General features: G+C 54.0%; 2 protein-coding genes across 4 annotated transcripts; both read right to left on the reverse strand.

The window, feature by feature from the left end:
* Positions 1 to 721: 721 nt before the first annotated feature.
* OPTC (opticin) lies at positions 722 to 17328 on the reverse strand. 2 transcript variants are annotated; one of them, XM_006133107.4, is made up of 7 exons: positions 16987 to 17328; positions 13153 to 13378; positions 11904 to 12030; positions 8103 to 8261; positions 5688 to 5890; positions 4381 to 4476; positions 722 to 3936 (listed from the first exon to the last, which is right to left on the reverse strand). In XM_006133107.4, exons 2-7 carry the CDS (start codon positions 13375 to 13377, stop codon positions 3766 to 3768), a joined length of 981 nt encoding a protein of 326 aa, XP_006133169.2. In that variant the 5' UTR covers position 13378; positions 16987 to 17328; the 3' UTR covers positions 722 to 3765. The 2 variants fall into 2 exon arrangements, with proteins under 2 accessions (XP_006133169.2, XP_075766422.1); XM_075910307.1 differs by lacking the exon at positions 16987 to 17328 and having other exon boundaries at positions 723 to 3936; positions 13153 to 14679.
* A 7807-nt stretch (positions 17329 to 25135) lies between these two features.
* On the reverse strand, positions 25136 to 50484 carry PRELP (proline and arginine rich end leucine rich repeat protein). Of its 2 annotated transcripts, none has more exons than XM_075910451.1 (3): positions 50319 to 50484; positions 34594 to 35566; positions 25136 to 30252 (listed from the first exon to the last, which is right to left on the reverse strand). In XM_075910451.1, exons 2-3 carry the CDS (start codon positions 35549 to 35551, stop codon positions 30077 to 30079), a joined length of 1134 nt encoding a protein of 377 aa, XP_075766566.1. In that variant the 5' UTR covers positions 35552 to 35566; positions 50319 to 50484; the 3' UTR covers positions 25136 to 30076. The 2 variants fall into 2 exon arrangements, with proteins under 2 accessions (XP_075766566.1, XP_075766567.1); XM_075910452.1 differs by lacking the exon at positions 50319 to 50484 and adding an exon at positions 43075 to 43096.
* Between the last annotated feature and the right edge of the window lie 19476 nt (positions 50485 to 69960).

Raw genomic sequence — 69960 nt, forward strand, 5'->3', positions numbered from 1 at the left:
ACATTTCAATGCTTGCTTGCTACAAGCAGAGCAGTAGAAATCTGTTCCAGTCACCTGACCAGGATAGTGATGGTGACTGTGAAATGGTCAGGGAGACTAGAAAAACTGAAAAGTCAATGGCTGCATCTACACTGGCCAGTCTTGCGCAAGAACATCTGCAAATGAGGGGTGGCGATGCCAGTTGAACTGGGAACTGGGAACTCCTGCAAACTTGCCTCTTGATGCTGTTCCACCTAACTATGAATTGAGCCAGCTACAAACTAGGATCTCTCTGTAGTCCGGTGGTTTAACTGTTTGCTTCAGCGGTGGGAAGATTCTTGGACATGCCTGGTTCAGCTCCTGCCTCTGTCCCTTCAGAAGGAATTTAAATGAGGATATCTGTCTCCCAGGTGATCAGTGAGGTGGGACATCCCTGTTTGAGTCCACAGTCCTGAGGGCTTCCCTCTCCAGTCCCACTAAGCGGTCGCAGGAAAGGCAGCCAGGAACTGGTTAGCATTTGTAACTGGGAGCTACTTTTCTCCAGGCTGCTCCTTACCTTCACCTCTCTTCTCCCTCCCACCCGCCCCAATCCGTTCCCTTCCTCCGCCTCTCAGAACACATGGTCCAGGAGAGCTGGAAGGTTTCCCAGCAACCAGAAGGTTGGAATTTGTACTCGGTGCTATTAAATGCAGGACAGGCACGTGGGCAGCAGCTCACCCGGTTCATTTATTTAGACGATGGGTTTACGCGCCAGGGAAAAGCAAAAGGGAGACAGGAGCAGAGATTAGGTGAGCAAGGCGCAGGGATGGGTGGGTTTGACACATGTTCCATTGCACCCTCTAGTGGGGCGAAAGCGAAAGCTGGAGAAAATACAGAGAAAGTTGGATGATACCATCTGTGCTGGATCTGAGCCTGAACGGCCTCTATATTCACCCCTTTGGCTATAAAAGCAAGTCACATACAAGATGCTTAAGAACAGTGAATAGATATTATGTGGATAGGTGCTAAAAAAAATCTTGAGCCCTTCAACCTCCCTGGACACTCAGTAACAGACGTGAAAGTTGCCATACTTGATCAAAAACACCCTTCAAGAACAGACTGCAGCATGAAACTGCAGAGCTGGAATTCATCTGCAAACTTGGCCTTATCAGGTTCAGTCTAAACAGAGACAGGGAGTGACTAGCTCACTTCAAAAAGTAATTTTCCCCTCTTCTATTCTCGCCACTTGTTGGGCGTGGGCCACATCCACCCTAATTGAATTAGCCTCGTTAGCACTGGTCCTCCACATAGTAATGTAACACTCCCATCTTTGCATCTGTGTGTAGATCCCTGCGATATGGTACTTCCCACTTCCTTCATCTGATGAAGTGGGCTCCAGCCTATGAAAGCTTATGTCCGAAAACATTGGTTCATCTTTGAGATCCCACAGGACTCCTTGTTGTTTTTGCTGAAACAGATTAACACTGCTACCCCTCGGGCTATGTCTAGATTGCAGGCTTCTTTCCAAAGAAGCTTTTCCAGATGAGCTCTTCCAGAAAAACTTCTTTTGAAGAGAGCATCTACATACCAAAAGCACAATGAAAAAGCAAGGTGCTTTTTCGAAAGACAGTGTCTACATTCATTGGCTGCTATCTTGCATTTCAGTTCTGATTACTGTAGATGAAGCGGCCACCAGGACACCTATGCTTTTTCCTGGATGTTTCTTATTTTGAAAAAAACTCCCTCTTCCATGTCCACAGGCGCCTTTTTCCGAAAAACCTTTTTCGGAAAAAGGCTTCTTCCTCAGAAAGAGGTTTACCTCTGTTGGAAAAACCCTTCCATTCTTTCAACTTTCTGTTGAAAGAATACAATAGTAGTGTGGACGTAAGTATAGTTTTTCCAGAAAAATGGCCATTTTGCCAGAAAAACTCTGCAGTGTAGACATACCCTCAGAAACTTGTCTCCATACCTGGATGTCTTCAGAGCATTGTATGACAGCATAATCTGCCAACGTTGGCAATTGGGAGAAAAAAGAACAGTCCCCATTCCTCCAAATTCCTAAAAACCCTCCCACTGACAGACTTGGGGTGTCAAAACAGGACTCACCTCTCAGTGACCTGGTTTGTGTTTTGCATAATAAATACACATCCAAGGGGAATTTGTACAACCAAAGCTGTTCCCCCTATTTCTGCCTTACGGCCATTTGTAAGTGCGAAATGACATTTTTGTATATGCAATAAAAACCCGAGCCTCTAATGAGCAAGCTTTAAAAAAGTCACAGCTGAGCTGTGCAAACGAGCGTTTTTGTGCATGCCTGAGGCAAGGTCGCCTCTTGTGCATGTATTTTGCACGTACAAATGAAGAGCGTTGGGAGAGACAATGCGAAAGCTTGAACTTTTGAAAACTGGGAGCAGGCTGGAAGATTTTACTTACCAACTTCCCTCCCCTGCCCTGGAGGATGGAAGCTGAGCTAAGAGGATTTGGTTCAGTGTTTTGGATTCTCCATCTCCTTCATGTGATGTGTGGTTACTGCACATGCAGTGTTCCCTCTAATTTTTTCCACCCATGTGGAGGAAATTTTGTTCTGTGGACCGAGGCATGTGTAGATGTGCACCACCAGTAGAAACACACATTGCCGGCTGTGGAACTCTGCCAATCAGTTGGGTGGCATTTGAATCTCTCCTGGGAGTCCACTCAGGAGTCCAGTTTACAGGGAATGCTGCACATCTATAAAAATACAGATGCTGAATAAACGCTATTTAAAGGGCTCCCCAAGTGGACAGCTCCTCAAAAGATCGGGAAGAGGTGCTCCATTTCAAACACGCTGAAATGGGTCAGGCCTCTTCTGAAGGCTTCAAACTCCCTCCCTCTTTGGATCAACATTGAGCTTCAGACAGAGATGGGCATGTGTCTGGAAAGGCAGGGCAGCATTCAAGTGACCAGGGCCAACTCGGAAGAAATCCAGGAGGGGCCCTGCAGCAGAGAGAGGGTTTGTACCCTTAAAGCTTTGCCCAATTTAGATTAATTCGCTAATCAAATAGTCGCTGCAATTTGTATCGCCTATTCGATGAGTCGATAAGGGCTCCTCCGCCTCTGAAGTGTAGCACTGTTGCTACACTTCAAAGGCGACAGCGCTGCAGGGAGCACAGAGCCAACAGCGTCAAGCTCCCCGCAGCGTTTCAAAGCGGCAGTGCTGCATGGAGCCCGGGGTCAGTGGAGGACTCCCCAGGTGGCCCCAGGCTGCATGTGGCGTTTCAAAGCAGCCACGCTGCGTGGAGCCCATGCAGCCGCTTTGGAGCACCCTGATGCCTCTTTCTGACAGAGGCAACAAGGGGGCGGGGAAGCAACTAGTCAGGCAGTCTGTCGACTCGTCGTTCATATCCCCATGCTGTGCACCCCTCCATGCTCATAGAACGGCTGCTGTGCCTGATTTGGGTGTGGGGAGGGCAGGTTATTATGTTTTAAACCAGCCACAGAATGAGTTTTTAACCTTTTTTCATTTTATTAGCGCTTCTCTAGGCCTGGGGCATCCTGCCTGCAGGCACACATGGACCAAGACCTCAGTAGGAGCCAGCATCCCCTGGCCAGTTTAACATCTGATGCGGTATCCCTAGGCTAGCTAGACTTCTAACCCACACACACTCAGATGTGCTAACTGGAACCTTAGCCCCCAATCTACACAAAGCCAAGGGGGCGAAGATGAGCAAGGAGGAGGGCAAATACCAGCTGACGCCGACCGGATATGGAGAGCTTAGCGTGGCGATCCAGGGCGGCCCTTTCCTGAGAGCGGATCCCTTTGCCGGAGGCTCAGTCGAAGCGGCCAGTGGGTATCCGAGGCAGGCAGAAGTAGGCATCAGGGAAGAGGCTCAGGTTGACGGGGTTGCTGTCCAGGCGGATGTCCTCCAGGGCCTGTCGGACGTGACTGTGGTCCTGGCTCTCACAGAACGTGTCTTTGTGAATGGTTTGGATGTTGTTATTCTGGTTGGGAAGGCAAAGCGCAAAGCCAGCATGAAATGGGGTGGTGGGTTTGGGCACGAATTGTCCCTGGCTGGTATGAACATCTGGGGCTGGAACTAGATTTGACCCACAATTGCAATATGCTGGGGGAATGTCTCACCCCAGATACATCCCTGGCTTGATTGAGACCATTGACAAGTGGTTCCAATGCCAGAACCACAGTGGGACCAGGCCGAGGCCTGGAGTACAGAGGGGCACCCGACAGGCCTGAGGGGTTCTGGCAGAGCGGGGTGTGCGCAGGGGACCAGCGCTGGGCCGGCTGTGGGGAGTGAGTGGAGAATGAGGGGCACTGTGAGATCTGTGGGGGGGCCATTGGGTCTGGGGCACTGTGAAAGTGGCTGTAACTTCCAGGGACCCCTCACCAGCTCAGCTGGGCCCCCTGGCTTGACTCAGTCACCGCCTCACCTGCAGGTGCAGGGACCGCAGGCCCTCAGGCAGGGGCACTGGGATAGCGTCCAGCTTGTTATCCGACAGGTGCAGGAACTGCAGCTTCTTCAGCTTCTGCAGACACACAGACCCATGGGTCAGCCCTCACCCTGCCCAGGCCCCGGCCTGGCTGAGAGTCTGGAAGGAACGTAGCCAAGATCCACGCCGTGGGGTGCAACTCGGCTCTTGGCTGCACAGAACACGCGGCTCTCAGGCTTGCCTGGGGCTGTCCCATCCCAGCAAACACTCAGCGTTGTACAGAACATCGGTGTTATTCCTGCAGGACCCAGGGGTAGAAATCGGAGCCAGACCGGTTTGGCTCGACCAAGGGGACGTCTACACGGCAGTGTGAGCCCAGTTGTAGACCCTGGGTTTGTTCACCTCAGGCTGGAGCAGCTACACTCGTTTCAACCCCGGGTTAGGAACTGTTGAACCCTGGGTCCCCCTCCGGGCTGCAGCGTCTACACTGCATTCTGGGGGCCTGCATCCAATGGGGGGAAACTTGCCTGTGCAGCTGACGTGTCTGTCCCGAAGTTGAAAGAAAGTCAGCTTGTGTGAGACTCTGGGGTAGGGTTGGTGGATTCCCAGAGCATGAATCCAGCAGGGCAAAGCAACAGGCTGTTAACCCTGCGTCCCATTTTGATTCAGGTTCAGCTCTTCTGCCTCATGCAGTCCTGGAGCCCTGGGTCAGCATGAGTTGTGAGGAGGTTGGGAGGGAGGGAGGCAGGAGATGGGGCGGGTTTGAACCCGAGTTCAAACCCTGGACTTATTTTGCATAAGAACGGTCATACTGGGTCAGACCAAAGGTCCATCTAGCCCGGTATCCTGTCTGCAGACAGTGGCCAATGCCAGATGCCCCAGAGGGAGTGAACAGAACAGGAAATCATCAAGTGAACCCTCTCCGGTCACTCATTTCCAGCGTCTGAAAAACAGAGGCTGGGGATACCATCCTGGCTCATAAGTATTGATGGACCTGTCCTCCATCAGTTTATGTAGCTCTTTTTGAGCCCTGTTAAAGTCCTGGTCTTCACCACATCCTCTGGCAAGGAGTTCCACAGGTCAATTGTGCGCTGTGTGAAGAAAAACTTCCTGTTGTTTGTTTTAAACCTGCTACCTATTCATTTCATTTCATTTTGTTTTAAACCTGCTACCTATTCAGGGGTGACCCCTAGCAGTGCAGACATCCCCAGAGACCCCCAGCTTGGAGGGTGGAAAAGAAGCGGTGACATTTGGGGACCCCCATTCAGAATGTTGAGGCAGTCCCCTGTCATGGGACACAGGCTCACCCTGAAGGCTTCAGGGTGGAGACCGGAGCTCTGCAGCCTGTTGAACCGGGCATCGAGCCTCACGAGGCTGCTGGGCAAGGCGGGCAGCGCGGGCAGCCGGTTCTCCGCGAGGATGAGCTCTTGCAGGGTGCTGAGCCGCCGGAAGGCGTCGTCGTCCACACACGAGATGTCGTTGCTAGTCAGGTCGATTCGCTTCAGCTTCTCTGTGGAAGGGGAGAGGAGAAATTCCACCGTCACAAACCTCTGCCGGCGCTCACAGCGGAGCTGAGCGATGGGGAAGGGCTAGGCCTGGCCAGAGCCCTAGGAGAGGAGGCCAGCAAACAATGCTAGCATGGACCAGGCTCTCAGCTGGTGTCAATGAACAAAGCTCCATTGAACTCAATGAGCCGGTGCCCATCTACACCAGCTAAGCTTCATCTAGCCCCTGGCCCAGCAGAGCCTGGCTCTGGTGGCCGGGGACAGCGCCAATGGACATGACAAATGCACTTATGGCTTTGCTGGTGTGGTTCCCCCAAGGGACAGGTTTCTAAGAGCTCCACATCCCCCCCAGGTAGAGGGATATAGGAGAGCTCGGCACCTGCTTCCTGCCTAAACCAGAGCAGGGCTTTCCAACTCGCTTGGCACCCAGCAGGTCCCACTTCCACAGTGTTCCTGTGTTACCATGCTCTGCCAGCCCCAGCAGGGCATGTTCTAGCTCTGCCCGCCTGCCTTGGGCAGGGCCCCTTCCATTGACTAGCGCTGGGTGCAATTCCTCCCAGCAGGAGAGAAGGGGTTTTAAAGCTACAGGGCTCCTATTCCAGCCAGCCAAGGCAGGATCCAGTGGGGAAGGATAGTACCACACGACCATCCTGCCTCTAGAGCAGGGCTACTCAACACGCTGCCCATGCACCACATGCGGCCCGTGGCCCGTTTGTTTGCGGCCCGCGGTGCAATTTGGGTTTACGCAGGGCTCCACTCGCGGCCTGTGGGTGGGAGCCAAAACAAAAAAGTTGTCAATAGAATGGTCCTCTGTTGCTATGGGGTTTAGAGTTAAATTGCTGGACTGTCATTGCTCATTAAAAGTGGTGGAAATCGGGGAAATATTGCCTTTTATTAATAGCAGCAGAACTGACTTCAATGGGGCCTGTGTATTGTGTAGTCTTGCCTCAATCTTTGTATTCATGCCCGTCAGTGTGAAAGAAGCTATTTGCATATATTTGCATGTAAATGCAACCACACTTAAGTTGCAGCCCTTGTGAGTATCACTGTGGAGTGATATGAGCTTCCGAAGTTGAGTAGCCCTACTCTAGAGAGACCCGTTGATAGACTTTTCGGAGCTGGGCAACCCCCCCGGGAGTTTGCTTCATGGGGCATGACAGAACGATTGTTTTCTTTGGGTGTTAACGATGGGGGTGCAAAACTGAGGCCCCCAGTGTTTGAGTTCAAAGCAGGATGGAACGGATTCACACAAAGGGGCCGGCACAGTGTGGGGGTGCTGAGTGCTGTTGAAGCAAACTGCAAACCCTGTAAGTGACGGAAACATGCCCAGTTTCCCCAGTCTCAGCGTGTATGCGCTTGGGGCCAAAGCCAGCTCTGGTATCTACAGGCCTGGTGCCCATTGATGCCATGGGGGTGTGGCATTTGTGTGCTCCTGCCACTGGAGCTGGTGCCCAGGGAGTTAATCTGAGCCCTCCGCCGTGGCTGTGTGTTTGGCTGGGAGGAGTCTAAACCTGCCAAGGGAGGATTCAATGTCAGACTGGATCTGGGCTCAGCCTCAACAGGGTACAAATCCCAAACAGGATCCAGAGTGACAGGGGTCTGGGCACCCTCTTGCCTCAGTTCTGCAGTGTGTCCACTTGGCACTGGCTCACAGAAAGCTGCGCCAGGGGCCAAGTCCAGCGGAGGGCAACCAAAATGATGAAGGGCCTGGAACACATGACTTTGGAAGGGAGCAGCTGAGAGATTTGGGCTCATTTAGTCTGCAGAAGAGAAGAGTGAGGGGGGATTTGATAGCAGCCTTCAACTTCCTGAAGGGAGGTTCCAGAGAGGATGGAGAGAGGCTGTTCTCAGTGGTGGCAGACGGCAGAACAAGGAGCAATGGTCTCAAGTTGCAGTGGGGGAGGTCTAGGTTGGATATTAGGAAAAACTATTTCACTAGGCGGGTGGGGAAGCACTGGGATGGGTTCCCCAGGGAGGGAGTGGAGTCTCCATCCCTAGAGGTTTTTAAGTCCTGGCTTGACAGAGCCCTGCCTGTGTTGATTTAGTTGGGTTGGTTCTGCTTTGGGCAGGGGGCTGGACTCAGTGACGCCTGAGGTCCCTTCCAGCCCTGGGATTCTATGATTCTAAGTTTCCCTCTACCCCATGTCCTCCAGCAGGGCACTGTGACACACGGATGCCACCTTATGTGGGGAAGGGGTCGGGCTTCGTGCCACATACTCAGCCTGGCAAAGTCGCTGGCTCGGATGTGGCGGATGCGGTTGAAGCGGGCGTAGAGGTAGGTGGTCTCCAGCGGCAGAGGTGGGATCTGGTCCAGGTCGGCGTCATCGCAGTACACGGAAGTGCTGAGGCAGACGCAGACCAGGCAGGTGGGCAGACCTGGGGCAGGGAGAGACAACACGATTGGGGCTTGGGGGTATTAAGAGCAACCTCTGACTGAGGCCTTCAGAGAGGCTGGGGGCCTCCATTCTCAGCTTGGCCTCGCTCCACAGAAGCCCATGGGACTCAGCAGGTGGAGACCTGGCCTGTCACTCCATGCTGTAAGTTAGGAACTCAGCTCAAGGGAATGTTCTTGACAGAATCTGGAGCCCTTTGGAACTCCTTTGCTTCTGGGGTTTGCTGCAAACCCCGGGGCCGGATCACGTTCCGCTAGAGGGTCCAGGGCTTTGTCTTAAAGAATCCTAGAACACTAGAACTGGAAGGGACCTCGAGAGGTCATCGCGTCCAGTCCCCTGCCCTGACAGGTAGGACACTTTTCCTAATGTCCAACCTAAACCTCCCTTGCTGGTACATGTGTAAAAATTCAGGACCCTCTTGGGGGGTGGGGTGAAGGTCTGGTCAAGTGGGGAAGACTAGCTCGGGCTCAGGGACCTTTCTGACAAAACCAAGCCGTGGCGTCCACTGCCCAGAATTTCTGGTGACCTAAAATCAGCCAGCAGTGGAGAGCCAGAGCCGAGGGAAAACCCCTTCCCAATCCCGGACCAGAACTTTGGAACAGTCCCAGGAAAGCCCAGCCCCCAGGAATCCAGGCCTGGACTTTGGTGTTCAGTTGTGCTGGAAGGGTCCTTAAAACCCAGAGTCTGTTCCAGGCCATGACGTTGCAGGGTCTTGGATTCAACCCTCTACTTTCAAGGGAGTCTGGGACGGCTGCGCATTGCAGGGAGAGTCAGAGCACACCAGGGCAGGGCAGCCCAGCCGGGCGGATCCCCTACCTGCACTGTACCAGCTATGTAGATAGACTGGGGGAGGGCAGCCCAGCCGGGCGGATCCCCTACCCGCACTGTACCACCTATGTAGATACACTGGGGGAGGGCAGCCCAGCCGGGCGGATCCCCTACCCGCACTGTACCAGCTATGTAGATAGACTGGGGGAGGGCAGCCCAGCTGGGCGGATCCCCTACCCGCACTGTACCACCTATGTAGATACCCTGGGGGAGGGTAGCCCAGCCGGGCGGATCCCCTACCTGCACTGTACCACCTATGTAGATACCCTGGGGGAGGGCAGCCCAGCCGGGCGGATCCCCTACCCGCACTGTACCAGCTATGTAGATACACTGGGGGAGGGCAGCCCAGCCGGGCGGATCCCCTACCCGCACTGTACCAGCTATGTAGATAGACTGGGGGAGGGCAGCCCAGCTGGGTGGATCCCCTACCCGCACTGTACCAGCTATGTAGATAGACTGGGGGAGGGCAGCCCAGCTGGGCGGATCCCCTACCCGCACTGTACCAGCTATGTAGATAGACTGGGGGAGGGCAGCCCAGCCGGGCGGATCCCCTACCCGCACTGTACCAGCTATGTAGATATACTGGGGGAGGGCAGCCCTGCCGGGCGGATCCCCTACCCGCACTGTACCAGCTATGTAGATAGACTGGGGGAGGGCAGCCCAGCCGGGCGGATCCCCTACCCGCACTGTACCAGCTATGTAGATAGACTGGGGGAGGGCAGCCCAGCTGGGTGGATCCCCTACCCGCACTGTACCAGCTATGTAGATAGACTGGGGGAGGGCAGCCCAGCTGGGTGGATCCCCTACCCGCACTGTACCAGCTATGTAGATAGACTGGGGGAGGGCAGCCCAGCTGGGCGGATCCCCTACCCGCACTGTACCAGCTATGTAGATACACTGGGGGAGGGCAGCCCAGCCGGGCGGATCCCCTACCCGCACTGTACCAGCTATGTAGATAGACTGGGGGAGGGCAGCCCAGCTGGGCGGATCCCCTACCCGCACTGTACCAGCTATGTAGATATACTGGGGGAGGGCAGCCCAGCTGGGTGGATCCCCTACCCGCACTGTACCAGCTATGTAGATAGACTGGGGGAGGGCAGCCCAGCTGGGCGGATCCCCTACCCGCACTGTACCAGCTATGTAGATAGACTGGGGGAGGGCAGCCCAGCCGGGCGGATCCCCTACCCGCACTGTACCACCTATGTAGATACCCTGGGGGAGGGTAGCCCAGCTGGGCGGATCCCCTACCCGCACTGTACCAGCTATGTAGATACCCTGAGGACTTTGGTTTCCAGGGCTGTCAGCTCAGCTCCTTCCACCAAGCGCTAAATTCAAAGGAAAACAAAACAAGCCACAATCGAATCAAGCAAAATGCCAGAACAATCAGCCAAAAGAGCTGCTTAAAAACAAATCAACCCAGGCCAAATCGCTCCCTGTGGGTGCAGCTCCACCAAACACAGCCGTGGTACACCAGGGATCGGCTTGGCCCTTCTGCACGGACGGAAAGGAGACAAAAGGAAACAGTTTGCATCAAGCAAACATCTGATTCCCCTGCGTCTGGAACCAGACCCTGCTCAGCCAGGCAAAGTGGCGGTGGCAGCGTGACAAGATTCCTGGCACCAATTAAAACTGCGCGGGGCGATTTTTTTGTTGTTTTTCCTCGTCTCCCCCCCAGAGCGTGTGCAAGACTCCAAGTCCATTAGTGGGGGAGTTCAAAGCAGAAAGGCAACAATTTCCCTGCGCCTGCTACGTAATTTGTCCCAGTTTGGAGGGACAGAAAATGAATAAAGTTATTTATGCCTCGCAACAGGATTTTAATTGCCACTAATCTAATTGCTTCTCTGTTCGACTGTCGCAACATCTCTGCTCGTTAAAGTGTGGTGGCTTTGCTGGCGTTCTTGGTGCTGCAAAGCGATTGCTTTCTGAACCCCTCCTGCCTGCAGCTGGATATGGGAGACAGCCTGCCATGTTCCTCAGGGCAGCAGAGGCTAGCGAGGGGGCTAAATGCATGGCCCTTCTTCATCTCGGTGGGCTGCAAGGTTTTCCTAACCCAGACTGTCTCCCAGGATAGGGTCGTGTTGCGCCCTGCGCGTGTGCACCTGGAATTTGTGTGGGGGGGGGGGGCCGACTGAACAGTAGCCGCGCTGTGATTGGATGCGGAGGGAGCGCACGGCTCTCCCAGCCAATCAGCACGCACCTCCCTTCATGTGCCCTGGCTTTATGTGCGTGTCACGTTAGCAATACCGGTAAGGGAAAAACGACGTGGATGAAAACCAGCAGCATCTCAACCCGCAGGCCACCCATGGAAGCCCAATGGCGGCGGCGGATTTAGGGCAGGGCGAGCGGGGTGGCTGCCCCGGGCCTCACGCTTCTATAGGCCCCGCAAAACTCTCATCCGTCCCTGCCCAATGGGCCAGATGTGGCCACAGGTTGCCCACCACTGTGACTCCCGTATCCATCCCCGTATCTCAGCTCCCAGGCTCAGCCACCGCTTCTTCTCTCTCCTCCCAGGAGTCCCTCTGCCCCATGCTGGGGCTCTGCCAGTGGGCCAAAGGCCTCCAAAATTCCAGCCCCACCCTGTGCGGCCGAGGGAGTGCTCTCACTTCCAAAGTCCCCTCCGCCTCCCCACTGGGAGGCGCTTTCTCTGTACCCTTCACCCCCATACTGAGAGAAGGCTCTTTCCACACTTGTGTGGTATTTGGCGACCGATTCAGCTGCCTCTCCTGGGAGTAATCCCCCCGCCATGTGGCACCATTATCCTGCAAGAACAGCTATCACGGGCTGGTCTCGCACTCACCCTGTTTGATTATGGACCTGAGCAGATCTGGTGGGGACGTCGGGGGCGGCTTTCTGGATGCGTCGGTCAGCATGGCTCTCGTGCCCTCTGGCTGCTTGGTTGGAGGAGCCAATGTACCCACCTCGATCTGCAGACACAGCACAAGGGGCATCATGGCACCACGCACAAGCCGTGCAGCCACGCTCTCATCAAAGCTTTGACCCATCACTGCCTGCTCTCTTGCTCCTGGGGAGGGGAAGAAGGCGGCGCAGGACAGATTGGAGGGCTACAGCAGTGAGTTACCTGAACTAGCCAACATCTAGGGTAGGAAGGCGCTTAAGCCCATTGGAATGCACCTAACACCCTTAGGCTCTGCTGAAGGCACTGCCCCCCCCCCCCCCCCCCCAGCTGCAGGACGTAATAGAAGGTTCGTGGACTTATGGCTGACACAGCATGTTCCAAGCAGCTGCAATACTAGTCACATCTCGATGGCCTTTTCCTCGCTGTGGATGCCACAGTGTTCGAATGTCTGTGAGCCTCATTCAGCGGGGATGAACACTGCTATTTCCAGGGCCTCCCTGGGCAAGCCGACGCAAGGAGAGGGTAAGTGACTCGCACAAGGCTATGCAGGAAATCAGTGGCAGAGCTTGGACTTGGCAATAGGATTGCGGCTGTCTCCCATGACCACATATGGTCAAGGCCTCAGTGTTAAGTGTGAGAGGACTGCTGGTTCTTCCTCCTAACTCAGGACTTGAGACCAACTCCCCATCTATTTCCCCAATAGGATGACAGTGTCCTACCCCTGTCTCCCTGTGCCATGTGCCTCCCTGTTATGTGCTGCTGCCATGTGCCTCCCTGTCAACCAGCCGATGGGACGATCGGACTCACTGACCACGATGGACGACGATGGTCCTTTCGGACATTATAGCCTGGGAATTGATGAATGCTCTTCTTCCTGGCTGGCAAACTCTACCCAGGAAGCACCTCGGGAAGGAGAGTAACGGAGCTAAGTGGGGGAAAGCAGGGTTGTATTCACACCCCCGAGTCCCAAGGGCTGGGGTGGGGATGGGGAGAGTGGCCTGGATGCCCTAGCTCTGGACAGCCAGGGGCCAGGAGGGTCACCTGTCTGAGCAAGGGTGGTAGTGCAGATATCCTGGGATCCTGCCCTGGGATCTCAGGGAAAGGAGCTGCCCCACAACTCCCCACACAGCATGGAGAAGAGATGGCCCCTGCTTCTGATGCTCCGCTGCCCCCACACCTCCCCTCTTACCTTTGGGGCCAGGTCATTATAGTCGTAAAGCTCTTCATAGAGGCTCGGGTCGAAGAACTCTCCCTCGCTGTCCAGGCTGAGGTCAAAGTCGTAGTTGGGCAGGTCCAGGTTGTCATACGATGGGAGGGCAGCTCCGGGCTTCTCGATCTTCTTCTCGCCTTCTTGAGGCGGGGTGGCCAAGGCCAGCGCCAGGGTGGTGAACCCCAGCAAGGTCGCGCTCTGCATGCTGCGGGCAAACGGGGAGCAACGAAGCCCGTTTGTCCCTGCTCATCTCCTTCCAGGGTGGGGGCGTGAAGGGTTTGACCTGGTTCACCAAGGGATGCTTACTGGTTCCTGTTAACTGGGGGCGGGGGCAGCCCCACCCACCTGTTGCCCCTTTAATTGTTTAACGCTGAGTTTAAGCAATTAACCAATTAAACAGGATTTGATGTGCCTACTCCAGGACTGAGCCCTGCATGCACAGCACAGGGCTCTGATGCCCCAGGAGCACTTATCAGATGAAGACTTGCTGGTAGAATAGCACTGGTATAACTGCCATGGGGCAGATTTGAACTTGGGACCTCGGTGTAGGTGCCTCTACCGCTTGAGCTAAAAGCCAGCTGCTTCTCAGCTTAGGCTGTAGAGCTGTCTTGTTCTTAGCGCTCATGGCACGTGGTCTAAGTGCCACTCCATGGGACAGTGACCCACACCAGGTGGGTGGGTTACACAGGGAACCCAGCACTAGAAGAACTAGTCAGGGAGCAAAGTACATCAGCAGAGCTGGCTACTGGGAGCCCAGGCCTGGCATCCTGGTAGTGAGAAACACTCTGCTCTTATGTGCAACGTGAGGCTGGCTCGGCGATATTCTTCCCTCTGCACAGCGGGGGAAACTGAGGCACCAACGTGTGGAGTGACTTGCCCATGGTCATGCAGTAGATCAGTGTCAGAGTTGGGGACAGACCCCAGGAGCCCTGATGCTTGCTTTCCCCTGCTCTAGCCACTAGATCCCAGTCCCTTTATGAGCTAGGATACAAACCAGGAGCTGTGTGACCCCCTCCGGAGCCAGGCTGTTCTCAGATGGACGACTGAGAACCTGACCCTAGCCCGATGGGCAGGACCAGAGCTTGTCTTGGCTAGAGATGGCTCTTTGAATATCTTACAGGGGACAGCCACAGCCACTAGCGCGAGTGGATCGCTTGCCAGCCCTCTCTCTTCCTCCAAGCAGTGCCCACGAGCAGAGACGCTGCCTCATTACTAGAGGGTACATGCTAGCAGGGCTGTCCTTAAGGGTTAAGGTGCCCTATGTGGGCACCAAGGGGGCAGCTGCTCCGTGAGAGGGGAGGGGCTGCAGGAGCAGGGCAGGGAGGCATTGATGCGAGAAGTGGGAGATGCTACGGCACCTCCCCATTTTGTGTGGGGTTCTGGCTGCCCTGTGCGCGGGTTCCAGCTCCCACCCAAAGCTCCACTGCTGGCCCCACGCCTGCTCACCTGGAGCCCACTGGTCCCACTGGCCAGAATGTCAGCCAGACCCCCCCACTGGCAGCCTGCTCCTGCACCCACCCTCCCACCCAGACCCCCACCCTCAGCCTGTTCCTGCACCCAACCTCCCACCCAGACTCCCACCCTCAGCCTGCTCCTGCACCCAACCTCTCACCCAGACCCCCACCCTCAGCCTGCTCCTGCACCCAACCTCTCACCCAGACCCCCACCCTCAGCCTGCTCCTGCACCCACCCTCCCACCCAGACCCCCACCCTCAGCCTGTTCCTGCACCCAGCCTCCCACCCAGACCCCCACCCTCAGCCTGCTCCTGCACCCAGCCTCCCACCCAGACCCCCACCCTCAGCCTGCTCCTGCACCCAGCCTCCCACCCAGACCCCCACCCTCAGCCTGCTCCTGCACCCAACCTCTCACCCAGACCCCCACCCTCAGCCTGCTCCTGCACCCAACCTCCCACCCAGACCCCCACCCTCAGCCTGCTCCTGCACCCAGCCTCCCACCCAGACCCCCACCCTCAGCCTGCTCCTGCACCCAGCCTCCCACCCAGACCCCCACCCTCAGCCTGCTCCTGCACCCAACCTCTCACCCAGACCCCCACCCTCAGCCTGTTCCTGCACCCAACCTCCTGGGCCAGACCCCCACCCTCAGCCTGCTCCTGCACCCAGCCTCCCACCCAGACCCCCACCCTCAGCCTGCTCCTGCACCCAACCTCTCACCCAGACCCCCACCCTCAGCCTGCTCCTGCACCCAACCTCCTGGGCCAGACCCCCACCCTCAGCCTGCTCCTGCACCCAACCTCCTGGTCAGACCCCCACCCTCAGCCTGCTCCTGCACCCAACCTCCCACCCAGACCCCCACCCTCAGCCCACTCCTGCACCCAACCCCCTGGGCCAGACCCCCACCCTCAGCCTGCTCCTGCACCCAACCTCTCACCCAGACCCCCACCCTCAGCCCACTCCTGCACCCAACCTCTCACCCAGACCCCCACCCTCAGCCTGTTCCTGCACCCAACCTCTCACCCAGACCCCCACCCTCAGCCTGCTCCTGCACCCAACCTCCCACCCAGACCCCCACCCTCAGCCTGTTCCTGCACCCAACCTCCCACCCAGACCCCCACCCTCAGCCTGCTCCTGCACCCAACCTCTCACCCAGACCCCCACCCTCAGCCCACTCCTGCACCCAACCTCCCACCCAGACCCCCACCCTCAGCCTGCTCCTGCACCCAACCTCTCACCCAGACCCCCACCCTCAGCCCACTCCTGCACCCAACCTCCCACCCAGACCCCCACCCTCAGCCCACTCCTGCACCCAACCCCCTGGGCCAGACCCCCACCCTCAGCCTGCTCCTGCACCCAACCTCTCACCCAGACCCCCACCCTCAGCCCACTCCTGCACCCAACCTCTCACCCAGACCCCCACCCTCAGCCCACTCCTGCACCCAACCTCACACCCAGACCCCCACCCTCAGCCCACTCCTGCACCCAACCCCCTGGGCCAGACCCCCACCCTCAGCCCACTCCTGCACCCAACCTCTCACCCAGATCCCTCCTCACCCAACCTCTTGGCCAGACCTTGCACCTCCATGCCTTCCTGCGCCCATTTTGTCATCATGGGTGGTTGGCTGGTGGTCTGCAGAAAGGTCTGTGTTGTGCAAGATGGGTCGCAGGCCAAAACGTTGGAGCCCCGCTGCTCTAGAGCCTACACGGTCTAACTCGGGGATTTCCCACCCCGGGCTCCTTCTCCAAACTAAGGGCAGGATGCACAACGGCAATGATGAAATCCAAACTCCATTAGCTCCCTTGCACGGGGGATTCACTCTCCCCAGAAGCTGCTAATGCCTGGCGAGCCGCCCATCGCCTGATCATACTCAAAGCGTGTGGCCCATCTGTGTGTATCCGCAAACACAGGAGCACACACATGCACAAACAAACACGTCCGCACGCCCGTGCCCGCACAAACGCACCCCTCCAAACCAACACACACGCAGCCATACTCCGGTGCACCAGCGCACACGGCCACTTCACACACGTGCAAGCCACGCCCCTGTGAATACACAGATGTGCATGCACCGAGTGGCACACACGTCTCGAGCACAGCGCTCTGCGGTCTAGCTAAGCCAGTGCTGAATTGCAAATGACCCTGGACCTTCGTCTCGGCTGGTTCCCCGCAGATCAAACCCAGCATTGAGAGAGTAACAAAAGAGCCTTCGAAAGACACACTGCAGGCTCCCCATGTGCGCTCAGCACAAGCCCCCAGGTAGCCCCCTCTCTCCCCACGACGCCTCTGAAGTGAGCAGGAAAGCCCCAGCGCTCAGCTCCTCCGAGAGACAGCGAGAGAAGCCCAAGCCCCACACATACCCTCCCCCGGTCGTGGGTCTGCCCCGGAACAGCACAAGCCTCCCAGCCCCTGCCAAGCTGATGTGCGGGGACCAAAAGGCCTGCAGAGGCTTTAATGAGGGGGAAGGGGGCTGGGGGTGGGAGTGTGAGGGGAGAAGCAGCAAGTGCAGCCAATCAGGGTGAGGATTATTCCAGCTGTCACCTGCTCCCGTCCTCGCTCCCCTGGTGTCCCTTATACAGAGCCGGAAAGGGGGGGGGCAGCCAGGCTCAGCTATCCCTTTCCTCCAAGTGGCTGGGCTTGATTTTACGGCCTGCCGCCTGGGATGGGGGAGCCAGGCCTGGGAGCACTTTTCCCCCAACCCAGACTTTACAGCCTGCCAGCACAGAACCTGGGGGGGGGGGGGGGGGGGAGCAGTCAGAGGGGCCTGCTGCACACAGCCCCACTTAAATCCCCCAAGCCAAGTGCTGGTCCCTCCAAAGGCAGTGGAGCATTGCCATGGGACCAGTGTACAGGCTGCACAGGGCCTGGGGCACCCCCTTTGGCTGGGCTCCTCGTTGAGACACACGCGTAAGGGCTGGCTGCTCTCCCCTTGCACAGTGCAGGGTGTTCACGGAGGAGCACGTGGGCACAAGCAGAACCGTGCAATGAGAGGCACGCGCAGAGGGCACGCGCAGTCCATGAAAAGCCTGGCGGCAGGGGCAGAATTTGCTGAGAAATACTCGGCTAGGAGCTCTCTAGATCTGGCCAGTGTTAGGCAGGAGCGGGTGATCACAGTGGCCTGAAAATCTACCAACCGGCGGTGCCAGGCTGTGGCCCTTGGATCACCAGGGCTGGCTGGAACACACGTTCCCCACTGAATGTCACCCAATGCACCGGGCTTGCTTCCTCCCGGCTGCTTTCCCGGGAGGGGAAGTGTCCACACACCACGCTCTGTGGAGATGGCATCCGCCCACACGGAGCTTTACCCTGGGCTCGGATGCAGTTGAGAACGGTCAGGCTGGTATTTCATGTGAGTTTAGCCCTGAGGCAGGGAACCGTGCATTAAGGAGGTAGGTCTCAGTGGTTTGGGGCCAGCCACTGTGCCTGGACAGATCCTTCTTCGGTGGGTGCCACCCCCTGTTCTGAGTGGGGTCCTTGGTGGGTGGGTGCCGCCTGTTGGGTGCTCACAGGCTGTGTTGTGACTGCCGTGCCGGCCAGGCAGGTCCCATGTCATAGCAACCGGGCGGCTGTTTCGATTCAACGCCTCATCAAAAACTCGGTCTTTGTAGCCAACGCGCCACCCTGGTTCCCAACCCCCATCCCGCCCCCGCACAAGAGATTAGTGCCGGCTCGCACCTCGGCAGTGCTGTTGCTTTGGAAACCTGGAAGGGGGGGGGGGGCACATGGATTGTGGATGCCGGGCCTACAGTGCTGATGGCATGGCCGCTCCCCTCTAGGTGGGACAGCGGCTCTGCTGCGTCCCTGCTGCACGACTGTCACAGCCCCCTTGGAGGCACAGCCTGGGTGGGACCCTGGGAGGAGGTGTTGCGGGGCTGCCTGGCTGCTGACCACTTGCGAGCCCAGACCAGCAGCAGGCCCCTCCTGAGCTATGCGCTGCCCACGTCCTCAGCAGGGAGGCCGCCCCGAGCTGGCTGCACGAGCCCATTGCATGCCAGGTGGCCAGGGGCACCCGCTGGAGAACAAGGCTTCACACCGCCTCGGCCGTCCCTTCCTGGGCCCAGGAGAAGGGCTCAGAACCTGGCCGCTTGGAAAGCAGAGCAGAGGAGGTTGATGGGCAGGTTGGGCTCCGCGTCCAGGCCCGTAGGGCTGGGCCGAACTCTTGCATTTCCCCTTCCTGTTACAAGCATTGTCCTATTTTCTCGGCTGAGCTATCCCACGTCCCCCACCGCCTGCCTTACGAGGGAATTAGGGTTGTCAGATACTTTCACAAAAAATACCAAACATGGCAGGAAAAAAAAAACCCAACCGCACAAAAAAAAAGAGTCACTGCGCCTTTAAATCTCCCCGCTCCCCCCGCCAGACGCAGCAGGGGAACAATGTCCCAAGCGGCCTTCCGTCCAAGAAAAACAGAAAATGCTGGGTATTTTTGTCTGGTATTTTCTTCTTTTTTTTTTTTACTGGACAGAGGCTGCAAATACCAGACACCTGGCAACTCTAGAGGGAATGCAGGTGGCCCAGAGCATAGACACAGTGTGCCACAGCTGGGAACATAGCCACGGCCGGTTCCCTCCTCCAGCATCCTCCTGGAGGAGCCGATCTCCTGAGCCCATCGGTGCTGTTCCTCCATTGTCTGGAGGGGCAGTACAGGCACACAGACCCTCCCCCCCTTCCAGAGCTAAGTGTGTGTGTGTTTGTAACCCCTCCCAGCCACTGGAGAGAGACCCCACAATGCAGCCTCGCACCCAGGCCGGAGAACACCAACCACCCGGAAGCTCAGCCCGTCCTTCGAACAGGTTCTCCAGCCTGTGCCATTCCTGATTCCCTGTCAGCCTACAGCCCCGGAGCTGATGGCCTCTTGCTCCCCAACGTGGCAGCAGCGGGAAGCACTGGAGAGGCAGCGAGCGGAGCCCCCAGGCTGAGCAGGGAGTGACTCGGGAAGACGAGCAGGGTCCGTGGCAGGGCAGGGGAAGAAGCTCTGCGCGGAGGGCGGGGGTGTCAGTGAGAAAGCCCGGCTCACACGCCCCTCGCCGTGTCTGTATCGCAGCCTGTCTGGTCGCGGCGGCGGGGGAGTTCCGACCGGCCCGTGTGTCACGCAGCAGCCAAGGGAAGACGTTTATCCCCCTCCCGCCTGCGGGTCTGGAACGGAAGCAAGTAGGGCAGAGCCTGGCTGGATTGCCCCCTCTCTGCTCAGAAACCAGGGAGGAGCACGCCGGCTGAGAGGGACCACAAGGGAAAGTCCCAGGACGGCAGCGTGGCATGGCGGCCTCGTGGGGCTTGGGAGTCCATTCCCAGCCTGGTCGCGGCTTTGCGGCAGGACCTTTGGCCCGGCATGGCTCCGTGCCTCAGTTTCCCCCCTGTAAAATGGGCGCAATGTGCCGAGCTGTGAGGACAGCGTCTCCACCAATAGACCTTTAGCGCAGCATTAAGCCGTTGGCTTGTACGTTATGTTGCACGTTGAGCGGTTGCGGCGGCTGTTGTTATCGGAAGGGGGGTGTAAGTGGGAACTTGCATCCTGCTGATGGCTCTGGAGTCATTCCTCACAAGGTTCTCATGAATCTCTGTCTTTCTAGAGCGGTATTGACCTCCATTGTAAAGCACTTTGAGAGCCGTGAGTGACAAACGCCAGCTAAGATTAGGCGTTATTATTCCAGGTTAGGGGGCCATTAAGGTACCTCAAGAAGAGAGGGCAGTCGCATTGAGTGAATAGGGGGCAGGGTGATGCGGGGGGTGCAGGAGTCAGGCCTGAGTGTGAAGGGGCCCATGGCTGGGGGCTGGAGGGGTGAGTGCGGGGGTGCAAGGGCACCATTTCAGGACGTCGGGGGGCCCGTGCTGCTGCCGCGCATACCCGGTCACTGCTGCTCCTCTTCCGACCCCCAGGGAGCCATGGGAAAATTGCAGAGCCTGCTGCATGCTCCTCTGCCCTCCCCTCAGCAGCTAGGAGCAAGAGGACAGCACAAGCTGAGCACTTTCCCCTGGCTCCTTGATAGTCAGGGGAGAGGAAGAAGACCTGGTATGTGCAGCTGGAGGGGGGCAAGGAGCTGGGGCAGCCCCAGACTGGGAGGGGCACAGTGCCTGGCTACCTGCTGCTTAGCAAGGCACCTGATAGCGAGGGGAACTTGCATCCTGTGTTGCATGAAGAGAGGACAGAGTAGCAAAAACCGGGACCGTCCTCTCTGAAAGAGGATGAATGGTTGCCCCATAGCTAGGCGGGGGAGGGAGGGGGGGGGGCGCTGTATGGCTGCAGGACTGGGGGACGTCCATTACCAGGGCATGCAGGGCGGGGGGGCTGAGATTGCCAGAGAAGAGCTGGTTGGGAAAGGTAAATATTTGCCATGTGCGTGTGTTGGAGGCGCGGAGCTTGCTGTGCCAGGCTGTGCCCACAGCTGGAGGTGGGAGGCTGCAATTTACTCTCCTCGCTCATCCTTTCATTAGTGTAATTGAAAACAAGGGGCTGAGAAGCACTGTCTGCCACAGGCAGGCACAGGAAAGTGCCCCCCCTCCCGCCCCAGCAAATGCTCCTTAGCCATGAGATACAGCTTCCCCCGCCCTGAGCGCCCCACGGCTCCGCCAATGCACCGTAACCCTGACCTGCAGCCTCTCCCGGCTAGGTCAGTCCTGTGCACCCCCGGCTGCCCAAGCCAATCGACTACCCTGAGCTAATCCACCTCCCTTCGGCTTCCTCCACACCCCCCTCCAGGGCAAGGGATGTACTCCCCATCTGCCCCCTGAAACCTTCTCCCAGCCTGCCCCACCCCCAGGGCCTGGGACCTGCTCCCCATCCCCATCCATTTCTGCCTTGTCCTCCTCTCCCCCCGCCTCCAAGGCTGCCCCCCCAAGTCCTGCAATCCTTCCTCGGGGGCCACTTAGCTCAATCACTGTGGCCTCTTGGTACCCCGTCTGGTCTCCCGTGCTCTGCACCCCGAGGCCACAAGCAGCACCCCCAGCATGCAGGGGGGAGTGCTTCCTGCTCCTCGGAGTCTCAGCCGGAGCCCTCCCCCCAGCAGCCTTAGCAGCCCCTGCCATCCATGGAATGGGGGGGGGGGGGAATGGCAGCAATGGGGGGGGCAAATGGCAGGCATGGGGAGGGGGGAAATGTGCCACCCCCCACCCTAGGCAGCTGCCTCGCTTTCATATGCCTAGAACAGCCTCTACAGCTCTACCAATGCACTTTAATCTCAACCTTCAGGCTTTCTCGCTCCCCCTCCTGGGTCCCTACGCACAGCTCTGCCCCTTCCCCTCAGCCCTGAGTGACAGCAACAGCACCTCTTCCCTACACACACCCACACACCCCTCCCTTACACACACACACACACAGACGTGGGCGTGCATGCACACAAACACACAGAGAGCCTTATCCCACCCATGCACCCACCAACACAGAGTCTACTGCTGTACCCCACAAAACGCGCAGCCTTACCAGCTTGGAAGCATAGGCAGGGCCAGATTAAGGGGGGGGGGGAGTAGCCAGGCGGCTGCCTGGGGCACCAACCTATGGGGGGGGCCTGATTGAAGTGGTAAGGGGCGCCGTGCGCCCGGGGGTGGGACCACGCATGCGCCACGTGCCCGCTGCCTGGGGCGCAAATATGGCTCGGTCCGGCACTGACCGTAGGAGGTACCTGGGCGCGCTTTGGTGACTGCAGGCCCAGGCCCATGCAAGGCAGGGAGGGCTCCCTCCCCCTGCTGCTGAGGTGATTATGGCGAGCAGGCTGGGGGGGAGGTGGCATGATAGGGAAGAGCTAAAAAGCCTGGAAAAATCCGTGTGGGGCTCCAGCTCAAAGGGCAGCCCAGGCCCGTCCCCGCCAGGCACAGAAAAGCTTGGAAGGCCTGCAGCAATCCTCGTTAGAAGGCTCGCTCGCTGCCGTGCCCAGAGAAGACTCCAGCTGACTCAGCGTCTCTGCTCCTTGGAAGGGCCCTGGGGCATTTGGCTGCTTTTCAGGGGTCGCCTGGGTGCTGTGCCTGCCCGCCCGCTGCATGAAATGGATTCGGTTCATGGAGAAGTCAGGAGGGGCTGGGCCAGAGTGGGAGGCTTGCAGTTAGCCAAGTGGAGGGAGCTGGGAGATACTACAGGGAGGCATTCAAGGCAGATAGCTGGGCATACTCCCCCCTTCTTCCCCTGCCCCCTCCAGCCCAGGAAACACCAGGTACAATTCATTTCCCGTCAGCTGGAAGATTTTCAGCCGTTGCCAGGCAAAGGAGTTGAAGTGGGGAAGGGGAGTAGGAGTCAGCAGAGCTCCCAGGGGGAATCTCGCTGAATTCAAACCCACCCCGCAGCTCTGCCATGTGCTGCAGCTTTTCCCAAGGGGCCGAGGTTTGCCCAGGCCCATTCCTCCCCCCGCCCGCCTGCGGTGCCCAGAGGTGGCTGCCTTACGCTGGCAAGAGAGGACGGAGAAAAGGCTCTAGGGCTGCAGAATGAATGGGACGCTGTGGACCCCGCACGCTTGCTGGGTGCGGTTCTGTCCCACGGGCTGGCACTGAGCCTGATTCCAGAGAGAGCAATGAGTCTGCTGTACAGCCCGAGCTGAGAGCCCACTAGGCTCCAGAGGCCGCAGGTTTGATTCTGCCTGTTGGCGTTGTATTGGCTAGGTCAGAAATGCTTCGTGCTTGTGCATCTGCCGATAGGAGGGGGCAGCAGTTTGTAATTAGTCGCCTTATGGACCTGGCCCTCTGTACAATCCCTGCTTGCCCCTCCTCTCTCTGCATTTAAAACACCCTGCCATCCTGGGGAACACGCAGCCTTGCCATGCCCACGTCCCCTGGCTCATCAGCAACCCACTAGGGCTAATTAGGAGAATTCCCGCATTCCACTTGACATGCTACCACCCCAACTGCTGCCTTTTGAGCCCGGAGAGGCTGCTGATTGCAGGGTGGCGGTGCGGGAGAAATTACCCCCTTCCCCTTTATTTGCTGTATTGAGTGATCTCCTGGATGCCCTCTCTGGATAGGGGGCAAGGTCATTATCCCTGCCTCTCGCTCACGCGCACACCAGAGCGTGTGTGATTCATGCGGCGCTCACACTATGAAACACTCCGGTTTTATTCTGCGGCAACAAGCTTGAGGCTAGCCGGCACCCTGCCTCCCCCCCCCCCCCCCGCACACACATAGACCCCACTCCCTATCAACACACACGTGAAGCAAGCGTCACACCTAGGCACATGCGTTCACCCACGGACCCCCACCCACCCCTTTATGATTCATGCCTCCATGACAATCTCGGATGAGCGTTGAGTCTCTAGTAATGGGCATAGAGAGAAAACTGCTGCCCACACCCATTCTGTTCCATGCACATGCCCCCCCACACAGCATCACAATCACCCCCCCCCAACCAGATCCATATAGTTTGCAAGCTGACATGTACACCTAGACCCCCAGAAAGCCACAACCTCTCCTCCCCACACCCATGCCTACACCTGGAGATGCACATGCCCTGCACCAACCTTCCCTCCCCAAACTGAGGCCAGCTGCACCTCTGAGGTTCACCACTCGCACCCCGAGCTGGCAAGCACAGCACGCTTGGACAGCGCCCGCCTCCTCCACTGTTGGCCCCCGGAGAGGGTAACCAGCTAGCCGAGTGAGGCCTTGGCTGCTTTCCTTCTGTGCTGAAGAGCCCCGAGCTTGCCAGGGACCGTCTGTGGCATGGGCTGGACGACCAGCGTGTTTTTGAAGACGGAGGCCTGATTCTTCGCTGGGCACAGCGGAAAGGGGGGACCCATCTTGCATCAGCTGGCGGTGGCTCAGAGGGCCGGCCCATCAGCTCTGGCCCCACCCTTACCTCCCTTGCTTGGTGGCTTAGACAAGGGCAGCTCCTCGGCCTCCCTTACCGTATGGCAGGGGTGGGCAATAATTTTCACAGGGGGGCCACTTCATGAATTTTGGTACTTGGTGCCGGGCCAGCTTCCCCCCCCAGAAGGGGCGGGGTCTCAGGCAGAAGGGGCGGGGTTGGGGACTAGTCTGCCCCCAGAATTGTCTGGGGCGGGAGGCTTTGAGATAAAAACACAGCAAAGGGCTCGCGGCTCCCGACCCTGCCGCTACTGCGTTGCCTGGCAGCCACCCGGGGTTGCTGTGGCTATTTAAAGGGCTCGCAGCTCTGGCCCCTGCCGGGAGAGCGCCGCGAATGGGAGCCGAGAGCCATTTAAACAGGATCCTGCTGCCTGAGCCACCGCTTGGAAATTTGGAGGCACAGGCAGCAGGATATGAATAGATAGTGGCCAGATGCAGCCTATGGGCCAGATCTAAGTGTTAGGTGGGCCGGATCCAGCCCCCGGCTCACATTTTGCCCAGCCCTGCCCTAGGGATATCCCGAGCTGGGGGTTAGAGTTAGATTTCTCTTCCTTCCCTCTCGCAGCATGGCCCAAAGGGAGCAGAGGAAGGCAGGTCAGAGAATCTGGCCCTGAATTCATAGGGATGCCCAGACACCATTGTGATGGGCAGAGAACCCTTGGAGTGAATACATAAGGAGTACATAAGTTGCTAACAGACCCCTAAGCCGTGCTTTCTGGCCGCACTTCCAGATTCTTTTTGAATCGTTTTATTTTCACTGCCGTGGGAGAGAAGTGAAAATACCATTGAGTTAAAATCATTTGAGAGCTACTGTAGGTATATAGCTATACATGTACAGTGTCCTGGTATATATACACATATAGATATATAAATATATACATAGGGTTTCTGGGCTTAAGTTGAAACCAGTCAAACCCAATACATCTCACTGAGGAACGTTTGGAGGACAGGGTTTTATCAAAAATACGAACCCAAAATTTGCAATGTTCACTGTGTTTGCAGAGGGAATAAGGAGATCTTAACACTCTCGCTAATTCTTACTGGGAGCTCCCCTCTGGAATTTGGCAGATAGATTTTAAAAAGCACAAAGGGGAGTTGAGGCATCTAGTTCCCACTGATTTTCATTGATCGCTCATATCTATTTGCTAAGGCAGTTGGACATCTAATTCCCATTTGTGCCTTTAAAAACCTCCTCCTCTCACAGAAGGTTCATTTTTTGTTGCATTCAAGGGGTGGGATTGTTAGCTTTTAAACGCCACTTTAAAACAAATTCTTTTGGTTTTCCCTTTAAAAAATGAGCCCAGAACACGGGAAAATCAGAAAGAAACTAAACCCAGAACCCTATGTATGCAGTGGCGAAGAAGAGGGAGCCGTACATATAAGAACTGGGGGCGGAATAAAAAAATAAGCTCCTCCAAAAAAAAAAAAAGTTTTTTTTAAACAGGCAGCGGTGTTTGGTTCTGTCAAGCGACTGAGAATGAAACAGAATGCAAGGCAGGATAGGAGAGAGATCAGGAGACCACATTCTACCTTTTCACAGGGGTCAATCCAAAGCAACTCAACGGGATCACCCCAGCGTCACTAAGGAGATCTGAATGTGGGCCCAGGAGAAGAGCGAGTTTCACGCCTGCATTGCTGTTAAAATAATTGACTCCCAGCATGCACCTCCGACAGGTGCCTCAGTGGGACAGACAATCCCTTCCTTTGGAGGTGGTGTCCAGGGGACAGCTAAGGATGCGCTCAAAGCCCATGGCTATCCATGCGAGTCCGTTTGGGGTGTTTTAGATGGAAGAGGGGGTTGCCCCTGTACTGCCGGCGACCAAGTTCCATCTGTGCATCTCCCCAGCGACCTAGCGGCGTACGGAGAGAGCCAAAGGGAAACGAGACAGGGAGCACCAGGCGGAGAGAGAGGAGACAGTGGGAGCGTTAGCGTAATGGGAGCATCTTCCCCAGCAATGCTAAAGCTAAAGAAAGGAGTTGTGGTGGTGGGAATGGCGGGGGGGGGGGCGGGGAGGGAGGAAGGGTGGGGAGAAGGGAGAGAGGCTCATGACACTCCGGCCCCTTCCAGCTGCAGCTGTATGTCACGGGCAATCCCCATGGGAAAAAGGAAGGAGCCATACACCGGGACCGCCGCTAGCCTCGCTGCACAGAAGCCCGCGGAGATTCGCCAATCCACGGCCACCAAGGATCTGCCCGGACGGCCGCCAAAATGAATTCACCGGTGGGGGGGGGGGTTGTGCTCTTGGGAAGTCTCTTGTACACACCCAGTCCAAAGGCACTCTCCGATACCCCGCAGAGAATCCTGCTGAGGTTGGGGGGCAGGGAGAGACGCATGGGACCTGTCTGGCTGATCACGCTGATACCAGAGGCCATGGGAATCCCAGGGATCCAGAGGGATTTGAGTCATGGAGGTGAGCAGGCCAAAGAGAGGGCCACAGCACTTCATTGCTGAGATGATTTGCCTGCAAGAAGGAGGTACCAGGCCACGAGATCCCAGCTGAGAGTGTCAGCCAGCAGCACACGGCTGGAGAAAGAGTCTGGGGGGAGGGAGTGAAGAAATCTTTGAAAACCTACTCCCCAGGCACACAAACTCACACAGGACCCAGCAATGCCTAATGCTGACCACTGGGCCATACAGTAGGCTGAGGCAACTGTGCCTAAAGCGTGTTAGACCCCTTCCGAGCTACAGCACACAGCACACAGCCCCAGATAAAGCCCCACATAGCAGTGGGCGGATGTGTCCTAGCAAGGCAATACTCAAAGTGTCCCTAGCACGGAGGGGCAGAGAGCGAGATGGAGACTCCAGGGATGAAGGGGAGCGCCATTTCTCTCAGCTGTGGTGTCCATGGGCACAGCTCCATTGATGTGAGAGCCCATTTACACCTGCTGAAGATCTGACCTTGGGACTCAAAGCTTGAAGTTGGCGAATGGGATCGACAAAGCTGAAAGAGACTTTTTCATGCTGCTTCAAAACTTCAGAGGCCTCTGGCTCGGGGGGGAGCTGGGACTTTGCAGAGCTCTCCCACGGACCGGGCAGGAACATCGGATGAAGTGGGTTTTACCCACGAAAGCTCAGGATCTAATATGTCTGTTAGTGTCTAAGGTGCCACAGGACTGCTGGTTGTTCTTAAAGCTGCAGACGAGTACGGCTAGCCCTCTGTGACTGGGGAAAGTGAGCAAAGGGTCTGACGAAAGGCCACAGACACCTTTGATGGAACTCTGGAGGACTTCAGAAGAGAAGCGTGAAGGGCAGCGGGAGGCGACGACAAGAGGGAGCTAAGTCAAGTCATGCCGGTGGGCTGGGCAGCTTCTTCTGCTCTTCGTAGCTCTCTTCTTCCCTCGCTCTGCCCTCACAGGTGGTTTTCAGTGGGGGGCGGGGCAGAGGGTATTTCACTCTGAAGGGAAGCGGTCACTTTCTCACTGTCATTCTGGTCCCCAAAAGAGATTCTCCAGATGTCACAACATCGCTTGTGCTTAAATCCGCTCCCACCTGCACAAACGGGGGAATTTGGCTTGCCACGGTCCCTGCCTTCTGCAGGACTGACTCCGGATTGGCACTTCTGATTGCGAAGCAGGGATCCCTGCAATGCGCCAGGCATTACTCTAACCTGCCACCTTTAAATAAGACAAATGGCTTAGGCCACATCCACCCCCAGGGAATGAACGAGACTAATGTAACCAGCCACCTTTAAACAGGCACACCATGGATCTCTGGGTAAATCTAGGGCAACTCGCCCGCCTCACTCTCTCTGGCCAGTAGGTGTCACTGTGGGGTCCCATAAACCGAAAGGAGGCAGCATCTGACTGGTGCGTTCAAGCCACGGGTGCGTTCAAGCCACAGTGTCCCCACCCCCAGAATGAGGATCTCTGCTCTACCAATGCAAAACCCAGGGACCCAGCAAGATCCAGCCTTCGGCACCAGTTCCTGGACTCCAGCATGTGCAGCCGCGGGTGTGAGGAAAGATCCCACTGCAACCCACCAATCGGAGCAAAGGCCTCCCTCGGGGTTTTTCATCGAGGCATCCATTCCGAGGCCAGGAGGCAACGCCGCGGTCACCGAGTCAGCCCTCCTCAGGCAGTGCTTTTGGAAAACCATCCGGTCTTGACTCAGGAGTGGTCGGTTGACGCCCATACTGCTCCGACACAAGGGCAGACAGGGGGTGGGGAGGCATGCATGAAAGGGGTACTCCACCAGGCTTCCTAGAAGCCACACGGCTTTGGTGTGGGCTTCCTGGGTGATGACTATCTGATTTCGGGGTGGGGAATTGCCCCACCTGGCTGCCACGAATTGAGATAGGATGCAGTGTGGTGCAGCTAGCAGCTGCCCTCTTCTGGAGGAAGGTGCTTGTGTACATGAGTCTTCTTCCGTGTGCATGGGACTACATGCAACCCACCCGAGGGCACTGCTCGCCTGCCACATGCTTATAGGGGGTCTGCACCCAAAATGTGCGGCTCGCTCAGGATCCCCTGAGGTGTCATCCGCTTTCATTCACATGAAGTGGGTCGTGAGTCCAATGCCAACGTGGCCCCCAGACACAATGGCTAAGTAAACTCATCGGGTTTCCCTGCATGGTCCAAAAGGATATGTCAGCACCACTCGTTTTCACCAAGGAGAGGACTTGGAAAGAAGTGGAACCTGATCTGGATTCCCATGCCCACCTCAAATGAGTTCTGAGCCCATGGGGTGAAGGACCCGGACTGGATCTTGGTGCGCTTAGACCAAGAGACCACTTAGGCTATTTTGCCGGGTATTGTTGATTTGGGGATGAAATTGCCTTGTCTCCTAAAGCAGCTATATAATTGCTCCAAATCACTGTCGAATCCTGGACCCCCTACCCCTCCTATCTGCCATCACTGGGTGCTCCCAGAACAAAGAGAGGCTGTTCTCAGTGGTGACAGATGGCAGAGCGAGGAGCAGTGGTCTCAAGTTGTAGTGGGGGAGGTCTAGGTTGGATATTAGGGAAAACTATTTCACTAGGCGGGTGGGGAAGCACTGGAATGGGTTACATAGGGCAGTAGTGGAGTCTCCATCCCTAGAGGTTTTTGAGTCCCAGCTTGACAAAGCCCTGGCTGGGATGATTGAGTTGGGGTTGGTCCTGCTTTGGGTCAGGAGTTGGACTTAATGACCTCCTGAGGTCTCTTCCAGCCCTGGGATTCTACGATTCTACCATCCGGTATGGGGAGGAGATGCTGATAGACCTGCGAAGACCAGGTCCCACTGAGGCCTCCTGGCGTGGCTGCTATGGCTGGAAGATGAGTGTCTCTGTACACACCTGGGAAGGAAAGGCAGTTGCATGCTGGGAATAAGTGGACAGCATTTGAGCAGGCCCCTCTTCTGTGACCCAACACCATTTACAGGAAGGCCTTGGATGCTTATTGCGGCCTAGTGTCATCATGTGGACTCTACAGGTATCTGACAGGAAGAGCACTCCTAAAAGATACATGCAGCGTCTACAGGGGGCGGTACTTTGCTGCACCTAATGGCAAAGCTCAGTCATTCCAGAGGCGGAAGCAGGAAAGAGGGTTGGGGGGGAGGAAGAGGAGACAGAGCGTTGAGGGGTGAGCGGGGTGGGGTGAATGGGGGAACAAGGTATTTTCCAAGTGTCTGACAGAGACTGGAGTCAATTCTCTGCGCAAAGCCAAAGTCCCGGGAGAGTGGCGCTGCTGGAGGAGTTAAAACACGACTGACTGGAGGAGCCGGAAGCACATCATCAGGTCCAAGGGGATGGGGGGTTTCAGCTGGTTGCCATCCAAGCGCAGGTAGCGGAGCCGGGGCACGTTTTCTAGATCTGAGGAGACGTCTTGGAAGGCGACCAGGGCGGTGGGGCAAATCTGAGTCCCGTTGATTTCTGCAGGGGAAGAGAGAATGTGCCATGGGTTGGAAGCGCCCATCTGGTTCCAGGCGAGTGACGGTAAGAGTTTATCTACCCTGCATCCCACCCACCCGTCCACACATCTATGGTGTTCAGGGATCACTTAGAGCTTACGGGGCTCTGGTTTGTCCTCTCTGGTTTCTACTGGCTGTGCATACCACCCCCTCCAGAGGTTAAAACAGGTTGAAACAGAAGAGGGAATTCTCACTGCACCAAAGGAAGACGAAGACCTCTTCTCCTCACTTTACCCTGGTATCTCTTTGGGTATATTGGTTCTCCTAGCACAAGCTAATTATGCATCTGTCTTATTGATGGAGCACAGCACTGTAGTACCTAGGTACTGATGCTACAGTGGAAACATGTATAGGCTTAGGTGCCAACAGGGCCCACGCTTTCCTTTTTGTGGGTGCATTTGGCACCTGTTGTATTGCACCCATTAATGGATTTTGGGTGCAACTCTAAGTCCTGGTTGTTCTGCCTCGCTGACTCTGGGGGCAATTCAGGTGGCAGAGGTGCAATGACTCCTACTTGCCCCCAGGATTCATTATGTGGGTGGGACCTGTGCCCCTAGACTAGGAGGCAGGGCCTCAGTCCGCCTGAAAAGGTCGATGGACAGCAAGAGAGATGAGTTGCTGGCCCTTCTGTCTGCAAGCTCTGAGCCGCGCAGCACCCTAACTCCAGCAATGGAGGTCTCCCATGTCCCCCTTTGTTTGCCAAAACAGGAAACTCTGCATCACTGTTGTTGAATTTAATGTCCCAGGTTGTGGATCACCTCACCAAGTACCATGTGTCCAACTACCCAACAGGCTCACCCCGGCCGCTAACTCCAGCTTCCCTCATGTGGTACCTCCTACCCCCATGCCACGGCTTCTTTCACATGGTACCTCCTCCCCCCTGTGGTATCTCCTCTCCCTACAGAGTTCATCAGTCCAGAGTGCTTGGATTTACTAACAGGAATGAGGTGCAGCTAGATTTCACATCTCCTGGCTCTCCCGATGCCAACCCCAGTCCTCCTGCCACTTCTGCTCTTCAGCTCCCATGGCTTTTACCATTCCACCTGTGGAATCTTATATTGGCCACTGGCATCACCAAATCATCTGAGCACTCACAGCCCCAGCGGAACTCCACACCCAGCCTTCAAAACATCCACCAGGCTTTGGAGAGCCCACGTGGTCCTTAACTCCGGCAAACAATGAGAAGTCCTTGCCACAAGTGGGACCCGCCAGCCTGGCAATGGGAAGGTACAGTCCCCATCCCTCACATCTTCGATTTGGCTACCGCAGTGGTGGCCTCCCTCACATCACAGAACTCCCTCTGAATGTTCTTGGTTGGGTGATTTTCCCAGGAAACAGCAAGCTATAATTCCTCCTGTCCCTGTCGGTGGCTATAAAAATAGCCCAAAGGATTGCTAATCATTGCTGCCATTATGAAGCACCACAAGAGGCAGGAAAACCCTGGAGCTAGAGAAAGCATTAGCCGGGAGTCCGGGGCTTGTTTTCAGGTCTGTTTTGTTTCTGATGTTTGTGCTGTGCGCTGCTGTGACTGCAGAGGGTTTAGGGGGGAGGGAGGGCTCTCAGATTGCAGCTGTACTTCCTAACGGGTTCTGTAGCGTGACGCGGGGCAGAGAGAAGGATGCTAAGGACCAGGTGAGGTGACCTGGGAGGCAGAAGTGAATGAGTTCTGTCAGGAAGCAGCCTGAGTCATCTGCGTAACAAGGGAAAGGTGAGAAATGTGGTATTGGGGCACTTTATGAAAAGGGGAAAAGAAATGCAGGTTGAACCTCTCTAGTCCGGCATCCTCAGGACCAGACCGGTGCTGAACTAGAGAATTTGCCAGACCATGGGAGTTCAATATTGTCTCGCAGCATCACCAACACTTCTGCTGCTTCCTGGACCCTTAGACGACATTTAGGGGCAACTTTGAGCTAAATCACAGCACAGAACACTGAGAGCCAGGACTGGTGGCTGTAAACAAACTTTATGGGACCACGGGAAACTTGGCCACACGTGGGAAAGTGGACACTCGGCTAACTACAATCATGCCGGGCCACGGATGTTGCTGACCCACAGAGTGCCGGACCAGAGAGGTTCCACCTGTAGTTTATGATAGAAAATCAGTATTGCCAACCCGACATTATGGCCCATAAGCCTGGTTTTAAAATCATGACAAAAAAAAATGGCTGGGTTCTTTCTGTTGGCGAGCCAATAGAGGATCCTATTTTCAAGCCACCCTGAGACTAGAAACATGCTTTTTCAAGAGAAAAAAAGCTAAGACTCTCACTTAATATGTGACTCCGGGAGTTGAGGACTTAAAAAAGCCCCCAAGTGTCACAAGGCTCGGGATAAAAAGCTGACAGTCGGCAGTGAGCCACAGGGGAAGGGAACATGGGTCTCTCGCTAACCTGCACCATCCTCCTCCATAACCAGTTTCCCATAGCTGTGCTGAATAACTACACAGAGGAGTCAGCAACTTGGCCCCAAGTTTCTCCCAACTTGTAACATGGCCCAGATTGGCCCTTATTTGGCTTTTTGGGGCTCCTGTCTGTTGCTGCTGGTCCTTTAGTCCCCTGTGGGCCAGTTCCAGCTACTTAAGCAAGACCCGGATCGAGCCCTTCCAACTCCTTGTGCCATTTCTCTTGGCACTGCTGATCTTCAGTGATGCCAACTTGGTCCCACAAGGGTTCTCCGCCTTGAAGCAGTTTGCTCCTCTCTCCATTTCTGGGGATCAAACCCCAGGCTCAAACTACAAGTGCATTCATAAGCCAGCTGCCTATATTCGACTGCAAGCCCCCGACAGTACAGTTGCCATGTTCCACCTCAGAGATGGCTACTCTTCCATGGTGGACCATTTTGGTGGCCAATCTAGAAGTCCTTATTCAGGAAATCTCCCCCATAACTTTACTGAGAGTTTTGAGGTCTCTGGGGTGACATACTGCATTGCTGTTATCAATGGGTTCCCCTGACTCTTTCTCTGATGTGGCAGCCTATGGGAATGGCTGTCCCAAACTGCCAGCTGTAAGCATATTTAGATTTTAACTACAGCATTTGGACTACTGTTTTATAGGCGTCTAATGCCCTATATAGCTCTGCTACCAAAGCTCCCTCATCCTACTCTAGAGCCCAAACTATTAGGAGCGAGGCTGGTTTTGTCTGCCTGTTTCTCCTCTGAATGCAGAGAATTTCTGGAAGGAGCTCTGCATTTTTGCTCCCCTGCAGATGTTTTCAGCCAGGGCAGCAGGTGGTGGGAGCTCTGATAGCACAAACATCTGGGGCTGCTGGGAACAAAGCTTTGTTATTCCCACAGTTGCTGCGTGGATGCAGTTCATGGGCTGGCACCTGTCCCGTGAAATCGCTGTTCTGTGCCTAAATCCGGGCAAAGCGGGTCCTGCCGGGTTTGCAGAGGTGGCCACCAGCACAGACCCTGCCCTGCTAGCCTCAACACACAGAATGTTCAGCTGTGCTATTTCCTCCTACCTTAGGTACATAGCTAGGCTCCCCTGTCACTGTAGTATCTGAGCATTTTGCAATCTTTAATACAGTTGTCCCTGCAAGGTGAGGAAGTTTTAGCCCCATTTTACAGATGGCCAGATTAAGTGAGTTGTCCAGGGTCACAAGAGAAAATCTGTGGCAGAGAAAGAAATTGAACCCACATCTCCTGAGCAGTGCTCTGAACCACCCTTTTTCTAAGTACAGGCCCTTCTACCACCTGGCCCCAGCAGCGCTGGAACTATTTTTGGAGTAGGGGTGCTGAACACTCCCCCCTCCCTCTTTAGACCTGCTGAGATCAAGTTGCCAACTCTCCTGGACTGTGACCCTCACCACTATCCCGGCTGGGGGCAGCTGCAAAGCCCTGGACTGGCAGTGAGACCCTGGGGCTGGTGGGGCCGTGGTGCAGAAACCAGGGCAGGACGGGAGGGCAGCAGGAGCCCGTGAGTGACAGGACCTCAAGGACCGTCAGGATCCTGCGAGGCTGACAAAGATGGTGGCGTCAGGATCTTGGTGACTGGAAAAGCACGTGCAGCTGACAAGACTCCACAGGGGCTACCCAGAGGCTGGGACCCGGGGCTGGAGTAGCCGGCAGTGGGGTGGTCCCCAGGCATGGGGAAGCCTGGTGTAAAATTTTAGGGGGGGGCGCTTCCCGCGCCTATGCCTGGCCCCAGGCACCCATGTCAAGGGCCACCCACCCATCCCAAACATCATGTCCTGCTCTGAAGGGAGAGGCAGCCCCATGGCGCTGACAGAACTCTCTCCCCTCTAGGAACGTTGGCTCCCTCTAGGCCCAGCCCCGGCCCGGTCGGCCTGCCGCCCTCCAACTCACTTTCGATGGAGTTGTCGTTTAGGTAGAGGTGCTCCAGCTTGGGGTTGATGAAGGGCACGCTGGTGAGCTTGTTGTGCGCCAGCTGCAGCACCAGCAGGTTGCTGAGGTTGAAGGAGTTCTTGGGCAGCCCTTTGTCCGAGATCTGGTTGTAGTTGAGCCTGAGGAAGGCCAGGTTGGGGAATTCCTTGAAATAGTCATCCGGGATGTCCTCAATATTGTTCCTGTCCAGGAAGAGCTGGTGGACGGCACTGGGCAGCCCGGGGGGCAACTTCCGCAGGATGTTGTGGGCGAGGTTGAGCTGCATGAGGCTCTTCAGCCCCCGGAAGGTGTTTTTGTTGAAGACGCCGTCGCTCAGCTTGTTGTGGTGCAGGTCTAGGAGGACCAGGTGCTCCAGCTTGCTGAAAACCCCCGCGGGGATCTTGGAGATCTGATTCCGGCTCAGTCGCAGCTGCTCGAGGTTGGGGGGCAGGAAGGCGGGCACCTCCTTCAGCTGGTTCTTCTCCAGGTACAGGAAAACCAGGCTGTCCATCTGCTCCATCACCCGCCGCTCCAGCTTCTTGATGCGGTTGTTATCCAGGTTGACCCACCTCAGCTCCGAGGCATTCTTGAAGGCCTCCTCTGGGAGGGCGTCAATGAAGTTGTTCTGGAGATAGAGGTAGTGGATCCTGGGCGGGATGAGGGGCACTTTCCTCAGGTTGCGGCTGTCGCAGTAGAGGGCCGAGGGGAAGTCTGGAGGGCAAAAGCATTCTCTGGGGCAATCCGGGAAGACGGAGGGGGGGCCTGGTGGCAGGGGCGGCGGCAGCTCTGTTGGCTCAACCGGCTCGGGCGTCGGGCGGGCGGGCATCGGGCGGCCGGGCGTCGGGCGGGCAGGCTTCCGCCCGGGCTTCCGTCTCTGCCCGTTCACCTCAGAGATCAGCACCAGGAGGAGGAGGAGAAGCAATCTGAATGCTGCCCTCATGGTCCAGCGATTCACCTGCAGGGGGGACAAGGGGGTGAGTTCAAAAGAGGCGTGTCTAGGTCCTAGGTCTCCTCCTCACCCCGCCCCGCCCGAGGCCAGGACTGACCCAGGGGCTCGGCCCAGGTCACACAGGAAGTCAAAGGGTCACAGATTTCAAGGCCAGACGGGGGCACTGGATTGTCCAATCTGAGCAACACCAGCCGCACACCAACCCACCGGCCAACAGGAGCCCCGACCACGACGGGTGGCAGCTGCAGGGCTGAGAACAGGTAGGCCCCAGGTGCCCCACTGGCCACCGCCCTGCAGTGGCAGGAAAAGGAAAAGTTTGTGGGACGTGAACCTAGATCGCCGGAGTCCCCGGCTAGCGCTTGGGCAACCAGACCAGCCTCCCTTCCTCCGTGTGCAGGGTCTGCCGTCTGGCTGGTTAGCCGATTTGCTGGAGGGGGGGGCAGGACGGATTTCATCATTTGTTCTATAAAATGGCTCCTTCCTCCCCCTCAGACACAGGGTATTGCAGGGTGTGTGTGTGTGTGTGTGTGTGTATTGCAGGGGTGTGTGTGTGTGTGTGTGTGTGTGTGTGTGTATTGCAGGGGTGTGTGCGTGTGTGTATTGCAGAGGTGTGTGTGTGTGTGTGTGTGTGTGTGTACACATGGGCGACTGGTAATATAGGCAAGGTAAGGCACAGCCTTCCCAAAACTGCCTACATGCCTGGCCGCTAGGGAGGTCTGGGGCCTGGCTTCCGTGCCCACTGGGGAGGCCAGGGCTAGGGCTGCAGCATGGCAACCCTGGCCCTCTTGGTGGCCAGGAAGGATTGGGCTGAAGGTGAGCGGGGCGGGGCTTGAGGGGCGGGGCCTTGGGCAGAAGGGGCGGGGCTATGGCTTGCCTTCCCCAGCTGGGCCTTCATCGGCCAACGGTGTGTGTGTCTGTGTGTTGCAGGGAGAGGGGCTAGGAGGAGCTGAAAAGAAAGGGAGAAGTAATGCAGAGATCCACACACCCTATATATATTCACAACACAACACAAGGCAGGCTTGAACAGATTTCCCTAGGCAGTACAGCTAATCTCCATCTCTCTCTCCCTCTCGCCTACCCTGGCTTACAGACCCAAAATCTTCTGCAAAGAAGGGGGGGGTGAATTTTGGGGGGCGTTTAGTCGAGCGGGTCCCAAGCAGAGAGCCTCCTGCGGCTCAGCCGTCACCATCCATCAAGCCTCCTTGCCTACAGCTCTCTGCCCTGTCACGATCGCTCACGAGGACAATGGCTCTGAAAGGCGACCCGCCGAGAGGCTGTTCGTTGCTTTGTGCAGCAGCGGGGTTTCAGGCTGGGGTGGCAGAGCTCCAGCCCCCTCCTGCACGAGGTCGAGGGCCCGCCGCTCCCCGCAAGGTGCACGGAGGAGCAGGCTGTCTTTCCCTCCACCAGGCCCCTCGTGTTTGTGCACAGAACCTGTGGCGCGGGGAGGGACGGGAATCGCACTTTCCACCGTTGGCTCTGTAGCTCATTAATCTGTTCTGCCCACTAGGGGCCCATTTCACACAATGGTTTCTTGCTTTCATGTATTTCCCTGGGGTTTACTCCTGGAAGCGGTAATGTGACAGGAGCCACCGAAGGGGGACGGCGTAGTTCACTTCATTCTTCGTGTTTGTTTTTAGGAATATCGCGGGGGTGAGGGGCTGGGAATGTGGCTTCAGAGAACTAGTCTCATCAATGCCAATGGGTCACAAATTTGGTTTCGCTGTGGAACAGAAGCTCCAGGGACATGGGACCCAGAGTCCCACATTGCTCAGACACGACACACAGAGATGGCCTTGAGTGAGGGAGAAGTTTGCCTTTGGATCCATGATTTTACAGGGCAGGTCACCAGGAGATTAAGGAAAGGCACTGTTGAGGGGAACTCTAGTAGCAGAGGTAGCATTGGCTGGACTAGCAGATCTGCAGGTAACCCCCAAAATGGATGAGACCAGAGTCAAAATAGTGCCCACACTGACTGCAGTGCTGAGACGCCATTCCACGTCAGCTGAGGAGTCGACGGGGATTTAGGGGTCATAGTGGATGACAAGGTAAACATGAGTCACCAGTGTGACACTGCTGCAAAAAAAGGCAACATGATTCTGGGCTGCATTAACAGGAGTCTTGTGAGCCCGACACGAGAAGTCATTCTTCCGCTCTACTCTGTGCTGATTAGGTCTCAGTTGGAGTATTGTGTCCAGTTCTGGGCACTGCATTTCAAGAAAGATGTGGAGAAATTGGAGAAGGTCCAGAGAAGAGCAACCAACGTGATGAAAGGTCTAGAAAACATGAGCTAGGAGGGAAGACTGAAAGAATTGTCTTGTTTAGTTTAGAAAATAGAAGGGTGAAAGGGGACATGATAGCGGTTTTCAAGTATCTGAAAGGGTGTTACAAGAAGGGGGGGGGGGATTGTTTTCCTTGGTCTCTGAGAATAGGACAAGCAGTAATGGGCTTCAATTGCAGCAAGGGAGGTTTAGGCTGGACATTAGGAAAAATCTCCTAACTGTCAAGGTGGTTAAACACTGGAATAAATTGCTTGGGGAGGTTGTGGAATTTCCATCGTTGGGAGATTTTAAAGAGCAGGATAGACAGACATCTATCAGGGATGGTCTAGATGGTGCTTGGCTCTGCCATGAGGGTAGGGGACAAGACTCAATGACCTCTTGAGGTCCCTTCCAGTTCTAGGATTCTAGGATTTGAAGAGCAATTTCCCCCTCTGCCTGTCTACAGATTATTTCTCTCCCACACTCCCCAGGAAATCACTTGGCACGAGAAAGTATTTTGATTGAGATGAGTCAGTATGAACCATTGTTCCCCCTAAGCTGATTAGCAGAGCACCCACAGCTAGGTTTTTTATTTCTACTGGTGGTGCACATTCACACATGCCTCAGTGCACATAACAAAATTTATCTCGCACATGGATGGAAAAAGTCCGCAGAGAGGGAAAAGATTAGAGGGAACATTGGCACTGTGAATCACCGTTTCATTCTGATTTTCTCTTGCAAAGACCAGCCATGGTATCAGAGGACAAAAAGTTCACTGACGCACCTATTCCGGCAAAGAACTGCCGTCTGAGTCAGTGAGGTATAAGCAAGTGCTGATGGCTCCAATTTTTATAGGTGGTCAAATGTGGGCAGCTGTGCTCAGGACAGCCCATCAATGGCTAATGGGATTTAGATGCCTTAGTGCTTAAATACTTTAGCAAATAAGGTTTTAGGTTCTTCAAGCAGCTAGGTTTTGCTATGCTTACACAGCAACGTATAAACACCATTACAAATTGGGGCCTGCATACTTTACTGAATTGTGGCTGAAAGAGTCACATACAGAATGGGAAGTGACTGTCTAGAAAGGAGTATGGCAGAAAGGTGTCTAGGGGTCATAGTGGACCACTAGCTAAATAGGAGTCAGCAGTGTGATGCTGTTGCAAAAAAAGCAACATGATTCTGGGCTGCATTAACAGGTGTGTTGTGTGCAAGACACGAGAAGTCATTCTTCCGCTCTACTCTGCGCTGGTGAGGCCTCAGTTGGAGTATTGTGTCCAGGTCTGGGCACCGCATTTCAAAAAAGAGGTGGAGAAATTGGAGAAGGTCCAGAGAAGAGCAACCAACATGATGAAGGGTCTAAAGAACATGAGCTATGAGGGAAGGCTGAAAGAATTGGGCTTGTTTAGTTTGGAAAGGAGAAGACTGAGAGGGACATGAGAGCAGTTTTCAAGTATCTAAAAGGGTGTCACAAGGAGGAGGGAGACAGATTGTTCTCCTTGGTCTCTGATGATAGGAGAAGAAGCAATGGGCTTAAACTGCAGCAAGGGAGGTTTAGGTTGGACCTTAGGAAAAACTTCCTAACTGTCAGGGTGGTTAAGCACTGGAATAAATTGCCTAGGGAGGTTGTGGAATCTCCATCACTGGAGATATTTAAGAGCAGGTTAGACAGACATCTATCAGGGATGGTCTAGACAGTACTAGGTCCTGCCGTGAGGGCAGGGGACTGGACTCGAGACCTCTCAAGGTCCCTTCCAGTTCTAGTGTTCTATGATTCTATGAAAGTATTTGGCAAAAGACAAGGTGAGGCTCAGAAGAATAGCGAGGAAGGGGAAAGGATACGCACTGGCTAGGATGTGAAGGACAAGCTGCTGCCCCAGAACTCCTGCCATGAAAAATCCATGAGCATTTTAAACATTCAATTGTTTAAAAGATCTTTTAACTGCAGTGCCACCAAGTGACAGTACCGAATCCTGCACCATAGATTATATGAATCAGAAAGACACCCAGTCACGTGATCGTTGTAACCGACGAGGCTTCCGTCAATGAACCTAGATGAAATATTGTGAAGTGTCACCCATGAGACTGGCTGCGTCGCCAGAGCAAACTCAGCGGCCCTGGCACCTCAATGCATCACGTTTTGCTTTGTAGCTGAGCCAGAGTTCGGTGAAGGGGAGTAAAGAGGCGAAAGGTTGGCAGCAGCAGGACAGGAGCTGCTAGTGGGATGGATGGCCTTATGGAACGTACTGGGAGGAGCAGAGGAGCTCTGAGAGATTGCAATGTGGTTTCACACAAATGTCAGGCTGCAAGGGACCTCGAGAAGTCACTGAGCCAAATCCCTCGCACTGAGGCAGAATCAAGCAAAACTGGACCATCCCTGACAGGTGCGTGTCCCACTTTTCAGAAGCAGATGTAGCCCCACACTAGGATGCAGGGTGGGTTCTATCACTGGCTCTGCCGCTAGTCTACTGGGTGATTGCAAGCAAGTCCCCCGTGCCCGCTCTGTGCCTCAGTTTCCCCATTGGTAGAAAAGAGATGATGATCCTGATTGGTTTTGTGAGGGTCTACTGATGAAAAGGGCTGTAGGCAAGAGAGCCATCAGCCGTGCCTTTGACACAGAATTCTTGTGTGACCATGGGCAAGTCCCTTGATCTCTGTGTAGCTCCATTTATACAATGGGGGTTACAAGCCTTCATAGTTTACAAGAAGGTTGGGAGCCTGAACCCACTAATGTTTGGGAACTATGATGTTATAGGATGGTGCCATGCAAGCACTGAGGTAGGCAAGGAACAGCATCAGTAATAACACTACACTTAGCACTTGCATAACACTGTTCATTTGCATAGCTCTTTATAAACACCAAGGCTGTGTCTACATTGGCATCCCTTTCCGGAAAAGGGATGCTAATGAGACACATCACAATTGCAAATTCCGCGGGGGATTTAAATATCCCCCGCGGCATTTGCATTTACATGGCTGCCGCTTTTTTCCGGCTTGGGGAAAAGCCGGAGAAAAGCGCCAGTCTAGACGTTATTCTCCGGAAAGTAAAGCCTTATAAAGCCAGATATTTTATAGGGGACTCACTTAATTTACTGTAATTAGAACGTGCTTATCAACTCTGGCTCTTGGGCAGTTACTTCTTCTCTCAGCCAGCAATTTGATACAGTACCCAGCATTGTGTATATGATATTTGCGCCAAAAGGACCTGACAGAGATGGAGACGCCACCGTGCTCGGAGCTTTACAGACACCTGGCAAGAGACAGTTCAGTCCTAAAGCACTTGGGATCCCCATTTCACAGATGGCGACAATGAGGCACAGAGTATGAAGTCGTTTCCCTACGGTCACAGCAATGACAGGGCAGAGCTGGGAACTGAATTGATTCCGTGAATACCAGATCCACATCACAAGCCTCCAGAATAGGCTACAGGTCCCGGAATGTCTCTACTCATCCAAGAGCTCCAAAGCACTTTCCCCCTCCTCTCTCCCATCTCCTGAGGTTTAGCTTCCTTTCTCCTCCTTTCTGATTGTATTACCAGAACCACTTTCCTCTGTACAATTTGCCTAGGATAGCACGCACATTGCAAAGAAGAAGGGACACAGCATCCCCGGAGGGAGAGAGGAGAGCCAAAGGGTGGCTGCAGTTGGCAGAAATGCAGGGCTAGCTGGAGCCAGGAGGGGAGGCTGTGTGGGTCTTGGGCATCCAGAAACCAGTAGTTTGGGCTTGCTCAGACTGTGTCTTTCATACAAGCCTGAAAGGAGCTGAACAGGCAGCCAGGGGCCTGTGGTTGGGTGAAAGGAGCTGGGACACGTCCAAGGGAGGGAGGAATCAAGTGAGATGAGAACGAGGAAAAACCCAGCAATTTAGAAACTGCCCCAGTGGATTTGAGAAACCCTCATGCTCCCCCCCCCAAAAAAATAGCAGCAAAACTTGGGGTAGGATTGATGGGTGTGTGCGTGGCTGGGTTTCCTTGCTCCCCTCTGGAATTTCTTCACGCCCCCCACTTTGGGAACCCATGGGTTAGAAAGAGGGGCAGGCCCAAACTGATCACATTCTCTCTGGGGCTAGCCATGGCAAAGGCAGGAGGTAGCAGCATGTAGGGAAGATGGGGAGCTGTGACATCGTGTCAGGGTTCCCGACTCCTGCACCCCCGTAATGGCACGAACAGACTCCACCAGCCAGTAGAATAGAGGGAGTTTATTGCTTCTCCAGGATACAGCACAGCAGAGATGTAATCTGGTTACAGGGCAGGCCTAGGATGCCTCAGCCCCCTTGAGATGGGGGAGACTGGGCCCCTAAAATCCCAGCCCATTGCTTAGGCTGCTTCCTCCACGATACCAGACAGAAACTAAGGAACCCTCTTCCAGCCCTGCCCCCAGCCAGGTGCTGGTCTCTGCCTTCCTCCCTTTGTGTCTCCCTGGGAGGCTGAGCCTGGGTCTTTGGGTTAATCCACATTTGGGAGAGTCAGTGAGAATCTCACGTCACAGCGCAGGGGGACCCCGGGTCACAGAGCAGACAGCCCCCCCCTACGCCACAAGAGCATTAAGCCAAGCCGAATAAACTCCTTGCGCTGGCAGCTAGAGGACATGGCACGGGGTGGAGTGGAGACCAGAGGGAGAATGGAAATAGGAGCCACTGTGCTACTCCTGCTTCCCTGACCCCTTGCAGCCCAGCTGGCTCACCGCCCAGGTGGGAGAGCTACTGTCAGTTGTCTGGGTGCGGCCGGAGGAAGAGGAGAGCTTTAGAGAGGGCTGAAGGCAGCGCCTATTGCAGAAAGAACGGCTCTTGCAAGCCAAGGGGCCTGTGTGCTCGCCGGCCCCGATCCTTTCTAGCACATGGTCACATGCGCAGCTCTCCTCACCTGCGCTGGGATCCTCCCTCCCTTGTTAGCCCCGGCCGCAACGCCACACAGAGCAGGACGTGCAGGGAGCCTGGCAAAGGCCGAGCCTGGGCGCTGGGAGTGCACACAGACCGGATGGGTCTTTCCCGCCAAGAGCAGCACGGGATGGAGCCCCGCAGGCAGGGGCTGAGGCAGGGACGGCGTGCTCCCATTCGTCTGCACTGCAGCCGGGCAACGTCAACAGCCTCCGGCGGAAAGGTTCGCTGAGAAATGCAAAATCCCACTGGCACACAAACCCTTCGGCCCCTTCCTCCGGAGAGGCAATGGCTTCCCAGCAGCTCTGTAGCCTCTTCACCCTAGCCGGGAACTTCTAGAGACAGCTCCCTGGCATAAACTCCCCCTCCCCCACTTCCACTCACCTCCTCTCACCAGGGTCTGGCCCAGGCTGAGCCTTCTGACTTAAGGGCCATCCTCCCCGGCAGGCAGCCTGCACCCATGGACAGCTAGGCTCCCTTTGAAGCATCCCGCCCAGCCGCCTAGCTGCATTCCTGGGCTTCTAAGTAATTGACTCTCTCCATAAAGAGATGCTGTGCTTTCCCCACCTCCTCTTCTTCCTTTTTGTTTCTCTTTGCTCCCATCTGGCTCTGTTTAGCCGCAGCGCCCCGCTGCTTTCAATCAACGTCCTGGCAGCTCAGGAGGTTTCGAATGAACGTTCACCAGGGCCAAGAAGCTGCTGAGTATCAGGTTCAGCGGTACCATAGTTGGGGCGGGGGGCAGGAGGGGGGGGACACTGAGTGTCACAGAGAACTGACAAATTCACCCCAGGGATATTGTCGACCTCCTCCTGCACGTGCTCCTTTTTCATTGCCCTAAATCGGAAGTTGTTTCCTTGAATTTTTCCAACCCCAAATTCAGATCTGGATTTTCAAAACCACAAAGGCTGTAGGTGGTGGAATGGGGTAGGGAGGAGGGTGGGATTTTGGGTTAAATGCTTATTAAGGGAGGAGACAGTTGCAAAGTTGGGATGTGTATTCATTTCCTCACTGCGCAAGCTGTCTCTCTTCAGAGCAGGGATTTTGGTTCGGGCCCATCTCCAGCTGTAGAGCTTAACCGTTGACTTCATTCCCTGGCTAATTGAGTGTGATGTGACGTGCAAGAGGTAATGATCCTAGGGCCAGAACCCAGAGAGGCGCTGGGGAGGAGGGGAGACACGGTTGCCACTCAAGGGAACATACCAGAAAGGGTTGTCTAACAGGCTCCAACTATTTCTGTGAACCAACCCGGTGTAGTTGCTCTGCTCATATCATGGGGTCGTGCCATTTGCTGTGCATGAGGAAATGCTGGTTTATTTGTGACATTTTTTAGAATGCCACATTTCAAAGCAAACAGTTTTCGGCACGAAAAGTAGCATCTTCATTGTTTGCCGTATGTCACAGCTGAAAGCAGAAACAATACTACCAACCTACTGCCTCCCACCCCACTATTTCTTGAGGGGAACTTCTGTGCATCTATCTACTGTCTGTATTTTGGATTTTATACAGAGGCCACCACCAGGATATCTGAGGGGCTACCTGGTGTCTCCGGTGACCAATCCCACCCCATAAACCACACGCTGAAATGTGTTCACATAAATATTCCAAGCAATAAACACCATGCTAGAAAAGTGGGTCTGTTTGCAAACTCTTCTCAGGGGCAAGAAGGAGTTCCATGCGCAATAAAATGTGGAATAAATAATCCAGCCAGGTCTTTAAAATGCCGTCCAAAAGGAAGGCATGTAACAGAAATTCGAGATGCTTCAACACATTGGAGGCCACTTCAACCTTGAGTGTTGTCTTTCATATATTTGGACGCTTAAATCAATTGTCTTTGGCCATGCTTGTGTGCTTGCTTTCCGTCCATACTCATGTGATTGCCTTGACTGGCATAAATGTTAGCAAGAAAGGAATTAAAGTCACATGCCCAGTTTTTCATAAAACCCAAACCCTCTGTTTGCACCTCCAACTATTTGCCCACAAGCTCTTCCTGTCAGGGAGCCGTGACAACAGCATGTGATTGTTGTGACCAATCACAAGGAGGCCAAACAACTCAACTTCTGTCTACTTATCATCAATCCCTATTAAAAACTTAGCTGTGCACTGGCTGAATAACAAGTATATTCACAAAACTTGCTGACTGACAGTGGGAAACAAGCAAACTTCACTGAATAAAATAGTTCAGATTTCCATTGAGTTGCGTTCCATGGAGCCATTTAGATCTTCCGTGCAACAGTGTGGAAACACAGCCCCCAGTCTCCTGAAAGAAAGCATTTGCTCCATGCAGAATAGGGTCTATGGTACACAAATGAGCAGTTCTGATTCTGCCCAGTAGAGGGCAGTGCTGTGCACAATCTGCTTGTTACTTTGAGTTAATCATTCAAATGGTTGGTAGTAAAACTGGAGGAAAAATGGGGAGAAATAAATTTGTGAAAATCCATCCCACACACCTCTCCCTCCCCCCCCCCCCCCCCCAGTTTGGCTCGAATTCAGAATTCCATGGGAAACGTCAAGTTTTTAAAAGTTTTAATCAGCTCTAATCTATAGCCTCACGCGCTTGGCAAATTGCACAGTGCACAACAGCACAGGGACGGAAAGAGAGCAAACCAGCGCAGCAACATTTTGACCAAGGATGCTTCTGAAAAGTGCGCTGGCAGCTTTAACATACAGGCCAGAACTTAATTTTTTCACGTTTTCCCAAACAATCTGCCGGCATTACAGCAAATTGCATGGTTCTCGGAGCCTAAACTGTTGGAAAGGCTGAGTCAGCCCTGAGGGTTTTGAGATGGGGGGGCCTTGAAATCTGCAATTTAAATATCAAAATGAGAGTTTCTCTACCAGTGGGTTGCAACCCCTGGAGGTAGGAAACCCTGCATTGCAATCAGGGGATGAGGAGGCCTTGAAGATTTGAATTACAATCTAAAGAGACAATCCCACACCCCAACTCTGCACACTCCCTTAGCCTTCAGTGCCAGGGATTCTCTGCCAATCTCTCAAAACACCCTGCCCCCCCCAATTATGCATAGAATCATAGAACCATAGAACTGGAAGAGACCTTAGAAGGCCATCAAGTCCAGCCCCCTGCCCTAGGCAGGACCAATCCCAACTAAATCAACCCAGCCAGGGTTGTGTCAAGCCAGGACTTAAACACCTCTAGGGATGGAGACTCCACTACTTCCCTAGGGAACCCATTCCAGTGCTTCACCACCCTCCTAGGGAAATAGTTTTTCCTAATATCCAACCTGGACCTCTCCCACCGCAACTTGAGACCATTGCTCCTTGTTCTGCCATCCGTCACTGCTGAGAACAGCCTTTCTCCATCCTCTTTGGAACCTCCCTTCAGGAAATTGAAGGCTGCTATAAAATGCCCCCTCACTTCTCTTCTGCAGACTAAACAGACCCAACTCCCTCAGTCTCTAGCAGTGCTTTCATTAGGACATTTTTTTGCAGTTACTTTCAGGGTAAACCAAAGAGAAGGATCTCAGAGGGGTCGCTATGTTAGTCTGTAACTTTAAAAATGAGTAGTCCTGTGGCACCTTACAGTCTAACCAAAATATCTAGAATCATGAGCTTTTGGGGGTAAAACCCACTTCCTCAGATGAGACAGAGTGGAAATAACAGAAACCAAGAGAGCTACAGAACAGCAGAAGCACCACCCGCCAATTGTAGGGCCCGCGTTAATGAGGCTAATGAAGTGGGCTGGATGTATCCCATGTATCGCTTTTGATGTGGGAATGCGGATGGTAAAGGCAGGAGAAATTGGCTTTGTAATGCACCAACAGGGTAAGAGTGTCAATTTTATGTGTTCACTTTTTTTGATTGTATCACTTTGTTATATACGGTTGTGCCAATTTTCTTCCACATATTGATCTGAGGAAGTGGGTCTGGCCCACAAAAGCTCATCACCTAATAAACCATCTTGTTAGTCTTTAAAGTGCTGCATAGTCCTGTCCTTTGTTTCAGCTACACCAGACTAACACGGCTGCATCTCTATCACAAATCTGTAGATGGATTCCTGTTCTGCAGACTCTTTCTTGTAATTGGTTAGTGACATTCCTTTGTAGAACAACAGCTACTTTTAAATCCATGATTGAGTGCCCAGAGAAGGAGGCATGAAATTGTGTGACTTGGAATCGGAGGTGGGGGCCTTTACCAGATGAAAGGGGGGAGAAACTGCTCCAAGTCCCTCCTTCTCCTCATTCTGTGGTACATGGGACCATTCCCCTTTATTTCAATGAGCAAGTTTCCCTTTCACTGCTCCCTTCACTCACGGCAGTTCCGTTGAGAGCCCCAACTTCCGACCCCTCCCTGCAGCCTAACCGACCACTCCCCCCACCTCCAGCTACTTAGCTTTGGTGATGAGCAGACAGGGACAGAGCATGTGTTTGTCCCTTTAAAACAGAGGGCACCCTAGAAAAAGAACAGTAAAGCTTTCTCATTGGCCACCCCTTTTGTCCATCTTTTACCTCAACTAATCAGAGTCCGGGGATTGGGCTTCCCAGCCAGCTGGTTTGAGGATTCTAATCTACACAAAACAGGGGTTTCCTTGATTCAGCTGGGCTGGAGAGCTCAGTGGTAGAGCAGAGTTTATATTAATCATGCCTGCGGCGTGCTGTTCAAGCACAGGGATGGGATGAAGGAACCTCTCACTCAGATGTCCCCAAAGTATCTTTATGAACAGAGACACGATGCAACCAAGTCAATTCTCCTCGTAGGTTTTGGCGGGAGAAACCAAAAGCAGGGTTTTTTCCTGCAGGGAAGGTTTTATGTTTCCTGTGTCCTGTGAGGAACGACCTAGGATCAGCTGGCTGGGTGTGCTTCTGAGCATGCACATGAGTGCTCAGGGGCACAGATCCTCAGTTAGATGCAGCAGAAATTCCTCCCTCCTCTTTCCTCATTTAGGTGCGGCGGCGTTTACAGAAGTGCCCCTGAAAGTTCCCTATCCCCCCACCCTGCATCATCTTCCTCTGCCCCCTCTGCTGAGGAGCCTGCGTTGAGTTCTGTAGGAAGCCCCCTTTGGCCTGCGGTGGGTCAGGTTCACCCTACCCCCTTGCCTTTCCCTTTGTCTCTCGGTCTCCCCTGGCCCCACACCAGAACCTCTCTGTTCCCCAGGCTGCATTGCTGGCTCTGTGCGGCAGGCAGAGTGGAGCTGGCAGGGCAGGCACGAGGAGGCCATGGGATCTGCGTCTCCCAAGCAAATACAGGGCCTCTCCCTCATCTCCCCTTTCACGCCGCAGCTCCGCGCCCCAACTTTCTCTCTCTCAGGAATGAGAATTTGCACTCTGATGCAGGCAGAGTCATAGAATCATAGAATCCTAGAGCTGGAAGAGACCTCAGGAGTCATCAAGTCCAGCCCCCTGCCCAAAGCAGGACCAACCCCAACTAAACCAACCCAGCCAAGGCTTTGTCAAGCCGAGACTTAAACACCTCTAGGAATGGAGATTCCACCCCCTCCCTAGGGAACCCATCCCAGTGCTTCACCACCCTCTAGGGAAATAGTTTTTCCTAATATCCAATTTCCTGGGATCGGGGAGAGTCCTCCTATGGGCTCTTCCAAGGAGCAGAAGAGCTGCCCTAGTTCACATGAAGCTCTCTCCAGACCCGTTTGCTCAGCTTCTCCCCCTCTAGTGGGAAGGGCAGTACGGACCACATGCTGAATGAACGGAGCCGGGGAAGCAGCTTTGGGGCAGGCGCCTGACTAGGACCTGACGTCCCAGGCTGATTGGGGTCTGTGATTGGCAGAGATGAAAACAATCCCCCTGAAGCCATCTTGGGTGCTTTGCCTTGCAGGGCAGAGCAGGGAGGGAATCAAATGCCTGATAGGGGACGGCTGGGACCAATGTTCCCTCCAATTTTTTCCAGCCGTGTGCAGAATAAATGTTGTTACATGCACCGAGGCAAGCACAGATGGGCACCATCAATAGAAACTCATGCTGCTGGCTGGTGCTCTGCTAATCAGCTGGGTGGCATGTGAATCTCTCGTGAGTGGCCTCCCAAGGGCTCTGCTTACAGGGAGCACTGGCTGGGACCTCAGGTTCCTTCATTCCACTTCCTACAGTGACTGGAAGGGTTTTCCATCAAAGGAGCAAAGCCAGCTCTCCCATGGAGGGTGAGGTCAGTCCCCCTCCCTCCATCACCCAGTGCAGAAAATGCTCCACAACCCAGCACGATGGAGGTAACCGGTCTCATTTTTAAGTGCAGCCCAGGTCGAAGAAAACAGCTTCCGTCTTTCGAGCTGCCATCCCTACCCCGAGTCACAAGGATGAATTGGTCCCCCTCCCCACCGCACCAGCACAGACACACCCTTTCCCCAGGCCACACTGGTCTCGGGCCACCCAGTGAGGAGGTTTTGGTAAGACTGGAGTCTCTACTCCTGCAAGCCCACATTCTCTCTTTCCTAGGGATTCAGCCAGGGTCTTTACACTTCTCCGTTCTCTCTGCCCGAGCAGGGACTCAGAGCCTTGGTTCTCTTGGATCCAGAGTGTCCAGGCAGTATCGGATTGACACGCTGCGAGCCATCCAATGAACGGGTGAAACCTCGCCGCATGCCTAGAACCAGCCTCAATTCTGTACCATTGGGACGATCTGGTTAGGGGAACCTGGGTTCCTTTCCCTCGCAGTGATCCATCTAGGAATCCACCCTGGGGTTTGATCTCGGATTGCGCTTCCGAAATTCAAGTCGAAATCCAGCTGCCTGAAGGAAAGGGGCATGCCCCTCACACCTCTCTCCGAACAGATCACTCCTTCCCAGGGACACCAAACAGTGTGGTGTTTTCCCATCTATCCACTTAGAGGGGGGGGGGGGTTCACACCCACGCCCCTCAGCCCCCCCACTTGCGAGTGCGGCGATTTCTGGAGTTCCCCTCCCCCAGGGAAACTCCTACTAAGGTTTTCTGCAATCTGATCTGAACGAGCATGTCTGTCTAGCACAGAAGAAGAGGAATCAATTACATGCCGATGTCTGCTGAGGATAAAACGGCAAAAGTTTTGGTTAACTTCCCCATCAAGTAAAAATCCAGACTTTGTAGCAGAGGGAATCTTGCCTCCACTTCTCCCTATACTCCTTCCATATTTGTCTCTCTCTAGCACAGGGCAACTCTTGCTCTGTGCTAGGATTAAAGGTGTGCAGCTTTCATGTAACTAGGCACGTTGGCTTTGCATGTCCAGCCGAGAAACAAAACGTTCACATGTCAGAGAGAGCCAGGAAGAGTGGGTGTGCTAGGTGGGGGAGAGACAGGGTTCCTAAGTTATGCGTCCATGGAAACAGTCTACAGCATTTGCAATGATCTCACAGACGGGTTTGTCTTTTGGCTTTGCAGCGTTCACAGTACCTTCTTGCCTTCTCTGCCTGCCTCCAACAACTTTTGAAAGAAAGAAAGAAAGAAAGAAAGAAAGAAAGAAAGAAAGAAAGAAAGAAAGAAAGAAAGAAAGAAAGAAAGAAAGAAAGAAAGAATCCAGCAGCTGAAAAGAAAAGAAAAGAAAAGAAAAGAAAAGAAAACTTGTTTCAACTTTCACAGAAGTTGGAAAGTGAATGATCACATTCGCTCACTGAAAAAGCAGGAGGCTGACTCAGTTGTAGCAATCAGTTCAGCTGACAACACTCTCCCGTAGAACACCTGCCCAGAGCTTACCTGTGTGCACCTGCCCCTCCTCCTGCCTCTCTGTTATTAATTCCCAGGAACGTTTCTTTCCGCCCCTCCTCTTCCTCACTGCCGTTCAGCTCCGACAGGAGTGAGCCTGCTCGAAGCACTGTGTGGGTGTGTGTTGTCCCTGGTTCTGTTCCTCCAAGATTCTCTCGCGGAGGGAGGGTGGGTGGGAGCAAGGGAAGGAGGGAGGGTGGGAAGGAGGGAAAAATGACAACAATAACGTCTTTCTTTGGCAGCCAGGCTCCTGGGGATTTAATCCGCGCACACGGCCTGCCTACCGAAGGGCTTGAATTTAATAACATTTCCCTCTACTGTGGAGGGTGTTTTTAAACAAAGCTAATTAACAAATAGATTTTTTTTTAGAAGGATTCCATTTCTCGCCAGGGCCTGGAGTGGGCAAAGCACTTAAATGTGCTCAGTTCAGGGAAGCCAAGCCCATGCCTAAGGGTCAGGAGGCTGCTTTCCCCAACTGGGGTCCTTCACTTTTCTCTGTGCCCTGCTAAAGGCAGCCAAGTGACCGTTGGGCTCCCACAGAGCAGGGAAAAGTCCTCCAGGCTTTCCTGCCTCCCCCCTGGTATTATCGGCCTTAAATCCTTTTGGTATTTAATGAAAGGGACAAAGGGGGAAGAAGGAACTTGCAGTGCTGTTTATTTAGCCAGCGTCTGCCCAGTGCCGCTAAGCCACCCATACCCTAGAGGAGACCCTGGCCATAGATAGGGAGAGCTCTCCAGGGAGTCCCAGACACCTGAGAGCCCCACAGGGACCTGGACCATGGCCTGCAACAGTCCCCAGTACAAAGGACAGCTATGATGGGCATGTAATTGGTACTCTGTAACGGTCCCATCCGAGAACCAAACACTCATATAGAACAGAAGGTGCCCCGCGGCCACCCAGCCCACAGACTGATACAGCCCCTGCCACGGGGACCCAGCCCACAGACCGATACAGCCTCTGCCATGGAGACCTAGCCCACAGACCGATACAGCCCCTGCCACGGGGACCTAGCCCACAGACCGACACAGCCTCTGCCACAGGGACCCAGCCCACAGACCGACACAGCCCCTGCCACGGGGACCCAGCCCACAGACCGACACAGCCTCTGCCACAGGGACCCAGCCCACAGACCGACACAGCCTCTGCCACAGGGACCCAGCCCACAGACCGACACAGCCTCTGCCACGGGGACCCAGCCCACAGACCGACACAGCCCCTGCCACGGGGACCCAGCCCACAGACCGACACAGCCCCTGCCACGGGGACCCAGCCCACAGACCGATACAGTCTCTGCCACGGGGACCCAGCCCACAGACCGACACAGCCCCTGCCACGGGGACCCAGCCCACAGACCGATACAGTCTCTGCCACGGGGACCCAGCCCACAGACCGACACAGCCCCTGCCACGGGGACCCAGCCCACAGACCGATACAGCCTCTGCCACGGGGACCCAGCCCACAGACCAATACAGCCCCCCCACCACCACAGGGACCCAGCCCACAGACCAATACAGCCCCTGCCACGGGGACCCAGCTCACAGACTGATACAGCCCCTGCCACGGGGACCCAGCCCACAGACTGATATAGCCCCCACCACCACAGGGACCCAGCCACAGACCAGTACACCTCACCCACAGATCATTACAGCCCCCTCTTCCCCGCCACAGGAACCCAGCCCACGGACTGATACAGCCCCCACCACGGGGACCCAGCCCACAGACCAATACAGTCTCCTGGGGCCACCCAACCCACAGATGGATACAGTCCCCCCCACCAAGGGAATCCAGCCCAAAGACCAGTACAGCTCTTGCCATGGGGACCCAGCCCATAGCTGGAACACCATCCAATATCAGGTGCTGGGAGTCTAGAACCTGGTCAAGTCCTTCAGCCCCCAAGAGTGGCCCGTCCAGCAATATTTATCCAACTCCTGGGGTTCTAAATCTGAAAATGCCTCACTCCAGCCCTGGAAATGTTGAGGACTTAGATCACCCCATTTCCTCCAGCCTCCCCAAGGGCATCAGTGGAACTCTAACCCACCTGATTGCTGGGTGGGAGTCCTTGCTTGGCAGATCTCAGTCCAGCTGCCGGTGGGCACATTGTTAATTAGTATTATCATACTATTTTTGCAGTAGTGCCCGCTACATGCTAAATGCTTCTCAAACACTCAGGAAGGACGGTGCCTGCCCCAAGGAGCCTGCAATCTACAGATCTGTAGCCTCGAAACCTCCTTTACAACTGCCACTCCTTGGCGGAGAGGCTAAAGAACTAAACAGGGTGGAGGGTGAATCCCTGAAGGTGTGGTGCCCAAGGCAAGCACCTTGCTTGCCTTGCCCTAAGGCTGGGCCTGTATTCAGCTACCCGGGAGATCAAGTCTGTGCTGTTGCCTGCACTAGCTGTCCTGCACTTCTCCCAGCTGCAGTAGCACCAGCTGCTAGCAAAATTCAAAGCCCAGCCCCTCCTCTCTCCAAAGTTCTGGCCGGGTGCAATCCAAAGGTTCGATTTGGCCTCTGTAGCACTTAATAGCTTACATGCTTGTGCAGCCCCCCAGAAACCAATGTGAGAATTCCTCCTGGGGATTCTGCCGCTCGCTAGCAACTGGGAACTGGGTCCGCTCCAAAGGGACAACCGGAGCTGGGGGAAGGGGGAGGCAGGTAGTCAATTAGGTCAGACCATGGTCAGGGAGCTCTGCTGGTTTTTTCTCGCTATTTTGAAAGAGGGGCAGCATGAACGTTGATGTTTGCCAGATGGAAAAAAGAATCAGCCAATAGGGAAAGAAAATGCTATTTTATACCATGGAGCTTTATATCGATCGGTTTCAAAAATGTAAAAGCTCCAGCCAGGATGAATCATTTGCTACATTACTCACTGAAGGTCATTTCTGTCTGGAAGCAAAATAGGACAATCTCATGCAATACTATTTCTTGGCAGCAGTACCAGAGCCCCTGTGAACCTCATCCAAGATTAGGGCCACACTGCGCTGGGCACGGTGCCAATATATCGTAAGGGATAGTCCCTGCCATGAAAAGCTGACAGTCTAAACAGACAAGAGGTGGGTGGGAAAACTGAAGCATAGAGAGGGGAAGTGACAGGGATCATGAGCCCAAAATCGTACCAGTCTCTCATTGAAAAACGAGTGGTCCTGTGGCATCTTTGAGACTAACCAAAATATGTAGAATCATGAGCTCTCATGGGCAAAACCCACTTCATCAGATGAGTTAGCGTGGAAACAACAGAAACCAAGAGATTAGTTTTGTAACCATCTGGCATTACAAAGCCAATTACTCCTGCCATTAGCATCTGCTATGTACAGGACACATCCAGCCTGCTTTATTAGCCTCATTAACACAGGTCCTACAATTGACAGGTACTATCTCTCTTGGTTTCTATTATTTTCACTCCAATTCATCTGATGAAGTGGGTTTTGCCCACAAAAGTTCATCATTCTAGAGATGTTGGTTCGTTTTTAAAGTGCCACAGGACTACTCATTGTTTTTAAAGTTGCAGACTAACCCAGCTACCCTTCTGAGTCTCTCATTTAAAATACTACCAAACTCCTCACTTGAATACAGCTGAACTGATTGCTTTGACAGTCTGACAGGCACAAACACTGCTCTTGACTGGAGACTCTGTCTGTCAGACGGGATCTGTGGTGTGCCTTTCGTGGTGGAGGAACAAGGCCATCTTTCTGGCCACGGTGAAAGGCGTGAAGGAAGTCAGCTGCTGTGAATCTACACGTATGAGTCGGTCGTTTTTTGGAGACTGTCAGCTCTTGGGCTTGCTGCAAAGATTCCCAATGGCTGCTGTGGCTTTTCTGTCATTTGGGGGTTTTCTTTCAGGCGCCTTGGCTCTTCCTCAGGAGTTGGATGGAAAAAAGGACACAGGGCAGGGGCGGAGAGGACGGAATGAAAAGACGAGAAGTCGGCAGGGCGTGGTGGTGGTGGGGGAATCGGCATCTGTCCTTCCTTCTGTAAAGCTCATAGAGCAAATTGCCTTCTTTGCAGGGTAAACAACTCTGATAAGCTGAGCTGGGGAACATGGGCTGGCTGGCGGTACTGGGGAGAGAGTCCAGCTTCTTGTAACAGCGGCTGCGTCTTTGTCAGAAAGTTCGCTTTCCCTCTCTCTCTGCCTCTGGCACTCTCGCTGCTCCAGCGCTGCCCCCTCCCCTCGGCAGCCCTAACGAGCTCTGCTGCACCGCCACGGCGCAGCTGGCCGGCATTCCGGGGTGGAGGGGGGGGGCTGTCCGTGTTGGGTGTCGCTTGGGAGCTGCTGACGCTGCTGCTCTTCCCGCGCTAACTTGGAGCAGCATCACATCCTTCTTGGAGCCCCCTTCTAATGGGTTCCAGGACAGGCCTCTTCCTCATTAGGGGCCACACGGGAGACACTTGCATTAGTTAATCTTCACCAGTTGGACAGTCACGCCCTTCCCGGCCTTATCCTGAGTGCAGCCCGCCCCCCTCCACCCCATCCTGGTCTCGTCATTGGATCCTTTGGCTTAGCCCAGCCAGCCCCCTTGAATTCATTCCAGCCCAGCGGATCCAACCTGACTTAGCCTAGCCCAGCTCAAGGGCGGTGGGTGAGCATTGCCTTCCCCAAACTGCCAACACTGCCCAGCCGCCTGGAAGGGGCTGGGGCCATTCCACATGGCTCCCCGCAGACCAGGGAAGGCTGGGGCCATGTCACATGGCAGTCCAGCTCCTCGTCGGCCAGAGAAGGCTGGGGCCACGCCGCATGGCAGCCCCGACCCTCAGCTGGGGCTGCGGAGGGGGCTTGGCTGGGGTTTGCGGGGAAAGGTTGTAAAGGGACATGGTCTCGGGAAGGGGCGTGGTTTTGAGCAGAAGGGGCGGAGCTTCGGCTGCCTTCCCCAGCTGGAACTTCACACACCACCCACAATCCAGCTCATAGACTAATCTAGCCCAGGCCTCTTTACTCCAGCTCCCAGAGAAGGCTCACGTTGGTGCCTTCGTTCCACTTTCTCCTTCCTTTGAGGATCCACTCCACTATGTCACCTCTAAGCACCTGGCACCCCATGGTCTGAAATCATCATTGGAACCACCCTCTGGACTTGCCTCAGAAGCCAGACACGACTCTCCCCACCACGCACAGGTTGGTTTTGGTATAAATCAGGCTACTCCAGTGTCCCACAGACCTGGAGTCCTCTCCTTCAACTCGCGCCTCTCACCATCATGCACGGAAGATGCGATGTAAAACGAGCCAGGCGCTGCGCAGAGCCGACCACTGTTCCGAAGATCCTGGCTCAGCGAGGCGATAGGGCGGTCCCCAAGCGGGGTCCACCCTGCAGCTGGGAGCGAGCCCCCCAGCCCAGATAGACAGAGAAGCACTCGCTGGGCTCCGCCTCCAAATAACTGTGCTGTGACTCCAGCTCGGCACGCAGACTTGGACCCAGCGCACTGGCACGCTTGCGTACCTGTGCTGCAACCTCCATACGGCTGTTCGGTGTGGGCTAGCTTGAGTCCCACAGGTGCACGTGTGTCTGCCTGGGCTAAGAGAGTCAAAGAGACCCTGCATTGTTCCCACGGCCTAAGAGACCCCTGGAGTTAGCTAACCCCGGCTCCAAACTGGAAAATTCCATTCTGGCTCCTGAAATTCCTCTTACACTTCCCAGTCGGGAACACACTCCTTTTTCACTTCCTGCCCCCAAACTCTGGCATGTTGTACCTGCTAAGCAGCTGCCTCCCCTGACCCCAGAGGTGGCTGCATCCTCATGGCGGACGAAGCTCATTTATATGCATTTTCTGTGGGGATTCTGTGCACCAAAATCCAGGCACAACTCCCACCACTCTTTTTGGGGCAAAGACGATCAGTAGAAATATGTTGTTTCATAAGACAAGGATTCCCCTTTCACAATTCATAGCACTGACATACAGCACGATTTGCCTCTATTAATGCCCTTCACGCAGCATTCTAGAAGCAGAGTGGGAAGGGAGGGGCTTGCTAGATATGCTCATTTGCATGCTGTTTCCCATCATGCTTTACCAGCTCACATGAAGTTACCCATCGATGCAGGTTCTCCAAGTGTTTGACAGGAATGTCCCAGGTCCAAATATCACAATATGTAGGAGCACCCCAAAATCTTTGGCACCATGGCGACAACCCACAAACTCCTCTCCTGTCCACGTTCTTTGCACTGGAATTCTGGGAGAGTGTTAGAAAGCAAAGAAACCTCAAGACTGAGGTTTTTAAAAAATTCAGAGGGCTTGGACACTACATTTTTAAGGGGAATCACATGCTCAGTTCCCTTAGGGACCTTTTGCTGCTGTCAGGCCCTGCTGTGGCTGCTTAATGGTGTGTTCCTAGGACTGGAAAAATCTTTGAAGTGGTCTGGCGGGTTGGGTGAAGGAATTCCTGGGCATAGTTCTATGACTAGGGATATACAGGCGGTCACACTAGATTATTGTAATCATCCTTTCTGGCTGTAAAGTCAATGGTTCTGTGATATTATGATACACAGCCAATCTCCCCTAAGTAAAACCTATGACACATTTATTGAAAACCTCTTAGGGTCCTTATATGACTTACTTGTGCACCCCATTTCTCTACCTCCCTATTAGAAGAATCGTGTCTCTTCTTCCAACCAGGCTGTTTCCTGACATTATGAAAAATAGGGGTGCTTTGTAATGGATGTGCTTCAGTTCTGGGTGGGGTGTAGGCTCCGAAATATCCAAATGCACCGGAAAATCCTTGCAGAATCACCTGAGTTTGGAGGTGCCAACTTAGCTTTAACTTGCCAACTTAGCTCTAAGCACTCCCATACATAAGAACGGCCATACTGGGTCTAGCCAAAGGTCCAGCTAGCCCAGTATCCTGTCTGCTGACAGTGGCCAATCAGGGCTGGCTTTAGGCCAATACGGCCGATTCCCCGGAATGGAGCCCTGCGCCTAAGGGGGCCCTGCTCCCGGGTGTGCAACGCATGTGCAGTGCCGCCCCGGGTACACAATGCATGTGCAGTGCCCACCCATCCCCCGGGTGCGCGACACATGTACAGTGCCGTCTTGGGCACGTGGTGCATGTGCAGGCCCCCGGGCACGTGGCGCATGTGGGGACCCGCCCCTGGAATCGGGCCCCACACTTGTTAAAGCTGGCCCTGTGGCCAATACCAGGTACACCAGAGAGAGTGAACAGAATAGGGAGTTATCAAGTGATCCCTCTCCTGTCACCATTTCCAGCCTCTGAAAAACAGAGGCTAGGGATACCATTCCTAGCCATCATGGCTAATAGCCATTTATGGACCTAACCTCCTTGAATGTATCCAGTTCTTTTTTTGGTTTCTGTTGTAGCCTTGCATTTCACCACATCCTCTGGCAAGGAGTTCCACAGGTTGTCTATGCATTGTGTCAAGAAGTACTTCCTTTTGTTTGCTTTAACCCTGCTCCCTATTAATTTCATTTGTTGACCCTCCCCCCCCCCCCAGTTCTTGTGTTATGGGACTATGTGGACCTACTGCACCTTGCACAATGGGCCCCAGGCTTGGTGAGGGTCTCTAGAAGCTACAGTCAAACCAATGATATGATCGTAGGAATAATTGGAATCGCTATGCATGGCAATGCTTTCTGAAGTAGCTCTTTTTTGAACCCTCTTATAGCCTTGCGTTTCACACCATCCTCTGGCAAGGAGTTCCACAGGCTGGCTGTGTGCTGTGTCAAGAAGTACTTCCTTTCATTTGTTTATACCTGCTACCTATTCATTGAATTAGGTGACTCCTGGTTCTTGTGTGATGGGAACAAGTAAATACATTCCTTATTCCTTTTCTCCCACACCCATCATGATTTTATAGACCTCTATCATAACCCCCCCCAGCCTCCTCTTTTCCAAACTGAAAAATCCCAGTCTTTGTAATCTCTCTTCATATGATTCCTGTTCCAAGCCCCGCCCAGAAATGAAGCGCATCCATTCCAAAGCACCCCTATTTTTTATGATGTCAAGAAAAAGTTTGGCTGGAAGAAGACATGAGGGTTCGTACACTTAGTTCATTGGCCCGGAGAAGGGACATTTTTGTGTTTCTTTTGCTTTGTTTGTACTGGCAATGGTCTCCCTCATCTTAAAAGGCCCAGCCAAGGGAGAGAATGACAGAGGAGGAGAGAGAGCTCCGTTTGCAATCGCTATTCCCATCCCAAAACGCACAGCCCACCTTCCTTCCCAGACTTGGCCAGCCCCATCCATCCATCATCTCGCACCTCGTGCGGGAGAAGCTTTGTGTGCATGTGTGGACCAGGATGCTCCGTTTCATCAGCGCTTAACAGGACAGGGATGGGTGGGAACTGGAAAGAGTGAGTCAGCACCAGACAATTCCACTTAACCATCATGCCCCAGCCAGGTGCTTAAAATAATAAATGCAAAAAAAAAAAAATGTTTTGAAACGTTCCTTGGATGGTTTGGTCATTAACTCCATGGACAAACAGCTCCGGCAAAACAGGCTATGAGGAATCAATGCACCTTCTCTAGCATCAGGGAAATGAGGCAATGGAAAACGCTGTGCATGTCGCTCAAAGCTTATAAAGTTCACCCTCGGTATACAGCTCTCCTCTGCCTGTTGGGTTAGTACCTGCTCTGCATTTGGCAGGCCGAAAACAGGAGAGGAAAACCAGCTGGGGCAGAGGAATGTAACAAACAATAACACTGCCAGTTTCCCAGAGGAGCCGTACTTTGCCTTCCACTCTGGCCCCGAGATTGCCGGCTATGTAACAAAAAAATAGAAAGCCAGCAGGGCCTGGAGTTCAGCTCCATAGCCAGTGTAAATCAGTGCGGCTCCACAGGTCATTGTGAAGCTCCATTCGTTCACCCCAGTGGGGGATCTGGCCCTGCCGACAGGCTGCAAGCACTTTGTAAGGAGAGGTGAGCCAAGAAAAATCCACGTGGGAAAACACATGCTCCTTGTTATGGGTGATGCAGTAGCATCTTGAGACCCTAACATTGCTGTGCTAAGTGTTTGCCATACACACGGTATGAGAAACTCCCTGCCCAGAAGAGCTCAGTCTATGCAGACACAGGGAGGGTTGTTATCCCATTTTACAGATAGGCAACTGAGGCACAAGAGGTTCGAGTTGTCTATCGTCTCCTGAGTCTGTAACAAAAACAAGATTTGAATCGAGATTTCCCGAGTCCCAGCCTAGTGCCTTAATCTCAACACTATCCTGCTTTTTTTTTCAACTTAAAACAAAAATTCAGTTTTCTCCAAATTTCAGTTGTGTTAATGTACCGCCAAACTTCTCCAGAGTACCCCTAGGGGTATTCGTACCACTGGTTGAGGGGCATTGTCCTGGGCCACTCCAGGGTCCGGTCCACCTCCCGCTTGCCTTCAGGGGATCCCTTATCCTTGCCTCCCTAATGGAGGAGCCTGGTCCATCCCTGGGGCAAAAAAAAAAAAAAAAAACCAACACAACAACAACAACAACATTGGAGTTAATTGTCAGTGCTGGCTTGACAGTCTTGCAGTGTGAGGAGACTCACTAACACGCATCAGTCCGCAGGCTGGACTGACAGCGCTTGGGACTCCAGCCAGGGCTGGATTATCCAACAAGCAGACTAAGCATGTGTTTAGGGCACCAGCAAAGCAAGGGCACCAAAAAAATAAAAGAGATTTTTAAAAAAAAAAAAAATTGATATTTCAAAAAAAGCATCAAAGTTGTCATCATGGGAAAAATCAGAACTCCACAGAACGCTCTTTTTCTCAGCTGAAAAGAATATAAAACCCTCAGAGAACAACAATGTGTCAGGACAGACTTGATTCACTTTCCCTATTGTGTATGGAAGCGGACGTGCTTCATCAAGTCAGCTTCGATGAATTTATCCAGAATTTTGCAATCAGAAAATCTAGAAAGAAGCTGTTTTAATTTCAGAAGACATGTCAGTTTTGTGTCATTTTGAAAAATACAATTTTATTTTACAATATAGCATTGTTTTTATTTTGAATTACATATGGAGGGGCACCATAATCTTTTCAGTGCTTAGAGCCTCTAAAAGTCTTAATCTGGCCCTGACTCCAGCCCTGAAGACTTGCATGTATCCATAGAAAAATAGAATAGCACTTCCCCACACACAACCTCATCTCAGGGGGAGGGAATAGTTCAGACTCCGCAGCCTATCCAGTCTCTCCTGGGAATGGGGCCAAACCAGCACCAATTATTAGGCAGTTTCCAAACACGAAAACTACTCTCTAGAAACCAGTCCGAAGCCCATCAAACTCATTTCATAGACAGACTAAAATGGCCACAAGGAGCTTTGCTCCCTGCCAGAAGGAACTGGATGGGAACTCTTGATACAGGGGTTGAAAATCTCTCAGTGACCGGGGGTTAAAAATCTCATCCTTACTGCCCCCAAGGCCCAGGGTCTCTGAATTCCCAATGACCAAACACCCCACTCTGTCTTTCACGTTTTATCGGAAGGGAGGGAGGAAGGAAGAAGAGCTATTTATGGGCTGAGATTCCTGGCCCTGCAGAGACTCTGGGAGGTTTGAGTGAGCAGGGAGAACCCCCCTAGGTCCCTGCTATGGCTGCTGCTGCCCCAAATGCCATTCCTTCTCCATTCCCTCTCTCTGCAAGCCCCTCTTGTCTGCCTATTCCTCTTTCCTCGCCCTGCTCCTTTCTTCTGGCTCCTCTCGTGATGGTTTTAAGTACAGGGAGGGGACCCAGAATTCATTAGCCTTCACATTTCTCCGGGATTAAATCATCCAAATGGTTTCTCTGGAGCAGAAACCTTTAGAAAAGTCCAAAGCCCTTTTCTGCGGGGCCGCGCGTTCGCTCTTGGCAGGCTGGGCACCCTCCCGGGGCCAAGGACTCTGCTGAATAGATCAGCTCACGGTTAGTGATTCGGGGCACTGAGTAACATCCCGGTGCCCAGTGAAATACCAAGCATTAGCAATACGCCAGTGGCCTTAATGTTTAGGGGATTACCCAGGCATAGAGGGACTCATTCAACACAGGCCTCCTGCCAGGACCACCCCTCTCTTCATGTGATCCGTGCCAGCCCCATCTTCTTCAGCGTTACTGTGTCCCTCTGCTCTGAGTCACTGGCCTGCCCCAGAGCAAGCGAGGGTGCAATCTGGGGCTCTCTTGCATTCAGCCCTGGCTGGAAGAGGGGGTTCAGGCTCTGTGTTTAGTTTGCCTGTGCCCTCAGATATTTTAGGCATGTCAGCTTCAGCTGGGTGATGCGGGAAACTCCTTCAGTGCCTGTGACAAAGGAGGAGCGAGTGCTACATCCTCACTCCTTTCCGTCCACTCCTGCTCCTCCCTCTTCCCTCTTGCTTCCTTTGGTCCATTCCCACCCCTCGTGGTCTTGTCTCCCCTCCCTCCCACTCATCCCTCTCCATCTAACCTGCCCCGAACCATCCCCTACAGAGGAGAGCCTCTGCTTTCCTTCCTGCCTGGCTTCCCGTCCCATGTGGGTGTACCAGGGTGCTGCCTCCACCAGCCAGCCCCTGTCCTCAGCGCATCCACGCCAGGGCTCTGTCTTTGCAGCTAAGACATGGGAGCAGTGGAGTGAATGCTACAGAAGGTGCACAGATGCCATGGTGATCAGAGGTAGGTAGGTAGATAGATACAGGGGTTGTATGGGGAGAGAGGGTGAGAGAGAGGGGGAGGGTATATGGGGATAGATAGATAGATAGATAGATAGATAGATAGATAGATAGATAGATAGATAGATAGATAGATAGATAGATAAAGTAGGTAGTTGGCCCTTCTCTAGAGACTTTGCAAACCCTAATGGATTAACCCTCACCCCGATCACTTCTTGAGTTCCTTGCCAGCCCCATATTCTCAGAATGACACTTCCTGCAGCTGCCTGCCCACAACAGCTCCTCACCGTGTCTAGATCCCCACCCCTCCCGTCCCTGGCAGGGCGACCTCAAGGAGCTCTGTATCGATCTGGATACTACAACGGCCTGGTTAATATGCCTGGGCTGGCGGTAGTCTGACTGAACAAATGTGCATGACACAAGCTTCTTTATTTGACACGCTGCCAGGCCCTTATGTCTCTCACTAGCATTTGATTTTTCCCAGGCTCTCCCGACTGCAAGCGCTCCCGGGGGAGTGCCGTGTGGCTTCCACCCACCCCACGAAACAACCCTCTATTCTTCCATGCTCTGGGCAGCTCCACTGGAGCGTGTTAGCGTCAATGCAGAAATAAAATCTCTGTCTTCTTAGTGCAATATTAGGGGCGAGCTGTTTAAACAATCAACGGCAAAGTGATCCCAGGTTCTGGCTCCCACGGGGACTATCACATGGCTCATGTTGAGCATTTTGGTATTACTTTATAGAGAGTAAATACTTATGCCCCAGTATTGGGCGAGTGACAGATCGCTTTGCTCTGCTCATCATCCCCAGACTTCCAAAAGCCAAGGCCCTCTCTCCCCAACTCCACGGGACTCTAGTTGTTTGACCTCCCCCTGAACCAGTTGGTATCTTCCCAGGGTTAAGCAGCACATCAAGCTGAGGGTAGAGCTTATCGGAAGTCGTTAAGGGAGGAATTTTTATGTCCTGCCATCAATTAAGTTGGGCCACAAAAAAGCCAAAAGGTTTTCTTCTCTCAAGCACAGATGGGAGCAATGATGCTTCTGGACAGTTGCCAGCCCCATCCCCTGCTAACGGGGAAGGGTTCAGGAGTCACCCAGTGACTCCAGCTTCCCCATGGAGCACGCTTTATGGATGGGGCATGGACAAAGTCAAGGATGGTTTGGCTCTGCAGCCCCACCCACTTTGCTCGCACTTGCCTTCTGCAAAAGCCAAAGCCAGGAAACAAGTCCCCTTTCGTTCTATCCCCCTGTCCCATAGTTGAGGATGGTGGAGATACATGGTTCCAGCTTTGGCCTCTCTCTGCCCGTGAAACTTTCACACGACTCCGACTAAAAGCCTGCTCCCTTTCCTGGCGTGGCACAGAGGCGTGACGTGGGCAGAACCAAAAAAAAACGTGGCTAAGAACCAAGAATTCTGCCTCCCATCTCCTCACTCTAACTCAGTGTTTCTTAAACTTTTTAAGATGGAGGAACACCAAAGAATAATTTTTTTATGAGGCACAGCTAGGACTTTTTGTTGAGCAAAAAAAAAAAAAAACCATGGCTATATTTTGTTTACAAGAAGCACCCAGGATCCTTTTCAGGGGGAAAGGCAAGACACGGCGTTTGCTGAAAATACAATAAGAAAGGCAGCACATGCATTCATACACTCACACGCACCCAGGTCCTGCAGATGTTCTTATAGTCAGGGCTTGCCAAGCGGCGGTGAGCCCCACTCGCTAGCCATGCGGTTCGGCACGCTGTGCATGTGCAGACCGCGCTGCACGGCTGTGCCGGCTTGTAATCTACTCACCACAGGCGAGTAGGTTACAGTAATTGTCAAGCCCTGCTTATAGTTACCAGCCTGTCATGGCTCAAGTCAGTTGGGTGGCTAGTTAGATTGAACATAAGTGAAGAGTTGGGTTCTGATCCAAAGCACCAAAGTAGCTGGACCAGAGTCCCATGGCAAGAGCATCCCATTTTTATACTTGTACATTCCCATTTGAGTGTATGGGGATTCGCCTTTTTGCCTCTTTCTACGAGGAAGAATCCTTTTTTCCGAAAGAGCTCTTCTTTCGGAAAAAGGCATGTGTGGACGGGGAAGAGGGAGTTCTTTCACAAGAAGAGGAAAGAGGAAAAAGCACAGGTGCCCTGGTGGCCACTCAGTCCATAGTAATCACAGCTTAAATGCGAGGTAGCATCCATTCAGTGTGGACGCTATCTTTCAAAAAAGCAATCTGCTTTTTCGACGCACTTTTGCTATGTGGACACTCTTTCGGAACAAGTTTTTTTGGAAGAGCTCTTCCCATAAAACTTCTTCCGAAAGAAACCTGCAGAGATAGCCTTCCGCCAAATGATTTTACAGAGCATTTCAGACAAAGGATTACGTCGTTACTGACAGATCTTGACATAACTTAGTTTGCACACCTGATTGGAAGCGCCACATAATTTGTGATGCTAACAAGAAGCAAGGACTTGCAGGGTGAAACAGAGAATCATACAGAACTTATAAGCAAGTCATTGCATGGGACTTACAATACTTATACCAACCCTAAAATACTGCCATTTGGCCGCAGCTATGGGCTCTGAACAGCAGCACCTACCAGCAAGTGCTGGTGAATCCCTTTTGAAGCGTGGAGAGAGACAGGTCCCATGTGTTGCTCTCCGACCATGCCGGTACCAAGCACTCCTCACGCTGCAGCCGGCTCTCAGAGCCATCCCCTTCTAAGCAAATGAGCTTGGAGGCATTCTGAGACATACATGTCCATGAGTCCACTTCCACTATCTTACGGACACGGGCTTTGCCGCCTGCAAGAGCTTACAGGATGGTGAGGCAACCCATCTGTGGGGGGGAGGGAGAGCTCAGTGGTTTGACCATTGGCCTGCTAAATCCAGGGTTGTGAGCTCAATGCTTGAGGGATCTGGGGCAAATTTGTCAGGGATGGTACTTGGTCCTGCTGTGAGGGCAGGGGACTGGACTCAATGACCTCTCAAGGTCCCTTCCAGTTCTAGGAGATAGTTCCAGTGCCAGCACTTTGTCCCCCCCATCCCAATCCAGGAGCTGCTGCTGCATTCAAAGAGCACAGACAGCCTGCAAGGGGCACGTACGTGGGTTTTTGCTCTGGACAGAAGCTTTCTCATGCTGAGGTATATTTTCCACCAGCGCAATTACTGCTGCTTGGCCGGCGCGCTCCCTGTCCGGCACACACCATCCGTTTCACGTCCCTGGGGCGAGCGGTCACCCTGGGATGGGTAAACATGGAACAAAACACAGGAAAAAAATAAAAACGAGGCATCTGGCCTCCATCCCATGCAATGCTGAGCCTGCTAGGTCTGCTGAAACCACCCCAGGCATCTCAGCCCTCTCTGAGCAAGGCTGCAGACAAGCTTCCTTCCCAGGTTTTGGGGGCATCCGCTCTTGCCATGGAGTGCTGTACGCGGGGCTCAGCTGAGCACGGTTCCCCACACTGCACGGCTGGTCCAGTCAGATCCGCTCACTTTGGTTTCTATCGCTTTTCGCCCAGTGGCCTCGGTTCAGAGCCATGCTTAGTCTTTATGGGGCCCTACACAGGGCTATTAAACTGGTGCCCCTGTGCCTGAAGGCAGCCCAGGGGGGTCGGGAGCACGCTGATCGGGGCTCCAGCTGATACTGCTGCCACCCCTGGCTTCTTTGAACCACCAGGCCCCGGCAGCTGCCCCCTACACGCATGTATTGGGGGAGAGGAGAGGGAAGGACAGTGTGTGTGAGAGAGAATGACAGAGACACGCACAGTGTGTGAGAGTGACAGAGATTTGCATTGCCACGCTCCCGCCATCCCCTTCTCTCTGTGTGGAGAGCGAATACAGGAGGGACACCCTGATATCAGCACCCCCCTTTTCTCCCTCCCACACCCTGCACAGCAAGCAGGAGGCTCCCAGGGGGTAGCTCCAAGGCAGAGGGTAGGAGCAGCAGGGCAGTGGGTGAAGTGCCAGCACTGGATAGCTTCCCAGCCAGACCAGTCAGGATCACCCGTCAGAGGTGCCAAGATCTACCGGTAGATCCCCATCTACTGGTTGGTGTCTACAGCCTTAGCCGAGAGCCAGCCGGCTTTTTGCTCATGCACTAAGCTCTAGAGCTCTGAGGTTTGGGGGTTACAATTACTCCAGAGCTGACCAAGCTGTCTCCCCTCTATCCTAAAGCCAAGGTCCTTCAGAGACATTTCCTCCTCACTGGGGTGAGAAATAAAGTCAGCCTGCAAAGATGGTGGCTTCAGGCGGCCGCTCGCTAACTTAGCGGCACCCTTTGAAAACTGATCCCTGGCCCTTTCCTCCTTTGATCTCCCCAGGGGGGTTCCGAATGAGTTAATGCCTTTAGGAGCTGGTGCTTTTTTGTTTTATTTTACATCTTGTACCAGGGAATAATTAGAAGCAGCTCGGCGAGATTTCCTGGTTCTCTGGAGCGGAGCTGAATTGCTTTCCCGGTCGTTAACCGTAGCTTGGGAAAATCCTAGCTCATAGGGAGTGCTTCACGGCTAATTGTTATCGCCGAGGTCACCCGACAGAAGCCAGGCGGTGGAAGAGAAGAGATGGCAGCTCTGGGAGAAGAGAGACAGTCGCTGAAGGGGAACGTGTAACGGCTTTTGGATGAACCTGGCGGGCCCGCAGAGTGACTGGAAATGAATTGGATTGGAAGCAAGCAGGGGAGGGACAGGGGATAAGGGATGAGAGGAGAGGAAGCACGAGGAGATGGACGGATTTAGCTGTGAAGGTGTTACAATGAGGTCGTCCTTCAGGAAGGAGAAGAACTGTAGGGCCTGTCTTCAAGGCAGAATTAACTGCAGGGTGAACCTCCCTGGTCCAGCACCCTTAGGACCTGACAGATGGGGGATTTTGCTGGACCAGGGGAGGTTGTTTCTGCCCCCCCCTTCTGCCAGCCTCCCCCCTGGCCCTGCCTCCCCCCGTCAGGCTTCCTGGCTCCCCCAGCAGCCTACTTGGGTTGAGCGCTGGGCTTCCGGCTTTCCCTGGGACTCTCCAGCTCAGCTGGGCTGTGCGTCGGCCTTCCCGGATCCCTACCCCTCAACCCAGCTGGATTGCACGCCAGGCTCCCCAATCCTTGCAGCGCATCAGGACTCTCTGCCAGACCAGAGAGTCCTGGTTTATAGAGGTGCAACCTGTAGTGCTGACCTTGGCGCTGCCCCTAACCCTCCATGCTGGGTACCCTCTGAGCTGGGTTAAGTCAGGCTTTCAATGCCTGCTCGCTGGCTTGGGCTGGGCTGTAAATTAAAATCCAAGTGTGACTTTCATTGACTGGCAACCTGTCCCCTCTGCCACGAGCCACTTGAATGCGGATAGTCCTCAATGCCTTCCCTCAATCCCCCTCGTGTCCAGAAGGAGAGACGGGTTCTCCCACGATTGACTGGGAACCCATCAGCGCAGCTCAGTCCCTGGCAGCACAAAGAGCCAGGGAAGTGCCCCCAGAAGTCCTAGCAACACGCAGCGGGGAGTTCTCTCAGTGATGTGCATTAGTGCTGGCTGTACGCGCTAAAAAGGTCAGTTGTGAAGCTGGTTGGGGGGAAGAAATGGGAAGGAAAAAAGCCACTGTCCCTTCTTCTTTTATCTGAGCATTTTTAATAGGATGGAAGTTTCAAAATTTGAAAAATTTGGATCAAGCCTCTAGCTGGTGGAAAACTACATTGAAATTAAAAAAAAAATCAGAGAAATGTCCACTACATTTTGGCCAGCTCTACCTGAAAGTTCTGATTGGAGAGGCAAGCCCACCCCAAGGTCTGATTATGATCTGAACTTGAAGAGCCTCTGGAGTTTGTTAGGCTGCTGAGATTTTCCCCAGAAAACACCAGGAGAGGCAGAGGTACCACCAGGTTAGCCTTTCCCTTTGTACATTATCCCTTTCGCTTCCAGCTATTGCTGGTATTCTGTAAGACAGAGACAACCCGGTGTGTTTCTCCTTACAGCAGTGGTTCCCAAACTTTTCAGCATCACGCCCCCGTTTTGATTTTTGAGAAACCCTCACGTCCCCCCCCATAAAAATAGCAGCAAAAATTGGGGTGGGATTGATGGGGGGGGTGTGACTGGGCTGCCTCGCGCTCCGCCTGGAATTTCTTCACGCCCCCCAGCTTGGGAACCCATGCCTTCCAGTGACTGAAAGGCGTGAGTAACAACCTCAAGGAAGACTGTAAGAAAACAGGGCACATGCCCCAAGTTAGGTTTTTACCAACCAGCTGCACCATGTGCAAACTCCTTGCAATGTTCTGTCTAATTGTTCCAGTCTGACACAGAATAAATTTATTCAGAGGCACCATAACATGTGTGAATGTGCACTACCAGTAGAAACTAAAAACCTAGCTGGGGGCCCTCTGCTAATCAGCTGGGCCACGCCTGAATCTCTCCTGAGCAGCTGCACAAGCTGGTCTTAGTACGGACTCGCAAACAGTTGCCTTGGGTTACTCTGGTTTGCCTTGTCACCTGGCTGAGCATGTCTCTGTGACAGAAGGTCCCTTAAGCCAAGGACCAAAGCAATATTCAGGCTACGCCAAATCCCAGAGGGCCAGTCACCTACCCTGGGTCAATTGTGCTGTACGTCTCCCAACACTCGTAGCTGGCCTCCAGGTCTGCCAGCGTCACACAGTGAAACGCTGGATTAAACTTTTGCAACTCTCACAGAACGTTTCTGTTCAAATTCACAGCAAAGCTTGGAGCCGGGGCAAGAGTCAGTCAAAGGAGAGGGTGCGTTATATGATCCAGTCCAATCTCAACATACCTACTTAGTTAATCAGTGATGTGTTGGTCCTCGTTTGTCATGAGCTACAATTGCGATCCTATGCGAGAACGGAAGGCCAGATTTTTAAGAAGTACTGGGGGGAGAGACAGTCCTCAGAGGGCTGATACATAATCCTGGAATGTTTTAGAAATCTTATGCTGCTGCCTGCAACATTCTCTCCTCCACAGCTGGCCAGGGAACAGCTGTAAGGAGGAAGAGAAAAGTTAACCCTTTCCTGCCAGGGCCCAGGGATCCCTGCTGCAGGACAATGGGTTGGTTGTTTGATTGGACTGGATTTCCACCAGTGCACACCAAGGGTCTTTGAAGAGCTTGTGGAACTCCTGGGGAGCAGCATATTCATGCCAACAAACAAAACAGTATAAACAACTCCTTGGAAAAGGAGATATTGAATGGTGAAAACCAACAACTTCTTAGTAAACCCCCCGCCGGCTGTTCCAAAGCAAGATCCCGCTAGGGAGAAGCTTAAAAGGACAAAATGGAGCGGGAGTGGTTGGCTGCCATGGGAATGGCGTCACAAACAGACAAAAAAGCAGTGATGGGCAATGTAGGTTAGCGAGGGGGCCATATGGGTGGCCCTTCTGAGACAGGGCTGTTTTGCTAAATATGTTTGTGCACCTAGAATTTGTGGGGTGCCAGTGCCGATTGAACCGTAGCAGCGCTGTGATCGGATGCAGAGGGAGCGCCTGGCTCTCACAGCCACTGTGGTGTGCAATGAGCACCCGCCTCACTTCATGTGCCCCAGCTTTACGGCGTGTCACTGATAGGAAAAAAAAAAACCATTCATGGAAACCAGCAGAATCTGGCAACCTTGCAGATGGGCTACTATAGACAAAATGTCTCGTGGGTTGCACATAGAACCCCAATGGGCCTCCTGTGCACCACTGGGAAAGAGTACGCAGATGCTACAGTGATAGTTGCAGGGAAAGGTCTAGAATAGAATGGGAGAGAGAAACAGACCTGGAGAAGCTGGAGCGATGGGCAGATAGAACACACCCAAGGAACAGCCCAAACGCAGCTGCACAGGTAGGGAAAATGAGGCGTGAGTGGAGTTTTGCAGGGAAATGGAGACGCCAAGACCTGGAAGGAAGGACTGTGATTTATTTTACTCATGAGGCACAGAACACCTAGAGGCGGCCGCTCTTTAAATGTGTGTCCACTGCAGGGCTCAGTGGCAGAAAAGTTGGTGCCCAAAGAACATGGGCAGAAGCGCTGACGTTAAGAATAGTTACAGATGAACAAAGTCAAAGTCTGTGCCAGGTTGCAGCCGTTAGAAAAACAAGCTGGATTGAGAGAATGGCCAGCGCTGTCAAGTTTGGAGCTGAATCCAAATTTCTCTGGGGATTTGACT

Source organism: Pelodiscus sinensis, chromosome 27 (genome assembly GCF_049634645.1).
Source record: "Pelodiscus sinensis isolate JC-2024 chromosome 27, ASM4963464v1, whole genome shotgun sequence".
NCBI classification, from domain to species: domain Eukaryota; kingdom Metazoa; phylum Chordata; order Testudines; family Trionychidae; genus Pelodiscus; species Pelodiscus sinensis.

Coding starts and splice junctions, on each gene's coding strand:
- OPTC (XM_006133107.4), bottom strand. CDS start 13,377: ATGCAGAGCGCGACCTTGCTGGGGTTCACCACCCTGGCGCTGGCCTTG. Junction 8,262..11,903: donor CAGGTCCATAATCAAACAGG/GTGAGTGCGAGA, acceptor TCCCTGCCCCAG/GTCTGCCCACCTGCCTGGTC. Junction 4,477..5,687: donor TCCACCCTGAAGCCTTCAGG/GTGAGCCTGTGT, acceptor GTGTGTCTGCAG/AAGCTGAAGAAGCTGCAGTT.
- PRELP (XM_075910451.1), bottom strand. CDS start 35,551: ATGAGGGCAGCATTCAGATTGCTTCTCCTCCTCCTCCTGGTGCTGATC. Junction 30,253..34,593: donor AAACGACAACTCCATCGAAA/GTGAGTTGGAGG, acceptor CTTCCCCTGCAG/AAATCAACGGGACTCAGATT.